At 36.6% G+C, this 72,089-nt stretch overlaps 1 long non-coding RNA gene across 1 annotated transcript; it reads right to left on the reverse strand.

Moving 5' to 3' along the window:
- Nucleotides 1–37,200: 37,200 nt before the first annotated feature.
- On the reverse strand, nt 37,201–55,735 carry LOC134415253 (uncharacterized). The gene is made up of 3 exons (XR_010026983.1): nt 55,656–55,735; nt 55,267–55,325; nt 37,201–37,299 (listed from the first exon to the last, which is right to left on the reverse strand). It is a non-coding gene; the product is annotated as an uncharacterized LOC134415253 (long non-coding RNA).
- Between the last annotated feature and the right edge of the window lie 16,354 nt (nt 55,736–72,089).

Below are 72,089 nucleotides of genomic sequence, written 5' to 3' on the forward strand. Positions count from 1 at the left end.
GACTCTGTCTGTACAACATGCACCCATAATTATGGTTTGAGGTTAAGGATTACTTTCCTTCTAACGTTCCCCTCCCAGCAAATCTGAAATGTATACAATTGCTGACATGCCCTGTAGCAAAGTAAAGCTAAAGCAGAGCAAAACATTACAATATTGTTTAGTGCATTTCAGTACGAGCTGCTTTGTTTTGTTTTTGTTTGGTTTTTTTTTTGTGACATAACATATTATAAAATAAAATAGTTGAGCACAATACTAAAGAACCACAGAGGAGAAAAAAAAGAAAACCATGAACACACTCCAAAAACAAAAATCTCCATAAGTAAGATGGCGATTCACTTCTCGCTAAGAAGAACTTGATCAAAACTATCCTTACAGCTCCTGTACCTGCCCATTCCCCATCCTGCTGGCTGATAGTGCTTCCAGCAGTTCATTAGCATAACATGGAGTTAATCAATGCTGCTTCAGAAGGAAAATGCCACCTAATGAATCCCCAGTGCCCCTTTTCAGTGCACCAGGTGCTTTTGCTGCAGGTGCACCAGCCTGGAACAGATCAAGACTACCTGTTTAATTTGTGGAGTCCGACATGCCCCAAGCTGTGCTGTGTTAGGAATGATGAATTCAGGTGCAGTAATGAACCATGTACCCTCCTTCTTTGAAGACATCCTGGTGCCAAGTTAAGCTCTAGGACTGGTGATATGTGAATGGCACTCCAAGTAGCTCTACTTTCAAATTTGTTACTACAGAAAATGAATAAACTTGAAAATCTACTTCTGGATGAGCTGAGATGATTATCCTTGTGTCTCCTTGTTTATGGTTATGGTACGGACATTCCCATTACTGGCAGATTTATTTCTGAACCAGTATTACAGCCTGACACTATGGAGCAAGGCTTACAAGTATATCTCAGTTAAACCACAGCAGATTTGCAGAAAAAATCAGTTTAAATTAAAGCAGAAAAAAAAAACAAAAAAAAACCCAGAGAAACCAAAAACCACCTTGTAAAATCCCTAAAGAGCTTCATCTATTTTTCTGTATTTTCGCTGATTTTAATGTCAAGATTTCTCTAAACTTTTCAGCCATCCTCAAATCCAGGGCTTTATCCCCTGCTGGAACAACACAAAGAGCATTTGGTTTGTTATGTGCAGTGCTGGGCACACCTGGAGGGTGGTGAAGGCTGACTGCACACCAACAAAGGCACACGCCTTGCATCCTCGGAGGACCTGACCAAATTCCTCACTGAGGCAAAGCAAATGAGCTGTAGGGAAGCCTGCAGCAAATTTATGTCGCTCATTAGGGTGTTCTTAAAAAAAATATATATATTTTAAAGTCAGAGTAGCAAGAACCTTGTTCTAGCTTGCTACTTCCAAATGATGTCTATATTTAAAAGGTTTAGTTTGTGGCTTTGAAAGCTTAAAACATAAGCTCTTAAAATAAAAGTGTTAAGGTCAGAAACAGCTGATTTTCCCAAGAGCAACACTGCTTCACTAAAACTTTGGAGGAACAGAGTGAGAAACCATATTTTAGCATTCTTTTAAACACCAATTCTTGTCTATTTTTACTGTCACTCAAACACAGCACCTCTAGTAAACTGGGAGGAAGAACAACATCTCTCTAACAGTATGGTTACAACTAATACACAACAGTATTATAGCCTTGTGTTACTGCTTATCTCAAACACTTTAAGGAACAAATCCATTATTAAACTTATTTTATTGTGATCATTGTTTCCTCAACATAAATATGCACTGCTTAAAATTCAAGGTAACATTTCAATTCCCTATTTGGGAGGCTTTAGAAATCTATTTTAAATGTCATTGAGACAGTCACACTGTTTTGTAGGTCCTCAGTATTTTGTTCCTTTTAGACTTTCTCATTTGCTATTCCTTCTGTAGAAGACTACATACTGATTTGTTTCTTTCACCTTATTGTGGAGCCTTCTCGCTTCCCTTCTGGGATCCCTCTCAATAGAGAAACCAGCACAATTTCAGAATTTCTGCTGAATTTTCTTCCACTCTCATTTTCTATTTAACATAACAAGGCATAACTTTGGAAGAAAACAAGTAACTGAGCCCCAGATGAAGAGTTAGTACTGCAATAGTTCATGAAACAATTACATCTATTGCTATAAATGCAATATATTTTCATGCTTGAGAGGGGAATTTTTCTCTAAAGTAAATGTTATTATGATTTAAATTGAATTTAAAAAAACCAATAAAACCAAATCTGTATAATAGTTAGCAAATGTATAATAAAACCTCATCACAGAGTTCTAGATAACTCACATTCTTGTGAATGACAGAATGGTTACATGAGGTTTAAAAAAAAATAAAAAATTAGATAAAAGTTTTCCACAAAGGTAGATGACATCAGTAAAAAGCTGATATTAGGTATATCCTAGAGAAATTTTACTTAAACAAGGAGAGCTGAATGATACATCCCCCAAAAAAATCCACAGTACATCATGAGAAGGAACTCGTAGAACCATTTGAAGAAAATAAAGATTTCTTCTGTCTGTCTCATATGAGCAAAAGAAAACTTGTTTACGTGACTTATTAGGGAAAAGTTAAGGTCAAAAAATTTCAAATCCCTGGATCTGAATCTCTTGGCACCCAGCCAGTGCTTCAGACAACAGAAAGGAAGCTCCTGTTCTGTTATCACTTTTGTGGTAAACAGAATATTCCAGGTAACTAGAAAACTTGGCAGCCTGACATAAACCATAGATAAATCCAACACAGGAGGAATCAAGATATAAAAAAAATTGACACACTTTTAAGGAGTGATATTATAATTAATGCCAATCAGCATGAATAAATGAAATGTAGGTCTTAGGAAAGGAACATGGGGTAGATTTTGGTGAGTTTACAAGATTTGTTGGTTGTTTTTTTTTTTTTGGTTTATGGAATACTGATGCAATGTTGTCAGATTCTGAGACATTTAACTTGTCACTTCATATTTTCAGTCACACAACAGAATATTGGAATTATATTTCACAAGTTAGGTAGATTAAAAACAGGTAAACACTGACGTTTAACACATAACTAACAGAGAATGGAAAATCCATGGATTTGCACAGCCCTTTTCTAAATATTTTTTGCAAATAACTTGGGGCTGGGGGATGTCTAAACCAAAACATTTCTCAAATGATATAAAGACTGAGAGGAATCTGCAAAGTTATATTGTAATAACTGAAAAAATTTAACATTCATACCCTGATAAATCTCCTTAAAAAAGCCCAATTGTAGTCCTCCTGCTATCTTTGTATCAGTTACAAGTAAAAAAAAAAAAAACCCATACCCAATATTACTGATTGTCCTTTCAACTCTCCAAGCTAAAGAGTTCTTGTGGATTTGATCATATCTCATGTGAGCCTTCTCTTCAACTTAAATTTTTTTTTTTATAAAGTGTTTACACAAAACCAGAAGTTAGAGATACCTGAAAAGTTTGCAACAACAATTTTCTTGAAAAAAAACAAACAAAAAAACCCAAAAAACCCAAAACAAAACAAAAAAAAAACCCAAAAAACAAAACCAAAATGGTGGTTTTAATGAAGATTTTTAAGAAGTGGAATTAAAGAGTTTTTTTCTAAATGTGTGAGTTTATTAATGTGCGAGTTTTTGGAAGATGTCAATAAGGCATGCACAGAACACCTCTGCTCTTTCTTCCATTGGTGGCCACATGAAAACCTCAAAGATTAAGTTCTTAAAAAGTGATTAAGAGGAGAAAAACCCCAAACTTATGCTGGAGGAAGTGGAAAGGGTGAAAGAAGAGGATTATTCAAGATTCAGAGCTCACATCAGCTCCTCATGCTTGTGGGCTGGTTCCTGGGGAGACTGAGCTGTGCAAGGTGGGAGCAGGAGACAAAAAGGGCAGATACTGAAACAAGAGAATTCAAACATGAGAAGATGATTTTCCTCCCAGCAGGATGGATGAGCAATGGCCCAGGCTGCCCAGAGAGGCTGTGCCATCTCAGTGCTCAGAGCTTTAAAACCCAGCCAGAAAAGGTCCTGAACGACCTTGTCTGGCTTTGTGTCTCTCCTCGCTTGGAGCAAGGATTTGCTCTCAATATCTCAAACCTCAAGATCTCTCAGGTTCAAACCTTAGTTGTTCTCTGGTGCAAGAAATACATGACAAGAAACTCAGAAACAAACAAAGCAAACAAATCTTAGATGCTCTGTTTATGTGTATTCTGTGAAAAGAGAGGGAACGATCAGAAAGAATGTGCACTTACATTTGGACAATGGTGACAATCACCAAGTTAGCAAACAGAATGTTTTGCTTGCATAACCTAGCAGCCTTAAAATTGCCATAGTTCAGTGATAATCAAGAAATTGATTTTTAGTTCTGTGGGAACAGACGCACGCTGAGAACAGTCTGTTTCAAAAGCAGAACACAGAAAGGGCCCTTCCCCCGACACTCCCTGTGAAGCGAATTTTAAGGAAGAGAGAGAATAGCAGACGATCAAAAAACGCTTTTTTTCTACATAAACTTTTCATTTTGACATACATGCATATTTAACATAATACAGAAATCTGCCTGTGATGCTTATTTTTAAAATGTCATTGAAGCTGACGCGAGGCTTATTTTGTCCTCTTTTCCGCAGAGAGACTCTCGCCAGGATGAAAAACTGGCAGTGAACAAATGTGGACCGTGCCTCAGAGAGCTGTGCAAGCCCTGCAGCAGCTGCAGCGGGAGGCAGGCACTCAAAGGTGGGCGCCCCATGCAAGCAAGTGGAGCAGAAAACAGCAAACACCCAGCCGAAACACCAGAGCTGCAACTAAAACACGCAATTCCCTTTTCCCTCAAGTTGCAGTGGAGGCAAACACGAGTGTGAATGGTGGGCAGGCAGGCTGTGTGATGCCTGGTGTCACAGCCAGCAGGGCACTGGGGACGTGTCGCTGCTCCTCACACGGGCATCTCTGAATGCAACTTGCATGTTCCGCCAGGAGGACAAAAGTGCCGTGTATTGATCTGACACAGGCTCTTCTGGAACTGAGAAGTTCAGGCACTGTTGTGTTCCCAGAATTTTTTAGTATCATTTAATTCCCCTTGTTTTCTAAGGCCCACCTGCGTTCTTCTATAAACTTTTAAATTTTATCCCTAACCCTATTTACATACAAATGAAATTTAGTGCTGATGAATTCCCAAAGTGTTCTGGTAATCCATTTATAAAAGACAATTTCTATAGAATTTTTCTCTACCTTCACCTTCTATTACCATCTTTCCTTCCCACCTTACCTACATATAGGTCAAAAACAGATTCTCCTAAGGAAAGTAAAATCAGGATAAAGACAGATCACTTGTTATCAAAGTTATGTAGAGGAAAACAAGTTATTTAGTAATTATTACCAAGAAAAAGAATGTGTTTATCACCAGCCCAAATTACCTGTATCCTGAGAATCTAACAGTAGAACAAATGGAGAAATTGCATAAGAAACACTGGAATTCCAGTGCTGGTAGATTGAAGGAATTAAAACAAAACTCAAAATAATGAATGTCTGATGTAGAGAGCAAGAAATGAGAGCAAGAGATCTGCAGAATTATGTCCCATGTGACTCCAAGACCCAAACAGAGACTCTGTTGTCAATGTCATTGTCACACAGCTCCAGTCAGGTGGCCTTTTAGTTTTTGTATTCCTAAATAATAACAAATAGAAGAAATAACTCTTTCCAAGAGTGACTAGTTTTCAGAGCAGCAGCAGACATTTCTGAATTTGTATTATTCTCTGATTCCTTGCTCTCAACCAAACTAAGTTCTCATTTAAATCAAAATAAAAGGAATATATATCACACCCCTAAAAAAAAAACCACAAACCAAAATGGTGGGGAGGCATCACACAGACATGGGAGTCTGATAAAAATTAAAGCTTCTTTAAAAGTCAGGTTTGAATTGTCCTAGATATAAATTTTGTCTTATAATCATCTAAGCCTGGAATAAAATACTTTTGAAATTCTTTTGTTAACATTTTTGACACTTGCAATAAGAAAACAGAAAGCAGATGACCCAGAAGTCAGCAGTGGTCTGCTTCCTCCTTTAAACTCGTCATTACTTTATCACTTAAGATCACATTGCTTTTAACTCCTTAATTTTTATCACTAACATTAAAAGAAGCAGAAGTTCAAACATCAACTTTGAAAGTTTCATTCTTAGTTGGAGGAAACCTTTGCTATGAAGTTTAATGCTAAAATTTCAACTGCAAGGAGATTTCAATGATAAGAATAATGTTCCATTGCTAATGGACAAAAATTCTGTAAGATGGTTGGACAGCTTCTTTGGGTTTTGGTCATTTTTTGAGGGGGAGGAGATGTTTAGGGGTTTTTTGTTTGTTTTTTCGTTGTTCTTAGGCCTAAAAGTAGAAGTTACTCATCAAGAAGCCTTATCAAGTAGAACATTTCAGCCACAAGTGAAATTAATTGTGCAATAGGGCTGGTAGGGCAAGGCTCCATTTAAAGTAATGATAACTCCAATTAGAAATCAAAGAGAATTCATGTCAGGATTTCATTTGTATTAGGTAGCTTTTGTAAAGGTCTTTAGATCCCATTTTAAGTTTTAATTTGTAGAGCAGAATTTCAGCCAATTTGTGCAATATTTATATTTAAAAACCCCTATAAACAATAAACAAAATACCTACACCTATGCAAATGAATCATGAAAGGAAACCTGTTCCTATTTTTGTTCTCAACCTTTTTGATTACTCCCCACCTCCTGCAGTACTCAGGATAAAATGCTTAGAGAGAGGACCTGTGAGACTCTTAAATCACTCCATCCTCGGGAAGATTGACCAAATCTATTTAGTCAGTCAATGTGATTATTACAATCCTCCCGTGCCCTCCTGGTGCACCTACTGCAACAAAAGGGGTTTTGCAGCCCTGCAGATACAGAAGCCTTAAATAGGATTACTTATTTCTGCCAAGCTTACCCTTCTTCCAATTAATCTTCTCCCATTTTTTTTCCCCACTCTGACATTTTTCTACCTGCAACCACCTGTTTCATCACTTTAGTAGCCAGCAGTTTTTAATATCTTGAAAATAATATTACTTTCACATACAGATCAACAGTCAAATTCAACCAGCACATTTATTTACCTTGAAGAACTGCCAGATACTGCTTAAGCTCACCTTATAACCTGAATTTTTTTGCCAGAGAGAAAGCAGGGAACACAGGTAATGGATGTGCCTTTCGTTGGTAAGATAAGTTATTTATAAAACCACACAATGTGCTTTCAAATTACCTCCTTTTGGTATCTAGGATAGAAAAGAACAGTGAGCTAAAAGATAATTCCTCTGCCATAGTGTTAATAGAGATAACTGTTAACTGATTTTTGGTTGTGTGCCTCAATTTCTTCAGTTCTGCTCAAAGGTATCAAGGGATATTTGCTGCTGCACATTGGATAAAGTTGATTACTTAGTAATGTTTTCTTAATTATGCTTTGTTCTTTCCTTATGCTATTTTTCCATAAATAAGTATTAGATATTCTGTCTCTGAAGTCCTGTTTTAATCTAGATTAGTCCTATGTCCAAAACAAAATACTTTGCAGCACTACAGCCAGAACAAGCAATTCTGGTTTCATATTGTCCATCCCCATATATCTAACAGCATGGTAATCTAAATGTAAAAGCTTACTAAGAGTGGCTACAATTTAATAAAACCTTTCCTACCCTATTTTTAGGCAGTTTTTAATTCTACCAAACAAACTATTTAATCCATATCTTTTGGTGGATGTGTTAGAATTTTCTTTACTGGAGAAGTTCAACTAATATAAGCTCCTCTATCCAAGAGTGAGTGACAATATCAAAGCAATATCTTATGTATTTTGAAGGTAAAATATGTAAGTCGATTGCCTCCTGTATCCTTCAGAATTTTTAGCTTGGTACAGTAACTGATTTCAAATAAGAATCTAATTTTTTCTAGGGTTGGAAAAGAAGTTGTCATTGTTGTTACCAAATAGATGGGCATTTACAATTCTTTTTTATTGTTCACATACCTTTTACTGAATTTTAACCTGTGATTAATTTATATTGGGTGACCTGTGTCTTTTCACAGGAATTTCACTTGAGCATCTTCAAATGAAGTAGCTCCACTGACAAGATCCAGTCCACGTAAAAGAAATCTAATAGAAAGTACAAAATTGCAAGTGGAGCTACAAGCACCACAAAGGTCTGAAAAGTGAAAGGAAAAAAGCAACTCTAATCTGCTGTAGAGATGAAGTATGTTAGAACCTCAGAATTTCAGAACATACTTCAAAGGCTACTGTCTCAGAGTAATACAGAGCTGTTTTCCTCATACTGTAAAAGTACAGAATTAATTTATTTTGAAACTTTGATGCCTTGTTTTAAGCTGAGAAACCAGACATTTCTATTATTTTTTTTAAATCTCTCATTCATACTTAAAACCGTACTCACCAATTGAGGTAATAATTCACCATTGTTTTAAATAACATGCCATCTTCCTTGTCTTTAATCTGCTGCCTGTATCCTTCACAGACTCTTCCTTCTCTAATACAATGTGTTTATGTCCTCCTCAGGAATAAATATATTGGAGTGTAGCAGCAGGCTGTGGAAACATTCAACTTCTACAACCACATAAATCTCTTTTAAAATAGAGATGCGTTTAGTTTTGTTTATTTATTTAAGAAACAGAGCTATAGACTACTTGTATTTATTGTGAGAATGATTCTTATATTGACAGAGAGAATAAAAGCTATTATGTCACACAGACAACATAACTTCAATATTGTATTCAGAGATTCTTTTCAAATTATTAAAAAAAATTGTATTACCTCTTTCCCACATATTTTCTGTATTTAGTAAGCAAACGACCAACAGAAAAATTTACTGCTCTATATGGTACAAAATAGTGATAGAATAATGCCTTAAACTTTTGGGTTTGTCTTTTTGAGTTTTTTTTTTTTTGTTTGTTTGTTTTTTTTTTTTTTTGTTTTTTTTTTTGTTTTTTTTTTTTTTTTCCCAGATTTTAAAACATAGAATTGGACAATTATCTTGCATTTCTGTAAACATGAACATGGCCCAAGGAGTGGGAAGCCAAGGAACACAGTGACAGACAAATGGACTGACCCATGCTGAGAAAGGAAATAAGTGACAATCTGCTGGGAAAACAAAAACAAAAAAACCCCACCAAAACCAAACCAGACCCACAAAAAAAAACCCAAAAACAAACAAACCCCACAAACTCCGCAAAAGCCTGTGCCATTCCAAGGTACACCAGGGTTCCAAGTGACTTTTCATTGGGAATATGTGCTCTGCTCAGCCTTAAATAACACATTTACTTTTTCTCCTCTCTTTGAACTTCATTAAGACTTCCCCTGTATTATTTCCCACTATTTTGAAGTCAGGCTTATCAATTGCCCCAGAATCCTACATATTCTGCTAGAAAGCTACAAGATCAATATAAGCCTAATTTCCTTCCACACATTTTATCCTGGCAATATTCAGACAAAAACACTTTCACTACTGATAAGGAATATCAGAAAAGAGTGTAGGTGATGTGCCATGGCTCTCATGCTTTAAACTGGTTTAATACAGATGCTCTGAAACTACGTGGCTTGGATGCTTCAACTTGTTCAGTCTGCTTTTTGAGCAGTCTAGCACCTTCTAGACATGATAAAATATATATTCTTGGTCAAACAGGTATTTAAGTGGTCTGCAAAATAAATCCCTTCTTGTCTAAAGCAGAATAGTTGGCAGTTCTGACAGAAGAAATAAACATTAAAAGAAGACAGGAGTGAATTGGGTCCTTAACTTCTCAGACAGAGTAGTTATATGTTGAATTGTTATTCATGAGCATTGCCCTTTTCTATCAGATGTGCTAGTAGTACACAAGATTTTTCTAAGGCAGGAGGGGTCAAATTAAATATCTATTTTCTTTTCTTTCCTTGCAAAAATGTTTTGGATCTGTTTGAGGAATGGCTTGATTGTTTTTGTTGTTGTTTTTTGTTGATTTGTGTCCAGGGATTTTTTTCTGTTCATCAACTCAATCAAGAAAAAAAGTTATTTTCAAAGCCCTATAAAAGTATCACAAAAAAAATTGAATAAAAAAAAAAAAACAACAAGGTTAGAAGTTTTAAATTAAAATAAGCCCTTAAATCAAGATATGTTCTTTTCTTCAGTAATGGAATAGGTGACCACACTTTGGTTCTACAACTTCTCAACTGCATCAGGTTATTCTGAAGTATTTACAAATATTGGAAAATAGGAGACTGCTCTTAAGGGTGTAAGATTTAACAAGGAAATATTTATTAAAAACTGATCTATTAGAAATTGGAAATAGGTCTGAGATACTACTGGTTATGTCACTTGACACTTTAGATAATGAAAAGTCTAGCAAGGTGGATTTGATATTTCTGGGAGAACCACATCCAGCCATTTCAGATAAGAAAATAAAAGCATGGAAAGGACACAACAATTTAATTCAGCTTGAAGTTAAATCACCCTTGCAGAGATCACCTATTTTATAGATACATAGAAAGATGCCAAAACATTGTGGAAAAGATACTATGCTTTAAATCCTGGGTTTTCTATATATAAAAATATAATCTGAGATAAATGATGTTTGCCAACAGTCACTGGGAATCAGCAAGATGCTGCTTTTACCGAGTTATTTCAGGCTTTCAAGGATGCAGCAGCAGATATGGAGAGCCAAGAAATTTTCTTGATCCAGAGGAATGGAAGTATGGAAGCGCTGATAGACAGATGTGGTTTGTTTTCCTTTTTCACCAGCAGGTTTGTGGAGTGAAGCAGCTGGTGCTTGCACTCCCAGGGAAGAGGCTTGAAGGGAGGTTTATTTCCAAGTGCCTCTTGCCAGGCGTTATTGCCAGGACACGCAGCAGCAGCTGGAGCTGCTCTCTGTGCACGCCTGGAGCTCATCAATGGGAAAGGAGCCACAGGACAGCAAGGGGGGATCTGCCTTAAAAAGCGCATTGATGACCTGTGCAAACAGGCACACGAAGGACAGAGGTGGGAAAGGTTTGGCTGAGTTAAAAAAATCAACTCCCTAGGCCTGGGAGGGCTCTGCTGAAATGAGATAGTTGCGCATCCAAGGAAAATGTAAGCAGAGATGGTTCTTCATGTCAAAGTCACTCAGGCTCCAGAATTCCTTCCTGCAGATGCCATGAGTCCTATAGGTTTATATGCATTCAAGGAGAGACTGAACATCTTAATGAGAAATCCAATGTATTTCTAAATACAGAGAAATGAAGGTCAAAAAGTACTCTGTGAACTGGAAGCTGTGACCATGTTCACAGGCATCTGAGGATGAGGGAAGAGACGAGGACCTGACTCCATGTTTCAGAAGCCTTGATTAATTATTTTATGATATATACTACATTAAAACTATACTAAAAGAATAGAAGAAAGGATTTCATCAGAAGGCTAGCTAAGAATAGAAAAAGAAGGAATGATAACAAAAGCTTCTGTCTCAGACAGAGAGTCTGAGCCAGCTGACTGTGATTGGCCATTAATTAGAAACAACCAACATGGGCCAATCCTAGATGCACCTGTTGCATTCCACAGCAGCAGATAATCACTGTTTACATTTTGTTCCTGAGGCCTCCCAGCTTCTCAGGAGGAAAAATCCTAAGGAAAGGATTTTTCATAAAAGATGTCTGTGAACTGGAAACAGCAGGGCTGGAGAGACAGATCACTCCTTGGCTAGACCTGGAAGGGCCAACTCCTTATCTCTGTTGTCATTTTCATCATAGATTCTTTCCAGTGAAAAAGGAAATATCAGGTTAAAAATATAGAAACTACAGGAAAAAAAAATCTTGCTACAACTAAACCAAAAGTCTACTATGCACCCAGAGTGAACTAATGCTTTTAGACATGAACAGGCTTAACAAGTACCTCTGAAAAAAAATGTGTGAAGACTACAACAGAAAATACCAGAAGTGGATGAGTCTGCTGCTTTTCCCAAAGCAAACAGGACACGATTTAATTTGGATGAAAAGAAGCAGATATCTATGTTTGCTTCAATAAGAACAAACACTAAGTTTAATTCATTTCTTGCTCTGGAAAAACTGTTTGACTTTCTTTTCTTTAGTGTGACTGCCCAGAAGAGCTGGGAACAGGTAACCCATCTCAATTTACTCTGGCAGCCAACAAGAAACCAGTTCAGAAATCAAGCACTTATAGCTGTGAAGGCTTACACATATTAAAGACAAGATTTTTAATAAGGCAAATTGATAGATATGAGAAAGAGAAAAGGTGAGCTTTCAAATGTGGAAGCTTTTGGGCAGGTTGAAAGAAATCCCTTTAAATGAAAAAAAAGTTCAGTGCAGAGAAATACATTGATTTGCATAAGTCAGGCATGTTAGTCCAGTAAATAGTATGGAGGTTTGGCTTTTTTTCCCCTCCCAAGATATTTATGTTCGTCTAACAGCGGCACTTAAAACAGACTCTCTTCCCCTAGAGTTTTAATTGGATGAAAGTGAGTAGCTTTAAATTAAATTTGTCAAATAGTGGATAAGAAAATCAGTTATGCTAATTATGGTTAGCTGTAGGGAGGTGGCAGTTTTATGTTAGATATGAAAGGCCGGATTGAGAATTTTGCAGATATTTAATAACTAAGCAGCACCCCCTGAGCACTACATAATAAAAATAAAATTAAAAAGGACAATGAGTTCAGACAGACTCATTGCAAACATCAGACTTCATTCTGACATACCAAATTCAGGACAGCGAGTCATTAGTGCTGCAAGTCACTGCAAGTGATTGTCAAGTTTTAAAATAGCACTAGCTGCTTAAAATTTCACTTGGCCTACAAGTTATTCTTCCATGTTGCAGTTAGCATTTTTTCTTGTTACTTTCTGGTGAAGATGCTGAGAAAAGTAATTTACAATAACTAGAAACGTAATTTTCTATGTGATAATGTTAAAAAAAAAAAAAAGTAAAACAGTTACCTAGAAGCTGCTCAAACTGATCTATAGTAGGAAAGATTTGACTTGTTTACAACAGAAATGAAAAAATAGCAAGCTTTAAGGAGGAAGGAGCAAGGTTCTGTCACAGAAGACATTGAGGAGGATGTATGGAGAATGTGACATCTAAATCCTTTCTTTACAATATAGTGTTACTCACTTTTGCTACAAGAAGCTTAAAAGAAGGGATTCATTTAAAAGAAATACACGTATGGCTAATCTTTACTTGTGTATCCATAAAAACTACACAATAAATATAATTAAACTGCTTTTCTCAAACATGATTACAGTGATAATTTCACCCATACATGAAGCTCAATCTCTGTAAACCACTTGAATTCCTTAGTAACACCTTTTCATGAGCATTCATATGTATTTCATCCAGAAGTTTGTTTAAATTCATTCATTCCATATGGACCAATATATTTCTGTCATTTTAATTATAATGCCACTTTGAAGTATTTTTTTCTAGATTTTCTCAGCATATAATTTGGAGCGCAAAATAATGGCAGAAATTGTCCTTTACCTCATATTGTTTGAGTAACTCTCCATGGGCCCTATTTTTTATTGGAAAAAATGATGTTTCCCTGAATTTTAATACACGAATATACATTCAGTTTAGTTGTTTACACAGACTCCTGACATTAATGCTCCTACAACTAACTGAAGGTGAAAAACAGCTGCATAAATGATTGCAGGTGCAAAAAGAAGTCATGTTTAAGCACAGGTGTTAAAAGGAACTGTAAAACACTGACAATAAAGAGCCAAGAGAGATTAAACATGTGTTTAGAAGCACCATCAAAATTCAAATCAATTCTTTTCTTCGAAGTCTCGATTTTACTTTAAGGTAATTGCAGTAAGGTTAAATCAGACTAATTCAAGCTTATCTTATTTTACATAGAAAAATCGATGTATTGTCTCTGTTCCTTGATAAACACTTAACAACAAACACTTATTTATTCCTTATTCATAAAGGTTAAATATACTTGTGAGTGTTCATAGAAACACAAACCATTAAAGGTGGAATTTTGAAAATATGTGGAATATATATATATATATATATAAATATATATATAAATATGTAGAAACCTGATGATTTTTTTTAAATTTATTTTTTGTTTGGAATGAATACTCCCCCAAAACTTCAAAGGTCTCAGACAAGGTCTAATCAGGCAGTAATGAACACAAGATCTTGCAACCAAAGCTAAAAATACAGAAAATTCAGCCTTTGAACTTACATTCTGAAGTACTTTTAAAAACCCTATCTTCGGTGTGTATTGAAAAATAAAATATTGAATTTTAAAATAAATTTAAATATAAAAAATAGAATTATATATAATTAGAATTATATATAATTTAAATATTAAAACTTATAATTTTACTGTTTAATTAAAAACTAAATATTTCAATTTTTTTTTTTCACATACTACTATACACAGGTCTTTGCATCACATTCCGCTTTCTGTATCTTTCTAGGTCTTGAGTGAAAAATATACCAGGATTTCTGGTCACTGTCAAAAAGCTGTCATTTAGCCTACAATGTCTTTTCAAATATTACCTACAAGCCCAGAAACCACAGGAAACAATGCTAATAACACCATGAGAGAAATGCATGCAAGACTTGAGCAGCTGTGCCTTCCACAGCACTGAGAGCCTTGCTGCGGAATTGTTTAAAATGCATCCTGACAGAGAGGAAAAAAGGCAAATAGGATTTAGTTGAGGCACATCACTGATCTGTACACGTGTTTGTAAATCTATGTAATGCCTTTTGGGAAGGGAAATATGCGACCACGTTCACAGGGGTCTCAGGCTGAGGGAAGAGATGAGGATTTGATGCTGCTTCAGAAGGTTTGATTTGTTATTTTATGATATATATTACATTAAAACTATACTAATAGAATAGAAGAAGGGATTTCATCAGAAGGCTAGCTAAGAATAGAATAGGAAGGAATGATAACAAAGGCTCTGTCTCAGACTCTGTCCAAGTCAGCTGGACTGTGATTGGCCATTAATTAGAAACAACCAACATGGGCCAATCAAAGGTCTACCTGCTGCATTTTACAGCAGCAGATAAACAATGTTTTCACTCTGGTTTTGGAGTCTCTCAGCTTCTCAAGAGGAAAAATCTTAAAGAAAAGATTTTTCATAAAAGATGTCTGCAACAGCAATAGAATCGTTCCTGCGTTTGTTAAACTCTTCCCAAGCAGCAAAATCCCGATCCAAGCAACAGCCACACCCCAAAACTCAAACCTCAACGGAAAAACAGCTGTGCCTAAACTCCTCACAAAGGAAACTGGGATGCACCCACAGCTCATGGGACAGAGGGAACTGCGGGAGGGGAGATTTAATGACTGGAGCCACGGAGAGTGAATCCAGGAACCGTGAACAGGCGCAATTATGCACCTGAGATTTCCTCCAGTTCCTCTCAGAATAAAAAGTAAAAAGGGAACCAAAGCGCTGCTCTTAGGGCAGTGAGGTGCTTATTAAGATGACCACATCCAATACAGCTGTCATTGCTGATTCCATCAGGGGAGCACAGGCCCCCGCAGCATTTCCATCTTCTGAAATCCCTGCATCCAGCTCTTCTCCCCTACCTCCGCCCCACAGGGTACCCCCATCAAATCTACATCAAAGCCTCCCGTTTCTATGGTTCTGTAGTCCAGTTCAGCATGGTGGCTCACTTCCATTTCTTTCCACAGAATTCATAGCCTCCTTCTTGCCAGCACGTTAAACTAATTCTTTCCATCCGTTACATGCTGACTGCTTGACTTCTGCTTCTATTGTTCAAATTTGGAATCTTTGGTCTTTTTATTGCCATTCATCCCATGCTTTATCACCTTATTTTACCTTCCCTACATATGGCTTTATTTCAACTGCTTCGCTCGTAACATCTCCCTCCTGCCAATAAATCTCATTTTTTCTCAATATCAGACTGACTTTTAACTATTTTTGTAAGTTCTATTTTCCCTTTTCACAGCAGACATGCAAAAATATAAAAACACAAGAATGAACAGGCCAATTTGGATGGATAAAAGCCAAACAGCATTTTAAATGGTTTCCCATTTTCTTCAATAAGCCCAAACAAAATTCTTGTTAAGACTTTTTTTTTTAACTTCATCTTCCCCTTCAAATATGGGTTGACCCAAAACCCCTGGCAAATGTATGAGTTTTCTTTTTTATTTTAGCTGAAGGCACAGATTTAGGTGACAAAGAGCATGTACCATACCACTATAAATCACATATTGTTAAATAGCATTTGATCCAGGTAAGTGCGTGGATCTGTGCATAATCCCACATGCATATTTTCTGAGTCTGAGTAAAAATATTCCCACATTCAGTTTATCCTGAATATTAAAATTATTTTATAATATTTCCAGGCCCATCAAAACCCCAGTACCATCATTGAAATCTAGTTAGAGACTATGATTTTGCTCTCATCGTTCTTCACAAATTTGTCAAATAATGAAAGCCACTGTGGTTATTTAACAGATAGTTCAGAAAACCAATTATGTAATTCAGTAATATAACTTCATTAATTCAAAACTATTTCTTTAATTTTAATAACTGCATCATAAAACAAAAATAGAAATGCTAATTTTGAATGCTTTAGAGTTTGATTAATTATTATACTGTTTTAAATGAAAGCATTAGACAAAAATACAGGGGAAAAGTTATTTGTGTTAACAGCTCCCCATAAATTACTTACAGCGTAATTCAACTGCCTTGCCACAGAGAAAGTTAGAATATAGATTTATAATTATTTTATTTCCCTAGCCATTTCATGAAGGATCACACAAAAAGAGATGAAAATAAATATCAAATTAATGCACAGAACAGTGAATGAGACGTCTGTCATTAGCTAGTTATAGTCATCTTTCAGAATCCTTACACAGTTCTCATTCCCAAATTCATTTGGAAGAACACACGAGAAAAGGTTTGTAGTGTGAATTAAAGTAACTCTTGTAAGTTCTTCAGTTGGCTTAGTCTACTTTCTTTAGCCACCCTGCTTTCAACAACCCTCTAAGTGGGGAGAGATGATTTTGGGGGGGATGAAGGGTTTTTTTATTTGTGGGGTTTTGAAGAAAAAGGGTGTGTATTGAAGGTGAAGGACAAGAGGAAGAATATGGGATGCTTGCTAGGGCATACCTCAGAGCAGAGCTTGGCCCACTATATTTGACAGCTCAGGAGATTTCAATGGAAAGCTATTTGCACAGCGTGGTGCATCAAACATTTGATCTGAGAAAAACTGCAAGCTCAACATGATTTTGACTACTGAGATTGTTGATTATGATGTGTAAGCAATGAGCAAAATCATCATAAAAAAAAAAAAAATCCACGAATCCTTGCAGTCCAGTTTGCAAAGAGGTTGTTTGCAGCCTTCTGCATTTATTTGTTTAAAGATGGAGAAATATTCCAGATCCAAAAACTACACAGAAAAGAAAGTGCTCAAGATCACTTTTTCCTTTCAGATCTTCAGCTGCATTTTGTTGTAACTAGTTAAATACGTAAGTGAAATAATTGCTAATCTTCAGGTCTGTGCTTTGAAAGAAATGCTACCACAGAGCTTGTTCTGTGAATCTATTCAGCAGCCATTTATTAAGCAAAGTAACTGCAGTCTTTCCAGCTCATTTACCTTCCTATGACACACTTGCAACATAGAAAACACACAGGAAAACAATACAGGAAAATAAGTTACTCTCAGCAGTCTGTCAACGTAATTCACCTGCTGGAGGAAGGACCAGGCAGTGCCATGCAACTCAGTGGAACACACCAATAGTTTCCAGAGGAGGAGAATCACCCACACAAGTCAATTCTTCAGAAATATTATATCAGATTTGGAGCATTGATGCAAATGATATTATGGGTCAGATTATACGTATTGTCTACCAAAATTGCTAGGGTCCTGAAATAGCTCTAAATCACTGCAAAAGAATAAACCAGAACAAGGAAGAGTTGCCTGTTTTTTCTTATGATGTTTGTTTATCACAATGTCCTTATCTAGACAATTGTTTCAAACAAAAAAGAAAAAAAATGGACAACAGGAAAAATAATTAGTAGCATTAATGGTGATACTCTAAAAATAATTTTATAAAATTCCCTCATAAACGTACTCAATATTATGAGAACAAACTTTTAATTGGTAAAGGCTATTCTGAATGGAGAAAAAATAAAACCCAAATTTTTTACTTAGAGAAGGAAAATACAAGTATATCACTCAGCTTTATCAATATTTTCATTCACTCTATTTCAAAAGTGAGTGGAGTTTTATGAGAATTTACTCTGCAGCTGTTAAAAAAAGAGCTGGCTAATTTTTTTTTTCAGGTTTCAGCCCTGGTGGTGAAACTATGCTTTGTCTGAACTAATCAAGTCATCCTTACTTTGCACTATCTGTGTTTTACATCTTCAGTATAATTATAGAACTTGCAAGTGCCTTAAAATATGCTAGTCACAAACCATCCCTTAACTTACAGTTGTTATTGAGATGGTATTGTAATGTTTGCACTTTCAGAATTCAAGTATGATAATTAATATTTTCATTTACATAAAAGCAGAGCAAAGCTTTTAATAGCATCTTAAGTGTGACTTGAATGGCTCACTGAAGGTAAAATGTAAAGCAGAGCTTTATTTTCATTCCTCTCTTACTAAGGCAACCTGTTAAAACACAATAGTTTAAAAAAAAATTACAGAAATAAAAAAGTCTGAATTAATTCTCTCTCCCTCTCTCCTTCATATTTTGCATTTCATGCACTTCCACTTTTCTTTAAAGTATTAAAATCTTGCAGGAGACATGCCTCCCCCTTCCCATTCACCAGGAATGCTGACACAGGAGCACGACCAGATGCGTTAGTGAGGCTGCTCCTGCTCCAGCGTGCACAAACAATTTGTTCTAAATCAGCTTTGCAGATACCACCCATCAAAACTCCTCTCCCCGAGAAAACCTTTCAGCTTGAAGCATATCCAAACAGTTGTAATATGATTATTCCACCCTGTGTTTATCTCTGGGTCTCCAGCTGGAGGACCAGGCTCACAGTGGTCACAGCCAGCATTAGCTGATCCAGCATCCTCTGTGCCTGCTGCCTTTCCCCCCTCTTTTCAAGGAAAAGCAAAGTCTGCTAAAAATGTTGGGGTGCTTTAGACAATACTTTGGGTGATATCAATATTCACAGACCAGAATTGCCTAGACATTATATTTAAAGGTAAAATAACTTTAATTTAAAATTAAACCTTCATTTTATCTATTTCAAGAGGGATAAACAGTTCATTATATTTACTAACCTGTACAACTGCACAAAACTTCTCTATGAGTTCCTTAGGGAACAGGTTGTCCTTATGCAAGAGATCATCTTTGTGACAGCTTAGCAGAGACAGGATTAATAGATTAAATAAGCATCTTCGAGTTTTATGAAAGCTGTCAATAACTTGTCTTCCAACCACTATTTAATAAAGCTAAATAAAAAATATAGTGGTTATTATTGGAAATGAGTTAATTCTAAGGCGTTTTCATTTCTTGTTAAAGCCCAGAAGCTTCTTTGTTTTGAATGCTATAAAGAGAAATTTGAAAAGCAGGAGAGGGGAAGGCTCAGCCTCCACAAGGCAGTGTGTTAGACAAATACAGTGGTTTGGTATTAAACCATCTCCAGAAAAAAATTTCCTGTGCACTTCCTCAGAGCTAAAGCTTAACTGGCAAGCAAATCAAGAGAACTCATCTCTTGTAGGCTACTTGAGCTGAAACACCATTATTCCATTCATAATTAATATCTCCATTCAGACAACATGATGAAGACCAAAATAAATGGCTGCAAATTTATGTTATCTCACCTTTTATATGCTGATATAATCAATTGTTCTAAAACTGTTTGTTGGTCTTCACAATTTGCACTCATCAAGAAGTTTTATGAGCCACACAAATAATTAAAAGTACAGAGCATACCTATTTTTAATCTTAACTGGACTCAGAAAAGTGTTACACCCCTGAGTTCCACAGCAGTTCTCAACCATATTGCTTGTGTACTAACAGAGACCTCAAATCTTCCAGGTTAGTTCTGGGTTTTTTTCTTGTTTGTTTAGGGTTCAGTTTTTTTGGTCCATGTAGACCACTGACAGTAAATCATCTTATTTTATTACACAAGTCTACACAAGTTTAGTCTGTGGCAAAACTCCACAAAAACAAAACTTTTCTGATTGTGATCATCAGAAATAAAGAGATGCACACAGTAATCTATATTAGAGGCCAAAAAAAGAGGAATCTGTTGGATCAAATTCTAGCATTGTCTTTTTTACTGTGTAGCTCATTTTCCTTTAATTTGCTGATTTGATTAAAATAGCTAGGCAATATATTTTATTGCAGAACATTCCCTCATGCAGACAGCCTGAAAGCAATGTGGTGCCAGATACATGCATTGACCTACTTCCCACAAACTTCTCCCCCAGAAAATTCAGCTCTTTGCAAAAGCCAATGCAATCAAAAATTGACATCTGTGCTTCTCACCCCTAGTCCTAGCACAATTAGAAATGCAATTAATTGAAAACTGTTTCCTATAGATGAGCCATGAATAGCAAAAGCTCTTCTCCATCTAGCTCATTTCATATTGAAGATGGACACAGCAGAAATGAGACAAATCATGCAACTTGTCAAGTGAACATTACAAAAACATTCAGTGGAACTATTTTCCTCTACCTATGATTGGAAGGAATGATGAAAGATGAGAGAAATAGCCTGTAAAACTTCTGAACAATCAATTTAAACTCCTTGCAGGATAAGTACCAGTGTTCTTGAAGTTCTACGCTCTAGAAGTATGATGGAAAGTATTACAAGCCATCTATACTCTTGTTTTTATTTGTTTCCAACTTCAGAGCTTTATTTGTGCTTCGCTTCTGCAATTTAACCTCAGAGCTCCTTAGAAGAAAGAATTTGCATTTCCCTTTTAGGTCTCATGTTTTTGTCCCAACTGGGAGACCCAACAGATGCAGAATTTTTCTTTTTAATGCATTCTCTAATGACTCATTTTTAAAGTGACTGAAACACTATCTCTAATTATAGCCGCAATATGTTCCTCAGCGAATTTCACATCCTGTCTAAGCATCGCATTATGTTCTTCCAATAATTATAGCCTTTCTTCCATCCTTTTTTTTGCTTTTATTTCAAGCCAGTCAAAACTTAAATTCAGTCTTTATCTTCATTACCTAGAGCTTCTCCCCCATACTAGATGCTCAGGACTACTTGCTGTTTAAGACCACCTTACAAAAATTTCCACATGTTGATTCCTTCCCTGGTGGGTGCATGTTGTACTTCAGTCTGAACTTTAAAGTTTAAACTTGATTCTGAAGGCTGTCCTTGCCAGTAAATCAAATCTAATTTACGTACATCTCCATGAAAGGATGTATTTTAAACATAAATTAGTATTAACAAATTCATTTTATTTCTTTGTCTTAAAAATCCCTTTCTCTCATCAAGAGAAAAGAAAGATGTCTGAGTCATATCATTGTCAATAATTTAATTTGTCAATAATTTGAGTTGTTATAACAAATAAGTTGGTTTTAACAGCAGACAGCTTCACAGAGTACATTCCTTTTCTCGGTCCCTTACACATGAGTACACAAACCCTTTTCAGTGTTGGAGAGACAGCTGGGAGGCCAACCCCAGCTATTTATTCAGAAATGGAACCAGTCAGGGATGCACCACTGACTTTTAAGACAGAAAGTCCTTCAAGAAATATACTTTTTTTTTTTTTCTTTTACTTCAAGGCCTCTGTAACAAATCCTGTTGACTTTGTCTGCACACAGCAGGCACTGAGGTCTGAATTACACGCCTGCCTTTGACACCAGTAAGTGCCAACGGTCTCGCACATTTTCAGCTAATTTTTGTCTCAAGTTTAACAATTCTTGTGGATCCAATAAGGTCACTATTCTCTAGAGCTGGTGGATTTTCCTGGGAGTCTCTCACATGTCTTCTCTCAGCACATAACTCACTTCTCTTGGCTTCTTTTTTCAGATATGTAGGTATCAATAAAAGATATTGACATGAACAGGTACAGAGAACACTTTCACATTTTCTTCTTATGAGAATCTCAAAACTCCGAGCCTACTACGTCTTGTTTTGATATATTTCTTCACTGTGATGCCAGTGCATCTAAAGACTAATTTAAAGTGAAAAGGCACTGAAATACTGCAAATACTGAAGTGGGCATATTTACTTTGCAGACAATGTATTGATTCTCTCTGAAGCATTATGTTCTTTCCAATACACTTCAAAGAACAAAAACTTTAATTTTTCTCCAATTTCTCATTTCCTAATATTTTCCCTTTAAGTAAGGGACTCAAATAGATGCAGAAAGCCCCAATTATTGTATTATTGGAATATCTCTCACTTCCTAACTGTTGTCATACATTGCAAAGGTTTCATACCTCTTTCATGTTTCTCATAGGCATCTCCTCCAGGCACTGACTCTTCCTTGTCCTCACAGCAGCCAACTGACTCCAGTTCCCACCAATCCACTCTTTTATAACACTCTTCTTATTGCCTACACCTGTGGCCTGTTAAAATCACACCTGCTCCCAATCTTTAATAATTAACCCAGCTGCAACTCTTCAGGGAGTATGATTACTTTCTATACTACCTTCACTTAGTTATGTTCTATCCCCCTACAGCTAGCTGCAAAGAAAATAGTCAAGAGAAGCATCCTCTCCTGAGAGAAGCATCTTGGGCATTGGACAAGGTAATATGTAAAGATCTCTTTCCAACCAAACACAGATCTAGGATTCTATGACCCTCATTGACTGCACACTCAAGTGTCCATACTGTACATAAGATTACTAATTACTGTTGCAATTCAGCACTCTGCACCTCAAAACACCAGTATCAATCTCAGATAGCCTAAGATTCCTAAAGTAATACTTTTTTTTTTTTTTTTTTTAGTTCAGATACTTCAGGGAATACAAACATATTCCCTCACTTTTGAAGTCAGTTAAACACATTTTAATGCTACTTCTCCAGGGCAAGAACAATAGAGTTGTGACTAGATTTCAAACTGGATTCAACTAATACAGACAGAGAAGAAACACTTTTTTCTTGTAAGTATTAAAAAAACTCCAGCTAGTCTCAGACATACGAACCTGCTCCTGCAATAGGTGGTTGAGCTGCTCATCTTTACGTTCCTTGTTATCTATTTATCCAGGATGTTATGTCTGTTTTTGCTTGCCCTTATGATAACATGTCAGATGCAAGGTTTTTGAAGGATGTCATGCTGATTTAGTGCAACCATAATGCATCCTCTTGCTGGACATCCTCTAACGAGAGTTAATTATAAGCTGTCCGATAAATGCGAAAATTTATTCTGGATCTGTAAAGTCACAAATTAAAAATAAGAGTGGAATCAGTTGAGAGAGATGCAGTCATCCAGTCCATCAGAGCAAACTTCATAAGGATGGCATGAAAATATTTCTGTCTGTCAATGCCAACAGGAAAACACTTTCATTGACAAGAGAAGCATGCAGCGCCGAGGTCTCGAGACAGCTGCCATCCACCATTAGCAGCAGAAAGGGGAGTAAAAGGGAAAAGGTTTTTGAAAAGACAAGTTGGAATTGAAAAATAAAACTTCAGTTGCAGAAATTATGGCATGTTGAATGTACATCACAGGTCTTCTGATTTCAGTCACCAAACAGGCCCCATGAAGAATCTGTCTGGGCACATCCATGCTTATTAAAAGTTGCCATCCCAAAGCTGTGACATCCTGATGTACTTAGAATTAGCCCAGGAGTCTCTACGCACAAATCTGAATTATTTATTTGATTCAAATTCAGGATAAAGTCTGTATTTCTGAATAACAGGGATCCAGGACTCAGATCTCACTCCTACACCAACAGTGCATTCCACCCCACAGTTTGTATCAGGAGAACACTAATGAAGAAAACACCAATTTTCAGTATTAATTTCCAAAGACAAATTTCAGAAAAGGCCAGAATCATTCTGTGGGTTTTATTACATGCAGAATTTAAAGATAATTGTTGCCACTTACAGATGGGATTTAAATGTTAACAGCTGTGCATAGCCAGTTCAGATTGTGTGCATTTTCTCTAAGAACCTATATAATTGTTCACACTTTTTGTTTAGTGTTATTAAAGAAGACTGGATGGCTTGGGTAATGACAATAAACACAAACTGCAGGTCACAAAATCAGATGGTAGTAAAAATTATACATAAATGGGAATTGAGACACATGAGCATCTGTGAGAAATTATTCTGACTTAAATATGCACAATAAAACTGTGTCTGGTTAAGTTCCAGGCTGGCAGGATGAAAAATATATTAACAGCCAGGAGACTTGCCACACTTTCAAACCTTTGCAGTCCCTATTGCTGGAAGGGCAAATGGAAACTTTGCAGCAGATACAGGACTAGAACTTTTCAGTGGGTCTTCTCACTCTCCAGAGTAGCTGAACATGTCTTTACTGCAGAGACTGTAACTAGCACAATGTGCAGGGTTAAAGCATCTGTGCATGCATATACACACACACAGAGAATATATTTAAAATAAAATCTACAGTTCTTTATAGTCATCCTTAGCACGTGCATAATGAGAGATGCAGTGCTGACAACTTAAAAAGTGCTTTTAAAATCCTTTTTGCCATTCATGCAAATAATTAGTTTTTCTCTTTGATCTATTTCTGAGGCTTTCCACTTTTCTTTACAGAATGGACAATTCAGATTCAAAATGGGGCACAAAAATTATGTGTTTTTCACTAAAATAGAGATTTACACTACATGCATACCTTGAGTAAGCTCGAAAACAGAGATATTGTAACTAAATAGAAATGATCTTTGACTGGCTCTAAGTTGTTATGTATCTCCATGAGAGAACTGTGACTCAGAGGAAACAAATTCTCACATAAGCAAACCAGGAGGGGAAAAAGTGGCATCATAGAAATGAAGAGATGTGACTGTAATTTCTTACAGCTGCTATGAAAGAGCAATGGACATGAGTTTTAAATCAAATAAAAATATATTTTTACTACAGTAATAAAAACATTGGAATTAAAGTAATAATCCTGTTTAATTAACTACATTTGGATCAAACATTCTTAAATTAGCCATTCAATGCTTTCATTCCAACTCACCATTTCTGGAAGAACTTGAGGTTGGAGAAGCAAAGCAGCTAGGCAGAATCACCTGGAGAAGGAAACTTTAGAGCAAGCTATACTACATGAAAAGAAATATTTCTCTCTAGTCATATGTATAATTCTTTACCATTTTGGATCATTGAATAATGGCCTGTTGAGAGAAGGATTCTCTTTTATATTTCATTTTGTTTTTTTAAAACTCATGATCCCCAAATTCTTACCAGGTCCATTTAGCAGTCTGGTGCCTTCTCTCTTGAGTTTCCATCCTGTTGTGGGTTGATCCTGTCTGGAGGCCAGGGGTCTCCCAAAGCCACTCTGCCACTCCCCTCAGCTGGGAGTTTGTTCTCCCTCTTCTGAGGGGAGAGATAACGCGGTAAAAGATTCATGGGTCGAGCAAGGCAGGGAGAGATCCTTCACCAGTTCCTGTCATGGGCAAAGAAGATTTGAATTGTGGAAATTAGTTGAATTTACACACCAAAATCAGAGCAGGGTAATGAGAAAGAACATGAAATCTTAAAACACCTTCCCGCCCACCTCTCCCTTGTTTCCAGGTTCAACTTCACTCCTGAATTTTGTACCCCCACAGTGGTGCAGGGGGATGAGGAGTGAGAACCAAAGTCTGTTCATCACACCTTGTCTGTGCTGCTCCTTTCTCGTCAGGGGCAGGACTCCTCACACCATCCCCTGCTCCAGTCTGAAACTGAATTGTCTCCATCTCATGGGAGACAATTCTCCATTAACTTCTCCTACAGCTCCCCAGTCCCCATGTAGTCACGATTCCTGCCAGAAACCTGATCCAGCACGGGCTTCTCTCTCCACAAATCTGCAGGACCCCTGCCAGGAGTCAAGACAAGTCATGCAAAGCATTTTTATTGTACACAGATCTTCAGCAGAGCTAAAGTATCCATTAAATGCCCAGCAACCTTTAACAAATCACAGCCATTAAAATATCCATCAGGAAAGAAAAAGGCCTTGGATGTTACTTGGCACTTCAGAAATATAAGTAATTAAAGCTATGAAATAAATAGAGCCAGAGGTCAGCAACACTAATATGAAATACTGGGAAGGAGAATAAGTAAGAAGCTTTAAATAAGGCAAATAAGTTTTTATTACTATTCATCTTTAGCATTCTCTCCATTGTGTATCACCTCTCATCTTCCTTGCAGGGATCTTGTTGTCATTATGATTGGGGTTTTTTTGCACCTATGTGCACAAACCAGAGGATGCATAAAAGGGCACAAAAGACACTGTAGTGATAAAAATAGTGTATCTTTTTAAATAAAAATCAAATTATTTTGGAGGTCCTAAGTTATATTCATTTTCTTTCATAAATGTCTATTAAAAACCAATATGTGATATTCATTCACAGGGCAGAAGAACTTTCAAGTTGATTATGATAGAAAAAATAACCAGTCCAAAAGAATAACTTTGCCTGCTAACTACTACTATGGACCATGACTGCAAGTTAGAAAATTCCTTATTTCATGTACACACCTTAGAAGACTTTGGAGGTACTCTGTGCATTTTTCAAAGACTTTTTTCAGAAATCTAACTTTTTCAATGGGTAATTGATTTAAACATAAAAAAAAAAATATTTTATAGGAACAACCTGAAAAGAAAGGGTAGAAGACAGAAAAATCCCATGTGTCAAAATGGTGCAATAGCAGCAGCTCAGAAGGAAAATTGCAGTACTCAAGCCTCTTCGTACCAGCCAATGGGACAGAATTGCAGGAGACATAGAGATGATATCAAGCACTGATTGTGCCATTAAAAAAAGGCTGGGAAATATTGAGAATTAGTCAGAAGGAGCTCAGATTGAGACGGCAATGTTGAAAGAGGAAAGCAAGACACTTAAGAACAGAAGATAAAAAGGGCAGAAAATGGAATAACCTATCAAAATGATTACTCAATAATGGCAATTAAACTTTCAATGAGATGAGACTGTGCCACTAAATTAGGAGCAGAGCAGCAGCTAATAAATTCTAAGCTATGTGCTGTCCAAGTAGCTGAGCTATTTGATACATTTCTCCACAATGACAATTAGAGTTATTGTAGCTTGCTTTAGCATAATAGAAAAAAAGTCCAAGATCCCAAACTTAAGCATGATCAAGTCACAAACCTTAAATTTCAATACAAAGAACTTGCATATCCTGGATGCCCTAAGGGCAGAACTTTTATCCCTGGTCTGAGGGACACAATTCAGGTTACAGCAAGAGAAGATGTTGATTATTGGAGAGAGGTGATCCAGAACGGATCTATTGCTCCAGAGGGGGATTTTCACACAGTGTTTAACAGAAGCAAACAGTGTAATTGCTTTCATAACTGCTTTCATAACTATGAATGCCACCCACTAGAAATCACACTCCACAAGCTTTCCAAGAACCCAGAGAAAATTCTCAGAATACTTTTCAGTAGTTCTCTCACTGTTGTGAAGCAGATTTAGACAACCATAGTCTTGTTCCCTGTTTCTGTCCCACCACACTTCTTAAAATCAAAAATCTCTGCATTACAATCCGTGATAATTAGGAATTAGAAAAATCATATCTCCTTTAATTTCCTGACTCATTTGAAGATATTTATAATCTTCTGAAAGGTTTTTTGGTAAGAAATAAATCAGAGAACTTAAAAGCAAGACTACACATAGTTGCATCTGAATTACAAAGATTATCTACATATTTGTTTTTGATTGCAAGTACAATTGCAGTTCAGTTTCTCCTCTGCTCAATGACCAAGTTACATGAATGGACCATGACTATTTTTAGGTATTAATATTGTAAGATGACTCATGGAAAGAGGACAGTTGATTATGTTGCAGCTAATGATTGAAAATAACAAAAAATGTTATTCTAATTAATATTAATGTTACTTTGAATGTATTGTCTTTATATCTGCATATAAAACAGATTTTCTGCAAGTTAAGTCAAACCCACTTGCTTTAATGTGTTTTTTTAGAAATATCATGCAGCACTATCCAGCAATAATTAGAATTTGCCATTGAAAAGCTCTTGGTAAAAGTGTATGACTACCAATTCAGTAAAGACCACGCTGATGTCCTATTTATACTTGGTTCCCCTGTGTCTTTAATTTTGGAAATGAAACATCAAAAATCTGTCCACCTAATGTGATGTTTAAGAATACTCACTTTTATGAGATCAACTTGCTTTTCTTTTTCTTCTTAAGTCACATAGTATGGAAAACAAAGAAAGAAATCCTTTAGTTAACACCAGGCTGTGAAAAGTGAAAGAGCAATGCCTTAATACTGTGAAGAAACTAGTTTGAATCTTTAATGCAATTTGAAGTCTTCTAACTTGGCTTTATAAACCCAAGACTAACAATGTGCTGCAATGCACATAAACTGTGATCCCAGGATATATCCTTTATTTTTCCCCTAAGTTTGTCTAAACACTGTCTAAAAGTGTTTAGACAAAGTCTTATAATCCTTTGTAAAAGGGACTATCTTATACTAGTCACTTTAAACCACAATAAGAAATTGGGTCTTTATTCTACTCTCAGATTTCTTCTGTAATTATTTGTACCAAAAGCAAGAAATAACACTTGCAATCACTGGCAATTTCCTTTCTTTCAGAGAAAACAACAATAAAAGGAACCCTTCAAAATCAACCAACCAACCAAATATGAATCCTCATACCATTATATAGTCACATTTCCTATCTAGACACATATATATTAGAATTCAGGAGGCCTTAGACTGTTGATTCATGACAAATCACACCGAACTAACTAAATATTTATTATGAGTCTATGCAGTTTATGTCATGGGGTCAGATCACTTGAGCTTATTATACCACTGTTTAGCCCAGAAACAAGAGGATAATTTAACCTCCAATTCTTATTGTGTAAAGTATTTTTCTGAATGTGTTTGCTATTTATTAAGCTCCACAATGAACCCTGACAAATATTAGTAATTTACTCATTTTAAAAATGAAGGATGTAGAGTGCAATCTTTTTTCCCTTTATTGATCACACAACATTGCACTGGTCTGATGGAAATCAGAAACTGTTTTTCATGAGTGGGAGTTAACCCAGCTGACAAAGGTTCAGCTGCATTTTGATATTTTGATATATGGGAACAGTAGCCATGCTGGTGAAAATCTCAGTTTTTTGGTTTTTTAAGCAGTCCATTTACACCATTCCATTTAAAACAGTTTTTCCTCTTATTGAGCTAAACAGGAATGGTCAGTGAAACTCATCTCCCCTACAGATGTCCGACTTTCATCCTAGCAGAACTTTTTTTTCTCTGACTGCACTTGAATGGACCAAAGTAGGGCAGATTCAATACTCTGCCTCATCAAACTCAAAAACCACCCCAAAAACCCAGAACAAGATGCCCAGACATCCACCCACAGCAACTACATTACCAAATGGCTTTATATTTCTTCTGTGGAATGTGTATTGCAAGATGGAATTTCACTAAAGACCTGTAGTTTCTCTGTAGCCCTATCGCATTTGTGATCTGCAACTGCAAGGAATAATCACCCTGCATTTCTATTTTTAGTGGAAATACCTACAGTGCTTTGCAGTTTTCAGTATAGAGTAGCAGCCATGATCTTCCTCCTTGTCCCACGATATTTGCTGTGCTTGCTGTGATAACCCTGCTAGACAATTTGTTATTTTTCTCTCAGGAAATCCCCAGGGCAATGCCAGATTGCAGTGCCATTACCCCGACACCAGATTATCAGCTTCCAACCACTTTCCGATTCCTGGGCCTTAACAGACCATTTCTTTCCTGTTCCTATCATGTGGCACAAGTAACTTCTGCTTTTCTTTAGGAAAGGTGAGACTGATGAAGCTGGCAGACTGACAAAAGAAAAAAAATAAAAGAAGCTGAGGTAGACTCCAGATACTGCTGACCCCTTGGTCTCTCTCTGAAAAGTGAAAAAAGTATGAGTATTACAGTAAGTACACAATTCTATCTTGGAACAGAGATATTAAAGTACTCATTTTATAGTTCTAATCTCATTTCATTTTAATTTGAATCTAGAAATCACACATCCATTTGACCAAAACTTGAACAAGATAAAAACACTACAGCTATGTTAGTAACCATGTCCTGCATTGGAAAAAATCCTTTAGCTACCATGTTGTTTAAATGGATGAAAGAGTGAGCACAATGATATTTCCTCTAGTTCCACTGCTTGACCTGCTTTAATAGATGCTGTTTTAATAGGAAACTCTGTATATGATAGACATCTTTAACAGAAACTTATAAATAAACAGAATTAATTTTTGATAATAACAGAAAATATTAAAGCTGTAGTTTAACATAAACCTGAAGTCATGAGGTTACAAACTTTTGCACCTTAAAACTCCTTTAAATATGTAGAGAGGCTTTCAGAATTAGAGAGCTAAAAGATGAGTAAAGAATATGGACTTAATCAGACTAAGGTCACTGTAGTGCTGCATAGCTCATCCACTAAAATAAGGAACTTTCTATCAGCAAATACTTCTGATTTTGCAGGTCAAGCGCTCCCCACACACTGAGACCAAGGTCCAAAGCTGCAAAACCAACATACTGAAACAATGGAACATATTCCAGGCTCACCCCATGGGAAGGTACATGCATAGATCTCCATCCACCTCAGTGCTTGCTAAATGGGAAAGAACCAAAATCAATAGCAAGAGAAATTGCGTTTTCAGCTTTCAAAGTGCTGCAAGTAATGCAGAAGAGAAAACTGTTGAAAGTAAAGCAACCAGCAGTGTCCTTCCCACAGAGAAGTTACTTTTGTTTAGCATTTGCATTGGTGATTTATGTTGATGTGGCTATGGCTCAGACTAGTGGACTAATCTGGAATACTGATGAAAACTACCCACTAATAACAAGAGCTAGATGTATTATCATAATCTCCCTGTCTGCAAGAGACCTAATAGATAATTATGAATATTTGAGTGGGATAAGGATTTTAACAAGTAGTAATGACCTCATGATTCAGTGCTGGAGAAAAGCCATCGATTCCTTTAATTAGTGTTTTTCTCACAACCTGCCTATTAAATTCAGGGAACAATGGGGAAACTCTTATGAAGCTTCTAAGTTCTAGAATTTTCAACCATGACTTTATCACTTTTGATGAATGGAAACATTATTGACAGCTTATATTTCAGGTTTCTGTTTTTCTCTTACAGCTTGCTCAGTACTTTTACTTTCAGTATCACTTGAGCAGTTACAGTTTGATGAAAGACTGTTTAAAAAGTATTTAATAGAAGTATTTAAATGCAATACACAAATTTCACGAAGAAATGAAGCAATTCATCACTCTAAGACAGATGTACCCTTCATTTTATGTGGACCTAGAAGATGTGCTTTGTTTTTACTACAGGTTATTTGATTTTCTATTAGCTTTATATGCTGCAACATGTAACTCTCTGAAAGAAAAAAACAAAAAAGCCCACAAAAACAACAGCAAAAAAACAACCCTAAAACCTCACAAAAAACTCAGAAACTAAATTTCTTTTTTTGTTCTTTTTTTTTTCCTATTATGATGGTTTAAACACCAGTGAATGCTGTTGAAAGGTGCTGGGGAAAAAAATCCATCAAATTAACGAAACACATTCCGAGCCAAATTCAATGCCAAGTCATTGAAGAACTTTGTACAGAGTGAAATTATTTTAAACAGTGCAAATAATTTTTGGATTATCTCTCACAATGTTTGCCTTCAACATGTTTCCTTTTTTTTTTTTTTTTCGTTTGCCACTTAAGTGTGATATTTCTGAGGAAAAGAGTGGTTATTTTCTTTGTCTCTGGCCAGAGACATTAATGGCATTAATGCTTGGGTTCTAAGCCCAAAATGAGCAGTGCTAGGGGTTAAGCTACAGATGAACTTCAGGCAATAATTCTCCATCCCTGTTCAAACTGATATAGAAAAAGAAAACTCGAGTTTTAGGGATCAATTCCTTTTTCTTATAATGTGCATTTATAACCTAATGCTATCTTCATGCTGTTCCAGTATTTCTTACATGGGTTCAAACTCCCAGCTCCAAACACGCTTTCATGTATTTCATCTTTCTCATAATTTATTGTTCTTCTGATTCTCTAAATATCAAGAAAAAAAATATTCTTGAAACGATGAGCAATATATTGCCATGCCATAATTTCAAAATTATTCCTTTACTAGAGATGCCATGCTCAGATTTTCAAGTGCAACCCTTGCTCAGACGCGCCTCCTTTTGAATAAGTGAACCATTATGGGCCTCAGCTCTGGCTCCCCTATTGCTGCAGCAATCGAGGCTCAGCTCTCTTCTTATTTTCCCCTTACCTGTGACTTCCAAAAGCTGTGAGGCCCAGGCTGCAAGGAGTGTGGAATGCCAAGAGCAGATAAGTGCTCCTACACAGCGTGTGTTCACAGAAACCTACCCTGTCTCACAAACACTCTATTTTTAGGCGAGCTGGTTCCCTCAGTGTGGTGTAAGTAAATTGGGAATACATTTAAAGTTAGCAAAATAAGACTCTCTCTACTTGTACTGATGTACATTCTGAAAAAGAGTAATTGTATTTAACACCATTAATAATAGTATTTAAAATCGTAAACGTCAAGAGTAACAAAATCCCTGTGTGGAAATTCTATTTTATTCCATTCTATTTCCACATACACTGTTGCATTGGAATGGGAAAAACGTTATATCATCCTTAAGTGGCATTTTAACACAATCCAGGGAGAAAAAAAAGATTAAAGGGGAGTATATCAGTTTGATTGTGCTAGTAGAATTACTGTGAATGTAGTTCAGGATCAAATTAATTAAGATTCTACAAGCAAATAAAACAAGCCCTCCGCTAAATATGAGATTTGAAGATGTATTATTAGCCAAGATAAAAGTTCCTGTCTGCAGAAATGTAGTTTTGTTTTCTTTCTAATTTTAGCCCAGGCAAGGAGATCATGCCTTCTAACAATCATGGAAAAAAAAACAGAAAAAATTTAAAGGAAAGACTGAGTTTTGAAAAGAGTCAAACAGCACTTCAGTAAAAAGCTGGTTCTTTGACCTAACTAAGAATTTGCCTAAATGCTTACATGTGCAACAATAAATATGCTTTAGATAGCAGGATACATTACTGGTAAAATGATGGTCTTGTAACAACACCAATTAACTGATATTATCATCTTAAAGCTGATAATATATTTCATTAAGAGATCATCCCTGTTATTTGAGCTGAAGAACTTGAACTTCAGAATGATATTCATCAGGAGAGAAATATTTATCAAGCTTGCAGGAAAGCTGCTTAAGTATTCTTTCCTCCTTTTCCCCATGGTAATATTAATACCGTGCAACAATTGCAAGCTGAATTTTTGCATCTATACCAATATATATATATTTATATCCAGGCTATAATTTATGGGTGGAAGGTGTTTAAGGCCAGTAAGACAAATTATAATTAAAACAATATGGCAGACAATGTCTAAGCATAAATGTGCAAGCAACTCTATCAGGACAAGAGCATTGGTACTTAATGTAGTGGGAGTGGCATAATATCACTAAACTCTGCAAGAGTGTCATGTATTCAAAATGTGTTAAACAGAAGGTCCAAAAGTATAGCAACTCTTACGATTCATTTCAGGTCTGTTTTTATATATAGAAATCTTTCAAACATATATATAAAAAATGCATCACATGAACAGAATGCATTCAAAGCTAAACTCAGCGTCATGGTACTAAAGGGCTTTGTGTAGAGGGTGAGATGATTAAAAAAAAAAAAAAAAAAATCACCAATGTCTTGGATTTGTGGCAGTGCCTCAAACTTTACAAAACAGCCAAATCAGTTGTGTGATATAACCAAAGCAGTCCTCACTGCTTTAAGGCTAATGCTGGCCCTATCAAAAGCTTTCCATTTTTCAAGTATTTATATACTATGGACACTACAACATTACTTCCCAGGGTCAGATTTCTCATGTCAATGAGTAACAGGCGCAACCTTCTGTGAATTTCATGCCAATAGCTACCAAACAAAGCTTTTTCTCTTTTTTTGGTGTCTTAATTCAGAGTGAGAAACCTCAAGGCTACATTTTCCTCAAAAAAGTTTATGAGCATAATTCAGAAACTCTGAGGAAAAAAAAGTCACAAACCTTTTTTCTTTGCAATTATTCTTACATATTATACAGAATTAGCATACTACAGTACACAAATAAAATGTGCAGCAAGTCCCTCCATCACTCTTTGTGGGGGATTTCAAATATGCCTTATTGCATTTGTGATTTACAAATGAAATCCTGCCAAGAAGTCCCTCGTGGTGCACACTATTTGTCACTCACAGTGACAAATAGGTTTGGTCTGTCATCACCCAGTGTAGTGACAAATGGGTTCCTGAAAATCTTTGAGACAACTGAAGTGCCAGGGAGGGAGCAGTGCTGAAATTTTTGTAGTCAAGAGAAATCCATATGCTTGCCCCTGCTGAAGGTAGCTCAAATTTGCAATTAAGAAAATAAAATTAAAAAAAATTACCTATTGATAAATCATTCCATTGGAATTCCATTTTGACTCTCCAAATTTTGCCTCCATTTCTTCTTATCCCAGAATATGTTTCTGACATCTTGTCTTGTTGTAGGCATATATCAAATACACTCATCTTCAAAAAACATTTTTAGGGAAGTTCCATCCCTGTGGGAGAGCTACAGAGTGAAAGCTTACAGAATAAAAGCAAAAGTAAACTTAAATTTCTGTTAAAACAATGAAATGTCTAAAGAGCCTCATGAAGATATTCATAAGGAAAATATTTTTTTAAAAAATGGAGATATGGATTTTCTTGTAAAACAAAAGACAGGTTAATTTGTACAACCTGGTTGGGAAAATATTTCTGTAATATTATCCACTAGAAGCAGATTTCCAGCAAAGTTCCTAAACCATCACTACTTCAGAAAAATATTTCAGAGACAAGATTTAATTATTTCTACTGCAAAGACAAACTGAGCTTCTTGTGATTCCTGAATAAAACACCATTTCAAGAAAAACTATTGGGTTCTAATTGCTTCACATCGAACTACAATGCTGCGTTGAATATTCCGTAAATATTTTCATTCTGTCAATAAACAGTTAAAAGAGACACTCACTTATCTGATCCCTTTCCAGTGTGATTTTCTGGTAGATGAAAAACACTCAGTTATTAAAAAATGCAAGACTGATTATTTATTCATAAAATGATTGAACTAATGAATAATTGTTTTCTTTAAAGAGCAATTTTAGAATTATATGGTTTGCTTTGAAGAATCTCCTCATCCTCAAAAAGCACAGAAACAGCTAAAAACACATGAAATTTTGCCTGCACTTAGAAGCTTCACCAGCTAATCTACCTTTATTTGTAGTAATTGATTTTTTTAAAATTAGTTTTATTCCAAACTGCAACAAAATACCAGTACTTTGGTTTTAGCCAGGTTTCTGGACCTTTTCAAAAATCCTATTTTATTCCGCATTAAAATTGCAGGGTCCTACTTCACAGGAAAATAGATGGATTCAACAAGAAGGGAATTACCTATAAAAGACTATCCTGGAAATAATAGCATGAAAGTGTGATGGTATTATGATTTTATTTTTTTCAAAGAGGCTTTTTCTCAGTGAGGTTTTTGTTTAACTGTAATTTTCATTAAACTTCCTGGTTTTTTTATCCCAATTTAGAAATTTTTTATGTCTAGGACATTCTTTTGCCTTTGCCTGGAGAACTGAAGCGCACTCATACCAGCCAGGACATGGAACTGGGAATAAACTGTGCCACAGAGACATCTTGAAACAATCAGAGAAAACTCCTCCATCACCTCCCCAACACCAAGGGCAGTCTCTCAATTCCCAGCTTTACAGCCACAGCAGACTCCATAAAAAACAAACATCTCACAGTGTCCCAGGCAGGTAACACTGAAACAAGAGAAGCTGGTTTTCTTCCCAGCATCCCCAAATGAAATTCTCATGACTTTCACTCATTTTTTGTTAATCTATTCATCAACACTCATCAAGAATTTGTGTTTTCTGCCAACATAATGGGTTCCTCCCCTAGTGTTTTTTCCTTCTAATGTTCAACAGTAGCACTGGGAAACACAACTACTCACTTTTAACCTCCTGTTTGAGGCTTGGAACACACATATTTAAGTGTGTACTTCTGTGCATTTTTAATGCCTTTTACAGTTTGTTTAGTTCAAACACTTGGACTTTAAAATATTCATTATCCATATTATATATAGATTGCTTCAAGAGTTATGTGGTCTGCTTAGTTTTATTTAAATTTTTAGATTGCACTAGAGAGATGTTTCTATTTTGTTTTGTCCGCTTTCCCTGATTAGTCCCTCAGCAAAGTATTACCACATTGTATTCATTAAAAGTTTACTGAAACACAGAACCTTGACTCATTTTTAAATTAGCTTAGAGAAAACATAGCAGAAGAGTGATTACCAAAATGCAAATCAAGTTCCATCCAAAAAATGTAGGGTTTTGGTCACAATACATCATCTAAACTAAACACTTATTCAGAGAAAGGCTGATACTTCTACCTGCATAGGTTTGGGCAAACTGTTTATGCAACAAAATTCACCTGATAAGAACAAAACTCTTGCTATGATCACAGAGACAGAAGTAGTGAATATATTTGAAAGATTACTTTAAAGCCAAGGACATAACATTTATCAGATTTACCAAGTTTTGACTTCTTCCCAGCTTTGATTTTGTTGCCTGATTTGTTTATTTCTGACCTGATTAGGATGGTTCCATCCTCCTCACAGACACCTTTCTTCCTGCATTGCTGATGACTATGACAAGTAATCCCTTCTGTATTATTTTTATTCCTGGTTTTTAAGAAAGCAAATATAAATAAGCTCAATGATCCATTTAAATTTCTGACATAATCCCAGATATGCTTCTACTGGAATCGTAGTTAACTTTATCCTTTAAAACCTACATGGGACAATAACATCAGGATATTTTTTTCCAAAAATACTGTAAAACAGAGCATCACCAAACAAACTCTAACAGTTCCTCCTGGCATGGTGTTTAGTGGGATTTCTTTTTCTAAGGCAGTTAAAGGGCCTTGAGGAACCCTTGCAAAGCTCTTTTCACCTGATTCACCCTTTAACCTCTGTCCTGTATGCTCATAGCAATCCAAAATAATTCAGAATCCCTCAAACACTACACAGAGCATGAAGAAGTACAGCAATTTTGGTCATGATCACAAGCTTACCAGCCTGTCCCCTTCTTCCCTCTGTCAGCAGGGGCCCAGAGCAGTGTCCATTCCTCTCTGAGCACCCAGAATATCCACTGGAAAAGGCAAGTCAGGGACTGCAAATGAAGGGACACATGGCAGAGAGGGTTAGGCACAGGAAAGATACCAATGCTGGATGTGGGACACAAAGAGCCCATATCTCAACACATTCCTACATCTGGCAGGCAATTTCAAGCCACAGTTTTGACCCAAAAGACCCCCTACAAAAACACAACCCCTTCTTTTGAAACCAAGCGATACATCTCTGATTTTTACCTCATAGCAGATTCAGAGGTAAAACTCTGGACTAATGTCCCCTACCCCTTCCTTGAAAAATAGACTCTATTTTTACCAGAAGAAAAAAAAAACTCTCTAATATAGAATAATGATGCATAAAGTAAGAAAGAGTATTTTTTCTTAGTGTGTGATACACTAATATTCTTTTAAGATATGTTACAGGAAAAAAAAAATTAAGCAGTTATGTAATATTTTTACTTTTCTTAACACAAACAGACACAGGAGTCCAGACAATGAATTGCCATTTAAAATTTATAAGTAAATGACTGGTTTAGATGCTTTTAAAATACTTTTTTTAAAAATTAATACTAGAAGCAGAAATCCCTTAAGACATCGTGATTATGTAAAAGTTAAATAACTATTTTTAAAAAAAAATATGACTTGCAACTTCCTTTTTTTTTGTTGCTGTTGTTGCTGTCTGTTTGCTTGTGGTTTTGTCTTGTTTTGTTTCTGTGGTTTTTGTTTTTCATTTTTTGGTTGGTTTTGTTTTTTTTTTTTTGAAGTTCCATAAAGTTTCTTTCTGTTGTTGTCTATTTGCCTGTGGGTTGTTTTATTTTTTTAATCAAACGTACAGTTTGATAACATACATTCAGTAAGATAACCATTTGATAAAGCAGTGTGATTTCTTTTTGAGCACCTTATACCAGTATAAATTTTTTGAAATATCAGTACAATTTTTTAATAACTCTCATTCCCAGACTGACTGCTCAGCCCCACAAATTCATTCTCTTTCTATGCACCTTTTTATGTAGTTCAGCTGAATTAGAATCATAGAGAAAATAAAGTTTAGGCTCATTCAGACCTTTTCCTCTCATGGAAAAGGGAACTCAAGATAGAGTCATACTCCAATGTCACAGAATTTTTGATATATAAATCTTTGTGATATTTGTATCACTGTAGCCATGCTGTTTTCATTGAGGGAGGATAGATAGATAGATAGATAGATAGATAGATGATAGATAGATAGATAGATAGATAGATAGATAGATAGATAGATAGATAGATAGATAGATCTCCACCATAGATAACCAGATTCTAGGTAAATTGTTGAGAATTTGGTACTTTTGAATACTTGGAAATTACATTCTTGATGGCACATAGATGTGATGCCACAAATTATTTACGTGCATACAATTAAAATCATGCCTTACAACACTTAAACTCTCTACCTAATCCCCATTAAACTTTTTAAAAATTTTCCCAAGCAGATAAAAGTAAATGATGGATTTGCTGTCCAATAATGGACACTTTCTTTTGATATGAAAAAAGGATAAGTATTAAATCTCATGCAGCCTGAGTGAAATTCACTCCTTTTCTGCAGCATGAGAACACACCATCCCTACAAGACCAGTCTTTCACTCCCCTGTGATTTTTCATTCAACTAAAAGAAATAAATGAAGATCAAAAAAAGGCCAATGTTTTCATAGTTCTGTTCCATTTTACTCCTCTCAGGACCAGACTCAGGGCTCCCTGATACAGTTCTGATTAAATAAGATTGTTTAACTTAACTTTGCTTTAATTTGCCCTCATTTGTAAAACTCCTAGAGGTTTTACATAAATACCACTGAGGAGATGCCACAGTCATGAGCAGAGCCTGCAGATGCACATGTGCAGTTTTAGTTTTACACACAGTGCAGGTCCATATCTAACAGAAAAAATCATGGTTCTACTATTTCAGAGGGAGTCCTGAAAGCTGCCAGCAGTTATAGATCCATTCCAAACCACTAAAAAGGCTTGAAAGGAATCAGGCAACAGGGACTTAAAAATCTCTTATGGCAGTAATAAGTGTAGATTAGCTACTTGCCTTATTTATTGGAAAAGCAGGCAACTTTGTATGCCAGCAGACATAAATTTGACTCAGCCAACTTTCCTCCATCCCTCAAAGAATATTCATTCAGCCAAAGGGACACCATCACTTAAACCTGAATTTTGCCTCTTCTGAAAATACAGATTTTATTTGTTAAAAAAAATCCAAAATAATAGAAATGTTGGAGTGCCTAGGAACTTAAATCACAAAGCTTATGCACAAACTATACACAAATCTCTTAAAATCAGATTCCTGATATAATATTTTATGTATTACAGAAGAGACATTCTGGGTAAAAGTACTGCAGGCCTACAAAGATCAAGGTGGCTCTTAAACTTCATAGAACAGAAACTGCAGGAATATTGCTTCCCTAAAGAAAAGTCAGAGAAACTAAGCTGAGATACCCACAATAAGAGTTGGGGTTATTATGATCCTTCAGTAACATTTAAAAAAAATTAACAATAACAAAACCCCTAAAATTTCTAATAGGACAAGGCTGAGTTACTGGTAAGTGAGCTACATTTCTGTTATCTGAGTTGTCTCTAAGATGAATAACCTTCTGAGATGCAAGACATGGAACTCATGTTTATTTTTCTGTGACTTGAGCACACCGAAATTAGGAATTTTATAAAAAAATCTGATGGGGATGGGAAAGCCAAAGACTGCATACTAGGGTTTGTTAATACATCATCTAATACCCTTTTTTCTGTGATTTTTTGTATCAGAATTCCTAGCTGAATTCAGGCACAGCACCCTTTAGCCCTCACCATACAAGGATATAATTTTTAAGCAAATGATAAATGTTTATAGACTGAAAATGCCTACAACAGACAGGAAAACTGGAAAGCTGAAATTCCTTAGTAGCTTGTGGATGACTACAGTTAAGCATGGCCTTTTCTTAACTACATTTTTTACCATTATCAACACTGTGTTACATCTAATCCATGGGGAATTTACATGGCTGAAATAACATGGATTCAAACCTCCAATATGTGGTATTGAACACTGTACTAGAGGCTATCCCATATTTCTTTTGCTACAACAGCAAAATGCATGCAGTTTGGACATGCTCCTTTGGGAGAGGAAAGGGAAGCCCAAACCAAAATAAGGAGGCATATTCCCTGTTTTATTAGTCAGTGTTCCATATGGCCACATATACTATAAGGTTTCCCTGCTCAGGAATGACACAATCCCTTTCGTTCTAGTTTTATTCAATTTTGACCTCCATTTTAAAATGAAGTAAAGGGAAAATAAAAAACCAAACAAAAAAATGGCAATTAACCAACCAAAAACAAATGAAAAAAAAAAAAACCAAAATATTTTTAAGTAACAGTCCTGTCTTGGTAAAGAAAAATTCATTGTTTTCTGTGATTCACAGAACACTGTGTTATGACCAATATAATTGCCTTGCACTCCAGTTAATGAAGTAGTTAGGCCTTTAGTTGTTTTTACACATGAGCCCTTTTAATAATTTTATTTTACATACTTCATGGGAAAAAGTCATATCACAGACTTAAACACTGCAATTTTTGTGGAGTAGTTTTGCATAGTAATAGAAATCTTTGAAAAAATAGTCATGACTCAAGTAGCTCTTTCTTATAATTTATGTAGGTTTTCGCTAATTGACGGAATGAGGAATTGGTAATTAATTTTTTAAAGATTGAACAGAGACTGAAGAAAACTTAATGAAATAATTTAGGACTCATCATGGTAATGCTGTACCTCTCAACTAGGAAGCAGAAATAATGAACGTGATTCCAGGCAGCTGCCTGAGGGAATGAGCTTTATTAGCCATTGTTTGCTTCACTAGCAGGTGGCCACATCCCTGGTTTTGTTTAGAGCTCTCAGAGTTCCTGCTGATTTAAAAGGCAGGGAATGAAATATAGGCTAGGTCAAGAGGCATGGAGGAGTGGAGAATGGTGCATCAGTGACACGCAGGGCAAGTTCGGTGGAGTCCAAGGATGTCAGGAGTGGCCATGTGTAACACAAATGGTCCCACCATAGGAGCATGAAGACAGCAGCTGTCTGCTGTAGAGACAAATTATTTTCATTGAATAGATTTGGCTGGGTTGCAGCTACTCAGTTACTCTGAGTGGAGTAGAAAAAAATAATAACTCCAACTCACATTTCATCTTCGCCGCTCTCTTTTCATCTCTCGAGCTTCACAACTTTTAAGTTTTGTGCTCGCTTCCAAGCTGTCAGTGATATATTATAAAGTGAATAGCTTGAAGTGTTTGGCTACCTGGGGCCATAAACCCAGCAGGTCATCAGCACAAACTGTTGGGGGACTTTCTGTGGCTTTTGCTGGAATTAAAACAAAACAATCAGGAGAAAAGCGTTATGGGTACAGCAATAACTTATTAGTTCTAACACACATATCCCTGCAGATCACAGCGACCTCAATCTGCTTAAAAAATGGCTTCCTTGGGCTAGCCAATCTTTCTATTAAATAGCTTGGTCTTCCCTGGAGCCAAGATCTGCCTCCTTCTGCATGGCTTATTATAACAGCACAGGCAATATTTTTTTGCTCTGACAATTTTCAAATAAAAATCAGTCCTATAAAGGCTGTGATTGTTTATTTTTCCTTAGGGCATTCAGTTGTTCTGATTAGGGACAGAGCAGAAGAAAAGTTGGATATTAAAACAGCAAAGATGCTGTGAACCTGAGGTGTTAGTTTTAGTTTAATTAACGATAGAGGAAGGTACATAAAAGAAATTAAATCATGCAGCGCGTAAGAAATGCAGACAAGGATACACTATGTGACCTGCCAGTAAAGATCACTGTGATAAACACAAAGGTAGTAGGAAAAACATCCCACGCAATTCCAGAGCAGCAAAATGGGGGGGAAAATGTAGCCCATTTAATTTTCGGCAGTGATATCCAACATGCTCTCTGTGTGGCTTCATTCAAAAGACACATTTTTAGGATATGTGAAGTATCTGTTACTAGCAAAACCAAAAGTACTCTGTAAACATCCCATAAAAATCATCTTCCATAATCACAGAAACATCAAAATGAGTGAATTCATCAAACAAAATACACAATTTTTAGGTACCTTTTTTTGGAGCTTCTGGACTGTAGAGGAAAGGAAGATCTCATATTACTCACATATTGCAAATTGTGGGGACACTTCTCGCCAGACCATCATGGGTACAAGCTCTCACATCTATATGACATCACCTGAACGTCATGGTTAGAATTTTAAGCAGCCTTTGAGGCTGTTAAATAGAAACTCCAAGCTTCTTTCCCAGACTTGGATCACCTCATAGCTGTGCTTACACAACCTTGACTTCAAAAACCTTCCTTCAGTCACAGGAGTTTCCAGTTCCTTTGTATAACTCAATGGGTGAACACCAGCACCGTGCTCTATGCCCCAGTGATAATTACCTCTCATCTGCATGCAGAGTTCAAGCACCTGAGAGCAGAATGTCTGCAGAGGAGCCCTCTGTCCCTGGGAAGGGTCTGCAAGCCTGTCCTGTTACTAACACATTATGTTATGCATATTATCAGGCTTCCTCTTGGATCCCAATATTTTAGGCTAGATTACATAAATGTCAGAATGTCATCCTCCTGCTCATGAATTATTCAGGATAATTTACAGCAAAGCTATTATTAGCACCACTGTGACCTGAAAGTATTTCAGTTTTTGAAAGACCCTAAGTGAATTTACCTATCTTTGGATTAATGTTTCTGTGATTTTCATAAACATCATCATTCACATTTCATGAAAATTTTAAATACCACAGACAGAAAACAAGCCTGTTTTGTACTGGTAGTGTACATAAAACTGTACACAAATTACTAAACTCTCTGGTTTTTAGAACTGTATAACCAGAAGCTTGTTTTGATTTTGCATTGGTCCATGATCTTTTTGTTGCTTTCTGGGAAAAAATATATGTTTGTCTTTAAGAATAATGTTATGCAAGGCATCAATATATGTCCAGGAGCTAATTGAATGCTTTAAAATGCTTCACCTTTGCTAATCCCCAGCACTGTTTGTAATTGCCGTGACTAATCCCAGCCTGTCACTTGGGATTATTTCTGCTTCCTAACAGAGTGAATCCTGAGCATTCAAAGAATATTCTCAACTCATTGGATATTTATATTAACAAAATTATTTAGCTCCATAATTGACCCAAGCTCACAAACCCAGAAAAGCTTTTTTGACTTCAGGGACCAAGCTTTGGATCATTTTCACAGCTGGGTTTAAAAGCATTATTGGGGTGGGGGGAGGAAAGGGACAGAGGGGAAAGCAGCACAGAAAGAGCAGTGGATGCATCTTTTATCAACCTGCTCCACAGGAGCCCAAGACAATCCAAAGCAGCAGAATCTAAATGCTTCTTCCATACTATTACTGAAAAAGGTACAGGAGGAGGAGGGGTGGAGAAGGTTTGGAAGTGTGCAAAAAGATACCCTTAGTACATGCTTAAAGATTCTTCTCCTAGCAGAAAACTCCACAAGCATTTGAGGCCAACTTCAAATTATATGTGAGCAAAGGAAAAGCATCTAGAACATTCCCAGACAAGTGTATGAAATGGCAAAGCAAAGACCTATAAATGAGCTGGTAGCTGTCAACTTAGCTGTTTCAAGTACAAGTCAATAGCCCACCACAAAGCAAAGCACTGTAGATTTTTTTTCCTTTTTAATAGACTTTCTTTCCCATGATTAGTTGCAATTAACAGACTGAAACACAGAAACAATTCATCAGGCTAAGCAACAAAATAAAGATTAATAGACCACCTTTTCCCTCCTCTTTTTTTGCCTTAACCTTTTCTCTGAACATTTTAAAAATATGTGTTTCTGGAATATTAAATCAATTCTATTTATTCATAGAAATAAAGACATTCTCATTCATTTTATAGAACTTCTCATATTGCTTTTACATTCCTTAAGAAAAAAAAATCAACAAAACAAACTAGCACATGAACCACAACCAACTAGCACTGGAAACCACAACCAACTCTACAAAAATAGCTTGAAGCTTTAGCTCTAACAGCAAAAAACACCACAGATGCTGCATATTCATATTCAGTTTACATTTTCAATTATAGGCACACAACTACTGCTGCTGGAACTCATTCTGGATCAAGAAAACAGTTTTTTGTCAAACCCTGCTATTTCAAGCACAGGTATGATTAAGAATCTCTATATTTTTAATTAAGGACTGTTCTGAAAAGCTGGTTCCAGTAATAAGTCTTTTTATGCATGTATATGAATTTCTGAATATTCAATGAAATTGAGAAAAATAATTTTACACTTTAAATAAGCCCCAAACCATAAATGAAGGAGCTTGACTAATAATAAATAAAGAACACTGCCTTGAAAAAATTGAAGAGAAAACCTGAGAAATTCAATTTGATCCAAAGGGCTTCCTGTCATTTGGGCAGGAAAAAGGAGGAGAGAGAAATGCAGAGTGACTGCTATGAGTCATCTTTGCTGTGGTTTAGAGACTGAGCCCTGCATCTGGCTTGCAAGGAAGAAAGGAATTTTGTCAGGGTGGCAGAAAAAACACAGGGCAATATGAAAACAATAGACAGACATAATTTAATAAACTCATATTATTAAATAATTGAAACCCACTCTGTACCTCAGTGTCTCCTTCACTTTACTGCAAATATGCCACAGTTTCAGGTCAGAAGAGGATCTGAGGGACAGCTGCAAATACTACTGGTTATGATGTCTGTAATTTTTCCAGTGTACAGTCATGAATCTGAAAGAGAATAGACTGACCTACCAGACCTTTTTTTTGTATGAGAAATGAAACAGGAAGATTTTGCTACATTTCTGTGAGGAGTCTGATTGGGCTTACACCTGTTACATCCGAAATTTAACATTGGCAGGCTTAGTTATTGCAGTGACAATGAATAGGACTTGCTCAGAGCACTCTTAATACGTGGCAAGAAATGTGTACAGTAAATCAAGCACTCCAGCTTGACAAAAGAACAGTCGGGAACCTACAGTCCTCATACAAATGAACAAGAAAAATAAATTTATGAACAGGAGAGAAATATTCATCTTTGGAGGAGGGCAAATAAACTAGCCCACACAGTATGAACTCGATGAAAATTCTTTATTTAGGGTCAGCCTAAACACAGAATAATTTGGATGTGTTTTGGTAAGTGAAGATTATGCTCCTGATGCAGTCGTAGGTGTCTGCCTGAGTCATGCTAAACCCTCTCTCTCCTAGGACACATCATATGGTAAAATCTATTTCACTAAAAGGAAAAACAATCTCTGTCTCTCTCACTCTGGGGTTCTTGTAAATGTTACAAGCTTTAGAAGGCACCTACATTTGCCTCAGGGTTTCACAGGATTCAGTTTTGCCTGGGCCTGGAAAAATACTCCAGTGAACTGTTCGACCAAAATATTTCAGCTTTGAGTGCTGAAAATTAATCACCTGGCTAAGTACTCGACTAGGTTCAAGTTTTGTGTTTACTGTAAGTATTTGAAGTCATTAAAAACACAGCATGAATGAAAAACAAATATATATGATGTTCAGTAGAGACTTCAGTTCCATGAAAATGTAAAAGCTCAGTGCATAGATAAGATGATTAAAAATGGAAAAGACAGCTTGAGCCTAAATACATATGGTAACTACACAGCAGTCACTGACAATGCTGCATCTATTTTACAGAACATTTAAATCAGCAAAAAGACAAGATACATTATTTAAATTAGTCTCTATCAAAAAACGTATCTTGAAATTTCTATGGAAAAATAATATCAGCTGGGGTATACTTTAAAGATTGTAATTGGACTTTATCCAGAAAAGGGTAAATAAATTGAAATATGTTTTATATCATTATGCGTATTCTTTTGTGATAAAAATAGTTTTATATTTTTTAGCAGTTCAAAAAACTGTGCAACAAGGGAATAATAATAAAGGAAAAGAAGCAATCAAAATGAGAAAGGGGGAGATTTCTTGTATCCCTCTGCAAAAGAAGTAACAAATTACTTCTGTGAATAATTTCAAAGACTTTAATAAGCTGCATGCATCTCCCAGATGGCTCTCAGAAAGAAATATTAAAGAATTGTCTGAAACACTTGCAGAAAACATAGAAGACTTCACTTTTTTTTAATCTCAAACATAAAAATGTGTGAACTACAATATTTACTGACACAGTTTTATCAGATAACCCTGTTAGAGAATCCTACAATAGCATATCAAGAGTCTATAGTCCATGAAATTTCCTCAGTAAACTGAAGATCCTTTCCAACATGTATATTCCTTCATACACTGTTCAACAAGAACAGTTTCTTAACAAGTTTTTAAGGATTTTGAGCAGGGCAGGATTTAATAGCTGTAAACCAGATGCAATCTACCTTCACCCATTTCAAAATCACTTACAAAAAGGGCCAATTTCACTGCTGTATGACAGTAGTACTCTGTCTTGCAAGAGAGCAAAAACCTCTCTTTCATATATTGAACATACACAAGCGAATGAAGAACTGAATCTCAGACGTGTTTAAAATCACGTTGGCCATGAGTTTTTTAACTTCAGCATTTATAACTCAAAAGAGAGATAAATGTATATGATAATTTACAGACATGTATTTAAATTATTTATAAACATTTATAAATGTTTCATAAAGCACGTGGAAGTACGTTTTATACGCAGACACAAACACCTTGCATCTCTAGATATTCTTTGTCTTTGATTGAGAGAGGCAAAAGATTTTTAATTTTGCTATTTTCTTTTGCATTAAAAAGTTATTTCAGTGCAGAAAATAGTCTTCCCAAAGGCCACTAGATCAGGACTTGTGTCTTCAATCTGGACTGAAAGTCATTTCTAAAATTGTTTCAGAGCAGATGATCAGTTCAAGCAGAAGGCAGGCTGCTATAGATTGCACTAGGATGAGACCAAAGATGACATTTAATGACTTGAAACATTTATTAGGAATGGAAGTGGATTTGATTTTTTCTTTTAAAGTGATTTCTTTTTAAAGTGTCTGGGTCACCAGGAGGCAGGAGAGGGCAGGAAGGCACCTGTGTCTGAGCACCATTCATGGGGAAAGACACAGACAGAGGTACCAAGGAGGGTGACAGAAAAAACAGTTGTTCAGTTGGGGTAGATTCTGGTCCTATCATTTTTTGTCTTCTGATTCTGCCAGTAGTCAACAAAAGAGGCTTATTTTCTTCGCTCATATATGGTCTTAAGAATGTAAAATCAGTTATCTGCATCAAAAACATTTCTAAAACTACAGCTATACCAGCATAACTTTACATTTCCTTGTGTTTTTTCCTTCTTTTCTCTCCTTTCTTTCTTTCCATCTAAACATAAACACAAAACTCCCAAAGCATCCATATAAATAGCACACACAAATGCACTTGGGTGCTCATTCATTACTCACCCTGTGTCTCATTTTCTCACCTCAATAGGAGATATGATAGTCTCTGAGATAGCAGCCTGTGCTCTCTTCTCTTTTTGGATGCCTCTGATGTGTGTGCACCCATACACAAAGGAATGGCAGAGCTGCTAAAGATTTGTTTTCAACTATTATAAAATCTGAATTAAAAGCTGTGCTAAATGAATTGCTGAGTGCTATCCACATGAGGATGCATTTTTTACAATTACCCTGCTCTTGAACTTTTTCATGCCAGCATGGTAGTGAAGCATTGCTTCTTGTGGGGAAACCAATACTTTTTCGAAATGTCCATTTTTACAGGACATGGAATATGCTATTAGGTTACTCGAGGGATTAATAAACTTCAGAATTACTTGCTTTGTCTACAGTGAAGTGGCATAATGACTTCACTGCTCCATTTTTTTCTTCCTGTAAGGAGGGACATTAGAAAACACACTGGAGAGAAATGAATACATGCCCTAAGCCCCTAACCAGCACTTACAATGTACCTGAGAGCATATTAGGAAAATAAAAAGAATCTTCAATTTACTGACTGAAAACGATTTTTTCCCCCTTGTCTCTGTGGACTTCAAAACTGAGTCTTGAGGAGCTTAAATTACATTTTACATGCAAAGCTTAAAACCTAATTTACCATATTCCTCTCAGCCAGCAGATAAAGTCTATAGCACAGTGGTAGATAGCAGTTTCCAAGGGCAATACCTATGCCCAAAGCTTTCAAAAGCTATAACATGGAGGATACAATAGAGAAGGTGATACACATCAGACTACTTGTCCCTGGACCCTTTCCTTTCAGCTTCAGGCTAGCTATGTATCTGACTAATCTGAAATCCTCTCATCCCCTCGAGAGTGTCACAGGCACTAACATATGTGGATTGCTGCAACCTCCTTTCTCTGCCAGTGCCACAGTTATCTCAGTTCAGGGACTCTGAAAGAATCACAGAGGGGACAGATAACTATATTTAAGCCTTAAGAATTGCCATCTTTGTGAGGGCTAGCCTCACTTTCCCATCACAGATAAAAGGTGCGTGGCAGCTTCTTCTGAGACAAACAAAATTGCAAGGACCATTTTCTGCTATTCCAAAAAGCTGGAATAGCAGGAAAAAAAATGCACAGAGATGTCTTATAAAAGCACAAAAGTATTGAAAGCATAGATAACTTCCTGAAGCTGGCAGCTGTAGTTCAGTGGAGACGTGCCAGCCTACTCCAGCTGAGCATCAGGCCTGCGCTCTTCACAAACAGAAATAAACATTTTATTAAATCAAACCTCCTCCTTGCTGTGCTTTTACATCTAAGAACTTTTCCCAGCAGGCAACACCCTGCTAATGCTGCATAAAGCATTTTAGAGACACATTTCCTGGGAAGTTGTTGCCTGAGAGGGGAATCTTCTCTCCCTGGTCTCTCATCACTCTAAGCACCTGGTGCCACTGCACCAAGCACCTTGTGCTTTATATTTCTCTGCTTCCTGGTGTATTATTTGTGTCACCTCCATCACTGGTGTAGGCCTTAACTATCTTTCTAACAGTAAACAATCAAAGGGCATGGACCTTTTAAACAGCATTAAAATTAATGCTGTGAAAATTAAATTCATTCCTATTTCCACCTTTTGAGTAGCAGCCTGCCAAGAAATCACCATGCTGACACGTTTCAGCTTTCCTGAGGGTGGCCAACCTCCTTCTGAAGTTTAGTTTCCAGCCCATATACAATCTGTCCAATACTTTGATCCATCACAAAAAGCATGACAGCACAACAAGGTGTCCCTCTCAGCTGTAATTCCAGAGTATTTTGCTTAATCAGGAGATCCTCAGTACCTGTCAGGCCAAAGTCAGGGCAGGATGCTCTGACAAAGGTCATCTTTTTCTCTCTTCCTGCTTGATTTTAGCACAGGAGACAGTCTCACGTTACTAGAAGTGCTGCATGGGCAGAGAGATAATAAAGCTTGCTATGGATTCTGGAATTCCATTCGGGTTTCAAGTAACAGGCTTGCCAAAAGTGGTTCACCTTATTTTTTAAATATTTTATGGCTGCATAAAAAGTGCCAGATGCTGCTGCTCAGGAACTGGACTTACAGCTAGCCACTCAATCAGCAGAAAAAGGAAATTGAAACAACTTTTATTTAGCAGCTGCCAATATAAAGGGAGAAGTCTAAACAGAACAGCTATGCTCATGATACAGTTTGGGTTTAAAGCCACAGCTAAAGTGACACAGAATATTTTCCATTCAATTTGAGGTGGCAGGTACTGTATTTTACATACCACAGACTTATTTTCTAGTCAAGACAACTTTTTCCTAGTTTCAGTGGAAGAGATGCTTGACCACGTGTTCTCAAAATTGATGTGTCCCACTAAAGAAACAGGCTCATTATCTATCATGCAGAAGATATGCCATATTAGAAGTAAACTTGGAAGAGAAAGATAATGTGAAGAGAGACAAAATAATGAGTGGCAAAGAGAAGACAGTAAATTTAATTTTTCTGGATTTTGCTAAACACTTGATATGGTGCCCCACAAAAATTTATTTGCAAGAAATTAATTCAATATTCACTCAGAAAAAAAGTATTGTCACATTAATGAAAATCTGTCTAAATTTTTCTAAGATGTGCAATGATAAATGAGAACCTCTTGAAGATTGAGGGGGAGGACAGAATTATTTGGGGGTACTACAGGTTTTGGTGTTTGCTTTCACACATTGACAAATAAAAGAAAAAAAAAAAAATTTGGTCTTCAGTTCTGAAAGGTATTGCATTGCAACAACATTATTGTTGGGAAGCGTGACAAGAGGGTTACTCTAAACATATGGTTGAAAGAAAGCTAAAATTTATTTTCAAAAACATGCATGAGATGGTTATGTGAACGATAACATTAAATGCAGTTTTTAGGTGATAGCTTGGATAGAACAATTTCACCTGAACTAGATCTGGGAGAGTAGGTATGGTATAGAATTGGAATACTGGCAGCTAGATATGGGGAAGAAAAAATTCTTTAATTTCTGAAGAAAGTTTAGGTTACCAAAGCCCAACAGGGAGAGAGGAGGGGGAGGATGAGGACTGAGTACCCATTTGAGAGACCTCAGACATTATAAAGCTTATTGAAAAGAATTACTGGGACTAGATAAAACTATTAAAAAAAATTTTGTCAGAAAGATATATAATGAAAAGCAGAAATTACATCATTTGCAATGAGACATAGTCCCTTTAAAAAAAAAAAAAACAAAAAAGGCATTAAAAGCTTTTCTCTACGAAATTCCTCCTCTGAACAGATTTGTACAGTGAAAGCACAAAAGCCAGTGGAGTTATTGTAGTTATGCTGGGACTCAATCCAGCAGGTAAGGAATATTGCAATATTGGTAGCTACAGCTCAACTAGGGAGAAGCAGGAAGAAACTCAGAGCATTTAAGAATCCACAGGAAATATCACAGAATCACAGAATTTTCAAGACTGGAAGAGACCTATAAGATCATCTAGTCCAGCCGATGTTCTAACTGTTCAGCTAGATCATGGCAGCAAGTGCCACATCCAGTCTTTTTTTGAATTCTTCAAGGGATGATGCCTCCACCACCTCACTGGGTAAATGATTCCAGTTTCTGACCACTCTTTCTGTGAAGTATTTCCTTCTTACTTCTAACTTACATCTAGCTTGACGCAACTTGAGACTGTGTCCTCTTGTTCTATCCGTTGTCGCCCGGAGAAAGAGGCCGACCCCCAGCTCACCACAGCCACCCTTCAGGAAGTTGTAGAGAGTGATGAGGTCACCCCTTAGTCTCCTTTTCTCCAGGCTGAACAACCCCAGCTCCCTCAGTCGCTCTTCATATGGCTTGTGTTCCAAGCCCTTTATTAATTTCGTTGCTCTCCTCTGGACACGCTCAAGTAATTCAACGTCCCTCCTGAAGTGAGGGGCCCAGAACTGGATGCAATACTCCAAGTGAGGCCTCACCAGTGCCGAGTACAGGGGAAGAATGACCTCTCTGCTCCTGCTGGCCACTCCATTTCTGATACTGGCCAGGATGGCATTGGCCCTCTTGGCCACCTGGGCACACTGCTGGCTCATATTCAATCGACTGTCAACCAGCACCCCCAGGTCCCTTTCCACCTGGGCACTATCCAGCCACTCCATCCCCAGCTTGTATCGGTGCAGGGGGTTATTGTGGCCGAAGTGCAATACTCGGCACTTGGACTTATTGAAGCTCATCCCGTTTGATTCTGTCCATATGTCCAGCCTTTCCAAGTCTCTCTGAAGAACCCTACACCCCTCTAATTGATCTACACTCATTCCCAATTTGGTATCGTCAGCGAAACTACTAATAAAAGACTCTAAGCCCTCATCCATATTGTCAATAAAAATATTGAACAAAGCTGGTCCCAACACAGACCCCTGAGGGACACCATATAGACAAATATAGAGAACAAACTGCAATAACTTCTGTAGTTTATTTCAAACTCCCAAAGAGCACGTAACGCCGAATAACAACCTAAAGTACCTTTACAATACCAGCTAACTGAAATGAAGAAGTCTCATCCAAAATATCAGACTTTCTTAGATGAAAATGAAATTTGTTTTGACTGAGTAATAAAGTCTGAACCAAACAGTGATCTATTTCCAAATATTTTGAAGACATTTTTGGATATAGTGTCAATTTCAGTGACTGTCTTTCAAACCTGAAATACACGTAAAAAAATATACTCGTGACCTTAACTATACTTAAAGATCTAGCAATCACCAACTCCAGTGTTGTCAGAACTGATAAAATACCTGCCTCTATATGTCACTTACACTGTAATATATTCTATTGCAAGGCTAAGATAGAAATAATGAACCTGTTTTCATTAAATTCAAAAGGACGTGCGGCTTCTTTTACCTGGGAGGTTTATTAGTCTAAAATTCAATGCAACTAAAAGATATACATATTCCTTAATTATCCAGCCATACAGCTGTTTGCCAATTCATTACTATTGAAAACAAAATGGCTGGAAATCTATCTGCAGTTATATATATTATAAGGAATATTATATGCAGCTACAGTTTAGACCTCATTCCCTAGGCATAGTATCCCTAAGGTATCACCTGGTGAAATGGATGGATAACATCCTACGAAGTTCATAGATCCTACAAGCTCAAAAAGATAACTGAAGACTCTGTGGTAGCCCCCAGAAACTCAACATTCAGAGTAAGCACAAATGGGACGTAAATACACCAAGAAAATGTTGCATTTAAAAAAAAAACATAATAAAATCCCCATCTTTTATCATTGTTTCGGTGACTGCCTGGAGACATCAGGGGCCTAAACCTGAGGTAAACCACTCCATTGTTTTTGAACATCTCATTATGGCACTGTTAGAAATGCCACTGCGAACACAAGTGCAAAGATAAAAGGCAAGTCTCAAAAGAATTTTAAAAATTACTGATAAAGACAATTATGTTTGCTTTTTTTGGGTTTTCTGTTTGCTTTTTTGAGTTTTTTTTTTTTTTTCTTAATATTCCTTCCTTTCCTGTTCACTCCTACTTGGCAGCTGTACCCATTTGTTCCTTCACATGTACACCCCCAACCCCAGTACCTGCAGTGGGATGTTCATGTGAATATCTGAAGCCTTAGTTTTGAAGACTTTTTATTTTGGTAAGTGAAAAAAGGAGCTTTCTGTAGCTTTTCCTCTCAGGAAGAAACCCCAGTAGAGATCTAATGCCAATACACTTGGGCAACTTTACAGTGATATTATTTAAGAAGAGAGATCAAAAGCTAATAACCTCTCTAGCTTGGCAAGAGCTTCCAAATTATTGCCTTCTAGACAATTTATCCAGAGAACTGCTGCTACATTGTCCTGGTGGAGAAGAAACCAGCAGTTGGTCTTTGCAGCAAAGAAAGCCTTTTAAGCTCCTACTAGCAATTTTGTACAGAAGAAATGATTAAGGAAAAGTCACCTCCAGGCACAAAAAAAAAAAATCCTCACAGTAAACCAGATGGGATAAAATTAGAATCTGTTATCAAGTCTGAAAAGCTCAATGTTAATGCTGTAATTGCAGAGCTGAGAACTGCTGTGGAAGGAATTAATACAGCTGCTTTGAATTAAAAATGGTCAAGGACTACACCATGTGGAAATGCAAAGGCTTAAAAAAATTAGCCCCTCCATAAGAGGAAACAAACTGCAGCATTTCACCTGATGTAATCAGTAACTCATTTGATATACAGCAATATTAAACTAGTAAAATGGAATGAGTCCAGAGAAGATCGAAGCAGTGGCTTCCATCACTTCTTCACCCTCTACCTTGCAGCAGTTCCAGGACTAGATCCTGCATTTCAAGCTACACCTCTCAAAAGCAAATCCAATATAATGGGCACAGCCACTGCCAGGGTTTAGAGTGTTAAATGATGGATTACACACACATTACACACACAGAGTGGGATGCAGCAGTCGGATTTGCATGGACATTTGCAAGGAGCATTGTGGATGTGACTGATGGTGCCTCCTGCCTGTGCCTGGGCAGGTGCTGCCCTTCAGACTCTCCTGACACAGTGCTGACTCTGGATTTTGCAAAGCCCAGTGCTTTTGCCCTCCAGGGCTAAGTGCAACCATTCCCAGGACCCAGAATTTCAGTCTGCACCAAGTGAAAGTGCTCTGCTTACAAAGCAACTCGGCTGAAAAGAGAGATCTCTGGATTTATCAATAAAGACAGACAGTTAGAAGCATTGTATATTAGAATTATTTAATGAAAAAAATATCTTAAAATAGCCTAAAATTGTTCTAAGGTCTCCTGAGTTAGGTACCTTTCTAAGAATCTGTATCCACATGCAAATCACAATGCAATCTGTAACAACAATTTCTAGATAACCATACTGCTTCTAAGATTTTCTATAAGATTTTCTATAAGATTTTCTATTCTTTTTTTTTTTTTTTGTTAGTTGTTTTTTTGTTGTTGTTGTTTATTTGGGGTTTTTATTTGTTTTGTTTTTTTTGTTTTGTTTTTCTGGGGGGAGGGCCCTTTTTTGGTTTTATTTGGGATGTTTTTGTTGCTGCTATTGATTTTTACTTTTTTGTTCCCCAGGATGCCTTGTAGGATTTGGTGGGGTTTTTTACTGCAGAGTTTATTCATACTTGGAAATGGTAATTTGACAGCAAAATATTTTGGCTGACATTATTTCAAGTTCTACTCTGCTGCCATTGAAGGCATTTAACAGAGCATTACCTGGCCCTATGGTTCTAGTCCATCAAAACACAAACTATATATGTTATTTGAAACAAAAAGGTCGGTTGTTTGGCAGTAGGTTTTGAAGCAGAAAAAAAAAAAAATCTTACAAAGATCAATAAACTATGAAACATCTCTATAGAGAAAGGTATTTTTCTCTTCCACTTGATGCAAGTGTAGTCATTATCCATCTGAGACTATTCCACTGAGTCATATTCTACTGAGACTATTTATTTTTTCAAGTATCTAGCTACTTGATGAGCTGCATTTTTGTTTTAAAACCTCTCTGGGTAGAAGAGGTAAAATCCTGTCATCTCAGAGACACTGCTTTTGGCTGAAGTTGCAGACCAAAAAAAAATAAAAAAATAATACCAACCCAAAAATAAAACCATGCTACTTACAGGATGGAGGTGACCCGGGTCTCATGCCTAAAGATGCCTGCTTAATCTTTTGGAACATCCTGTGGAAAAGATCAATTTTCAATTGACAGGAACATTCAGTGTTGCAAACCTCCCTGCTGGCATACAAAACTGAGGTCATTTATTAAAAGCCATATAATAAATGGCAGGGAAGATCCTTGCAGTTTCATGGATACATACCAAAAAAATCTAGCTAATCAAAGGCTGCAAATTAACAGCATGTTAAAGCAGGCTGGTTTAGTGTCTGTGGTTACTGATGAGTCACCAGATGCTCAAGATCAATAGATGTTTTACATATTTAAATTATTCTTCTGGGTTTATAACTTAATTACTCTTGTGAACTTCAGGTAGCTTTGGCAGACATAGTTTACCTTGAGTTTTACTGTTGCTTCATTAGCTAAACAAGGTGCCAGCATGCTGATGTAGAGCCATGCTTTTATTTCCAGCTGCTCATCTGAGGGCTGGAAAATCATACACAGAGATTCCAGTGTGTCTCCCACAACACAAAGTTAGGCTTGATCTTCTGGTAAATACAGGAAATCTGTTAAACAAAGAAAATTATTTTAAAATTTTACATTAATTTTCAGGAATAATATTTTTAGTTTTGTGGACACTGGCAGAACCTATAAAGAAAAGTTGGAGAAAATATTAAGTGTCTGATTCAACAAGAGGGGGGGACAAAGAACTAATTGTGACAACGGTACTTGCATTTAGGGAGTGATTAAATTGCATGGATGGCAATAGAAAGAGAAGATTCTGCTTTCCTTTTAAAGAAAGTCTAATTAATGGGTGTCCAATCAATCTGTCAAATTACAGGCCTCTCCTTGCAACCCACTCTCTGGAAGTGAATAATTCCTTAGGCTGCTGTTGGAGATGTTCTTGGTCAAGTTTAAGAAACCCTGGTTCTGCCACCTTCTGCTCTTGCTCTGCTATCACAACCTTTACTTTCACCCTATTCCAGTTCTGCCTCCTCCAAACATTTTGTTGCCAAAGGAGTGGAACATGATTTATCTCAGTAATGAGGTAACAAAAAACTTGCTTTGTACTTTTTAAAGTCTGGAGTAAGTCACATGGGAACATCGATGAAATACAGGTTACAAGCAGCTAACGCGATGGAGAGAATTTACTCCTCACAAAACTGTGTACACAACAATAAATCCAGATAGAACAGGCTGATTTGTTAAACAGCCACAACCAATAATACATAACATCAATCTTAAAAATTCTTTTCATAATTATATTGCACTATAAATTACTGGAAATAAGGATTTAGAATTGGGAGAAAAGATGCTCAAGGAAATAAATCAGATCAAGGATGGTAAGAAAGAAAAGCCTTAAAAAAAGACTTAGCTACTCTGGGTTAAAATACATTTCTCTGTATCTGTGCACTTTGCAATAAACACTTTAAAATGATTGATGGGGAGGGATGTTCTATCAACACCTAAAATACTTAAAATTCATAATAATTCAGTCAATCCAGAATGTGAGAAGGACTCATGTGACATCAGCACTGCTGGTAGTTTTCCCCCATTCTCATCCACTTTTTTATAAATATAGTCTCATTCATTTTTTTATAAATATAGTCTATTTATGTATTTTCGCATACTACGAATATTCATTTTTCATTCCATATTATTAGTTGTGCCTAATTCCTGCTGCAGTCAGCATTCTCCTTCAGCTGAAACATGACATGAGATTCTATATACGTGGATTTCAGAGTTCTTTTTGTGAGGAGGTTTTTCTGTTAATAAATGACACCGATTTTTGCATGTCCTATTTCTTCTAGGTAATTTTTTTAAGCATTCTCTTTACTCTGGATTTGCTGTCATCACAGTGTGGATAACGGACTGAAAATCAGTAACACTTTATCTTTTTTGGAGCTTTTTTAGTTCAATCTTTTTTTTTATTCTGGTCCCAGGTTATTACGTTACCCAAGAGTTTTGATATATATCACAAAGTAATTTATTTTAAGTGCATAGAGATTCACAAACCAGGGCCTTTTCTGATTTAGTGGTTTCAGTGGTGATTGCTAACTAATAGCTTTAACATTCCTTTAGTTGTGCCATCTGATGACTACAAAAAAATCCTTCAAAATATTCATTAAGCAAGCCACACAATACACCTGTGAAGTAGATTTTTATCACTCATTGGCAGATGGGGAAACAAAGACACAGAAAGGTTCAATGCCTTATCAAAGAGCCCAGAGGGGGCCTGTTGCAGAGCTGCTAAACAAAAAATTGGAACCCAGATACACCAACATTTGGTGCTTCACATTATTGTTATTATTTTGCTTTACATTTCAGGTCTTCCAAGTCTCAGACCACAATCCCACAGTAACTCAAAACACTTCTACCAGCCTTTCCACTGTCTTCTTTCTGTAGACAACACCCTGTTTGTCATCCAGCCGTGTGTGACTCCTGACTGCCCAAGATTCTCACGTCCTGTTGGGACACTTTAGAATCCTCTTTCCTATCTTGCCTTCACAGGTAGAGTTCTTGTCTGAAGTTTCACCAAGTATCAATATCTGCAATCCTTTGCCTTTGGTCTTGACAAAGGCAATCTCACATAATCAATATTTCTCCAGAAAACATTGGTCAAGAGATCGTTTCTGTAAACCCTCTGCTTTGTCTTTGTCACCTACTCAATGGTTTCCATTTGTTTTATGTTACAAACATAAGCCCTTGTCTTCATTTTTGAAGTCCCTTATAGCTTATTCCTGCATTATCTCTATCAGTCATTGGATAAAAAAAGATCAAATCCCACCTCTGATGAGCCCCTGAAAAGGTTGCAGGATGGAAAAAATAGTGTCTAAACCATTAACTTGCTAATACAGCTGGCATTCACAAGAAAGAAAGGAAAATATTAGAGTGATGATGATTACTGACTAAAATCCTCATCATCAAATCAACGTTACTAAAATCAACATTACTAACAGCTTTTAGCTAGTAATGTTATCCTCCAAATATAAATGATAATTGATTTTAACACTCCTATAATCACAAGTTTCTCCTATAATCACAGTTTTGAAGCAGATTTCAAGGCCATAAACCCCTCTTACTTGTATGCTTGCAATCTGTCTATAAAGGTAACTTATCTACTCTGGAGCAAAAGTAATAACACAATTGAGGACAGAGAGAATAGGAAGAAAGAACTTCTCTGCAAAGGAAACAAGCTATCAGTACTGGAGAATGGGCGGCAGCAGCATCCATAATAACTTAAAAAATGAGGGAGAAATCAGCAACAAGCAGGAGCAAGGGCCCAGGAATTACACAGAGCAAGAAGCTTTGGTTTGGAGAGCAGGACCCAAGGTGTGTGAGGGGATCAGACTGGAAGAAGGATGGCACATGGAAGGAGATGGGGGCTGTAGAGGAAGGGTGTTTGAATTGGTGGGATGACATGAACAGGGGAGTGGATGGAGGGATCAGAACAGACTGGAAAGAGGCAGAAAAGGAGGGCATGGTCACTTCTGGGGAGAAGGAGAAGACAACCTAAAAGGTGAGAGAGCAGAGACTGTGGAAGAGATTCAAAGGAGCAGAAGAGCCTTGGGTGTTATGAAGAAGATGTAAAGTGATTCAAAGCTGGTCACCTTAAAATTATGTGATTAAAGGAACAAAGAAACAAAAACAAAATTATTCCAGAAACAGAGGTAAGTAGTCAGTCTTGATATAAAAGGGTACATACAAATGTCTATAAACACTTGATAATAGTACAATGATTAATTGAATGGAATGAAATACAAGGGAAGAGTGATGGACAAAGATAATCCAAGGAGTGATATCTTAATACCAGCATTTTGCCATCTCCTGAGACAGCAGAATCTAACTGAAGAAGTTAAATAAGTATGAGTTGCAATAACTAAAGTCCTAAAAGCGTGTGACATCAGTGTTAAAAAATTTTAACATCCTAGCAGTATTTCTTATTTGGGAATTTAAAGGGTGAACATTATTAACTGGGGCTTTTTATCTTCAAATTAAGTCTGTTAAAATCCTGAGTGTTCTTGGTCATATTGGATCAGATTGCTGCATAAAAGGAGTTTTAAAGTTGGGGCAGATTTTAATAAATTCAAGCCAATTTCGAACATTTTTGTATTAAAAGACATTAATTATTAACAACTTCTGTGACATCCATATTTGCACTTTTGCTGAACCACCAAGCTAAATGTTAGGAACATTTAACAGTGATAATTGAGGGTTTCAAAGCCTTAGTATTTGATGCCAAAAACCCATGAATCTGCAAGAGATGACAATTCTTGAACCGAGTACTTCATGCAGCCTAATATTTCTTTTGAGCAGGAAAAAGTGGCTTTGTTTTTAAAGACACTGCTATTACTAGAGCAAACAAGATCCAAAACAAAAAGGAATTGAGTGCCAGTTACCCGAGATGTGTCAAAAAGAACTTGTGATCTCAAGTTTCACAAGTTAATGACAGGAGCAACAGAAAATAACACTAAGAGGAATCTATGACAGACCCTTTGGCAAACCTCCCTCGTGTGGGAGGTTACTAATGGGATTGAAGTCAAGGAGACATTTCCCACCCAACTGTGCTCGTTGTAGGACGACTGCCACAGCCTTACCACTGGAGCTGTTCCAGCTTGACCCCCATGTAAAAATAGAGTATTTTAATAATGTCACAGCGAGCTTCCCAGATCCTTTTAAGAACAGTATCTCTCTTTTCATGAGGCATCTCTTTCTGAAGAGCATCATCAAGCAGGCTCAGAAGTGAGACATTGCGTTCATTAGTAGGTTCCACCTTGGCTCCTGTGGAAAATGAATCACTGACCTATTCACAGGCCTTTAAGTCAGATGGACAATTATTTTGCTTCATCAAATGAAAAGGTTCTACTTCACAAAGAAGAAGTTAGAATAATGAAACAACCCTTCCCAGTAGCTTCTAAGGAAATCTTGTATTATTGAAATTAAGTACATGGAGAAAGAGCTATAAAATTTGTGGGCAGAAGAGGAAGAAAGCTAAATTACCATTTATGCTGCTTCAGGATTGGAATTAGAAATAGATTTTAAGTAAAATAGACTGACTCAAAGTTCCTCTCTACAAAATCTGGAGAAAAGTTCTTTCTTTGGGAATAACAAAACAATAAATAATGTGTTAAAGGCTTGGAAAATATCTATAAAAAGATCTTCATGAAAGAAAAGCAGGAAAATCTTTTTGATTATAATACCACTTAAGATGCCTTAAAAATCTGGATAATTCCAGAGTTCCCTAGCAGCTCCTGCATTATTTCCCGAGAAAAACATGGGTAAAGATGTGAAGGGAGAGGCTGACAACTGCAACACCAAGAAAATTCTTGTTACTTATTCTGACTGTTTTGATTACAGTTGATCAAAACACAAAAGTCTTTCAAGATTCTAATTCTGATTTCATAATAAAGAAAAGGTGTATTGAAACAGAATTGGGACAAATTTCTATTTTTAAACGCAGAGTATAGAAAGATGTTTTTCTCTTTTTTGGTGGCCAGGTGATAACTGAGAATGTGAGAAATCTCAATCAATCAGCCACCAGACCCTTAATACAATCTCATCTGTTTCTTGGAACAGCAATTACAAACCAGACCGCTGCTGGTTGCTGCAAACATTCTCTGCTTTGGGGATACATATTAATTACATATTATGATACATGTTAATTTATGCAGTTAACAGCCACAATTTAATCTTGCATTTCATAGCTCTTCCTCTGCCTTTTCTTTATCCTGAAATGTAGTACATGTCATGAAATCAGTTTGTGCTTCAGGAGCAAAGGGAACTTGTTACAGGAAGTTAATTGAAAATAGAGAGTTCCAAAGGAATGAGATGAAGTATGATGTTTTCTTTTTTAATTTCTTTTTTTCACTACACCCTCTACTAGTCAGCCTTTACTTGTGTTGATGCTAGTTTTCCTACCCATTGTTTCCTTTTTCAATTTCTGTTTGTATACAGTGCAGTGGGAACATCATTTTCTTTTTCACTTTTTTTCCCTGTACAAACAGCAGTAATTCAGTGGAACCCAGAGATTAGCATGAGGAGCAGAAAATGATCAGTGAAGTACTTTAAAACTCTTTGTAGGAAGAGGAGTATTCTAGTTACAGTCTCTTAGACAACAAATTGCTAAATTATGCTAAGACTGAATGAAGTTTGAGATCAGAGAGAGTCTGCATTAGCTGATTCTGCAGCCAGAACAGAAGAAAACAATGACCTACATGAAACATACACAAAACATTTTGGTTCCTTTACAGAGAACATGAATTGGCCAATTTAAGCAGAGTTAATTGAGAGTTGAGGTCTAATTCATTTCAAGTGGTACTATACAGGATGCAGTAATCTCCTGGCTGCTGCCTGCACATCAAGATTTGTTGTAATTAAAGATATAGAACAAAGAAAACTAAAACCAAACAAACAAACAAAAAAAAAAACAAAAAAAAAAACCCAAAAAAAAAAAAAAACCAAAAAAACAAAAAACCAAAAAAACACACACACAAAAAACCCACACTCAGCAACAACAAACAATTTTAAAATATTTTTTTAAAAGGGAAAAAAAAACCCTGAAAATAACAGGTTAAAGCGTGTAAAAAGTAGGTAAAGGACGCATCTATTTCCCATTCAGCACAGTACCATGCATATGTGCAAAACAAAATGATCCTTTTAAAGCAAGGATTTCATTTTCAAGTTGCTTCAGCACACTGAGTTGGTTTAACTTCTACAAGGGTATCTCCTCCCAGTAAAATCATTGTCAAGTTTGTTGCCTCTTTTCACACTCTAGCCTCCTTGGCTTTGCAGTACTGAAGCATTATGAGATGCTCAGGAAATGCCTAATTAAAGCACACCAAATCCATGGAGATCTACGCTTTGGCTTCATTATGTAGAGAGTCCCACTGAATATGCAAACACTATTAAAATTGGGACTTTTGTTCCTGTTTATTTGAAATAACATTTAATATGCAGTAAAACATCTCAGAGCTCTATATTCCTGATGTAGGGGATGAGGATCTTAAGCATCTTTTTTTTGCTGCCCATGTAGCCACATTTGCAGGAATATAACACTCTTATGGCACAACAGAGAGATGGAAGATCATATAGGGAATCAGTCTGAACCTAGCTCTTAGATATTAAACAAAAAAGTTTAATTGTAATACTAAGTCCTCCTTTTGGGATATCTGGACTCCCATATTTTGGTGTTCCTATCATAAAAACAGAAACAGTGCACGTTGCAAATTAATTTTGCTCAAGTTTGATAATGGGCAGAGTTGGGTGAAAGGGATTATCTTTCTTTAAAAACACTTCTCAATTCATGGGAAATAAATAGCAGTGTTTTGGTGAGCCCTCATTAACCTGAAGTTTACATCATTTTCATTCTTACTGCCAGGAGACCTCAAGACGTATACTAATTAAAACTGAATTACATATTCCGAACAGATATCTGAATGTCTATTATAATATTACTATTTTCCTTCCAGATGTATTTTATTTAAATGGAATAAATTAAAGAATACAGCTTACCTATACTGTTGAATCTTCATGAATGGAAAGGGGCCTTTGTTCTGATCACATAAGCAGCCCCTCAGTACTATATAGCAACTGTATTATATGGAAATTATAGAAATATTTTTATTTTCATTGATACACTGTGAGGATTTCCCTTGCTCTGTCTTCTTGGCATTTCTCCAGATTTTTCTGTTGCCCTTTTGAACCTCCAGGCCTGGAGAACAGACTGCCACGAATCCATGTGAAAATGGAACAGCATGAACTATTTCAGCAACTTCCTCCTTCTTCTCCCACCCCCACAAGGATTTGAGTTAAAATAAAGCAACTCGACAGGATTTCTCTCCAGCAGAGTTTAGGCTCTGTTTCTTCCTAGTTTCATATCAAATTTACAGGTCCTGCAGGGAAGAAGGTAAACAGAGAGGTAAAACAAGCAGAGGCAGTGGCTGTGGCAGTCTGACAGTGCAAATACACGAGCCAGGCCTGTGAAGCAGCAAAGGCAGCATTTTCCAACTTGTTACCCCAGCCACCACGCAATAACACACTGCAGCTCAGCCTGCGACTGACAGCTGAGGAAACAAACTCCCAGCTGCAGGAGACACTGCTAAGGAGCTCTGCCACAACACCACGCTGGGGACTTCAGCCCTCTGCCCCTGAGTGAGCGCCGTTTCACATGAAGAAGGGATTTTGCTTTTAAAAGATTCTGTCATTATCGTCATTATTATTAATAATAATTTTTATTATTAATATATTTGATTTTTATTATTATTTTATGAAGGAACAGGCTTATCAAGAAAATTTTGACACGCCTTGAAATGGAAGGCATTAGCTAGACAGCTCCTGTAAAAGGAAACACTATTTTCACATAGAAGCAGCAGGTATTTCTAATAATCTATTTATTTCCTATATATATGTTTTATAACATGACCCTGAGATGAGCTGGAGCATGGTACTAATAACGCCAGGGTGGTGGGTTTGATCCTTGTACGGACCATTCATTTAAGAGTTGGACTTGATGATCCTTCTGGGTCCCTTCCAGCTCAGACAGTTCTGTGATTCTCTTTACATCAGTGCAAGGGAAGCAGAGCACATTATAATTACAGTTGAATTGCACCATGTGTGTCTAAAATAATTATAAAAGCATTGAAACAACAGCAAGGAGAACTTCAGTTTCAGAGATGAAACCACACAAAATTTTTTTGCAGGTTAAAAGGTGGGATAACGCTTGAGAACAGTTCTGCTACCTCATCCTCACCTGAATTCTGCTTCTATTTACCCTGTAACCAGTCCTGCAGAATTTCACAGACTTCTGAGTCTTTGAGTTTGCCTGGTTAGCTACATGTTTTCTCTTCCCTACTAGTGTGAGCTTCACCTGATACTGGAACCCACTGGGCACCTCAGTTCTTACCAACAGGACTCAACAGAGAGGTTAAAAAGAGTTAAGAATTTCTTTGGTTTCCCCACTGAACAGAGATATTTACAGAGAAGAAACATACAGAATGTGCAGACATGATGCCAGTAGGAGCTGGGGTGGGGGCACTTAGGACTTTGTAGAACAGCTCTGCTATCTTTGGATTAAATCTATTAATTTTCAGAAAAGTGTTTAGTTTTGGTTTTTGTCTTTTTTCTTTTTTTTTTTTTTTTTTTTCTGAATTAGGCTTATGAGGGGAAGAAAAGTTATGGGGGAAGAACAGGAAAGGAAACCAAACTTCCAGTCAGCTAGAGTAAATGAAAGTTTTTTCTTTGGCTACTCGTAGTTATATTTCAATGCAAGAGAAGGAATGGATTCTTGAAAGAATAAATATTTGCTTCTCCAGTAAGTCCCAATGTCAACAACAAAACTGAGAGGCATGTCTTGGCACTGAACCAATCATCTGAAATCTCTATAACTTCCTATAATGCTGAGAAAACAGATTTCACTGCTAATGACCTTTCAGTATCCTCATCATTGGTCCTGTAGCAAGACAATAAAATAATCCATGTAGTCACTTCAGAGAAAGCTGGACTGCTTCCTGTGAAATAAAAGTACTGAGCCAGTACACTCACATGCCTTTCTGATACTCAGGTAACACATTTCCTAGGCAATGAACTCACCAAACTCTAATCTCTGCTATCATCTCAGCACGTTGATCATGAACAATTGCTGATCTGAGCACAGCTTTTGCACTGATATGAGCCAATCTGCTGAACCAGATTTTACAAAATGTATTGCACCCCCTCTTCCAGGAAATTGGAGGAATTAACTGGGTATGCCTCATGAAACCTTTTTATTTAATATCAATCAGTAACATTAAAATAAATTTCACATATTTTGGAACCTAGACAGTCATCATTTTCTGAAGAGCACAACAAGTTTCTCACCTTTTGTTTTTCTTGACTTATTGTTAGGCCCTTCTCTCTTTCCTGCTCTTCTCATCCTTCAGGTATGAAGGATATGAAGGTATCAGAGAATTAAGAGCAAGAACTTAGCTGACAGTGGCAACAGCCTGTAAGCAGTTAAAGGAGAAACACTCATACCTGATGATGAAGAGCTGCTAAAATTATCATCTTGGCCTGATTTGTCTGTTTCTGCTGTCTGCTGGAAAACACAATGGCTCTGTCTGCCCTCCTTTCTTGCCCCTCTCCAGAGAAGAATAAGCTCTGGCATTTATGTAAGAGGCCCCTGGGCAAAATGAAGATACATGGAATATTGAAGGTAACTGGAATATTTGTCTACCAACACCCAGCAGCTTTTACTGGGATGATTTGCAGACTGCAAAGTTGGAATGAGAGGCCAGAATTCCAACTCCAATAATGTTTACCTTTAAATGCTACAGACTTTTCAGTGCTCATACAAAAAGAGCACAGAAATTGATCTCAGTTTGACAATGATAGATATGGATAAATACTTCAAATAATTATTTATAAATATGAAAAATAACATGGTCAACATTTTCAACTAGTGGAAGTTACAATTGGGCAACTACCGGTAACTGATTCTTTACTCATTTGAGGCTCAGGAGAGGATTTTTTTTTTTTTTTTTTTCATAAAACAAGGTATTGATTACTTTAGAGTGGTTCAAGAGAAAAAGTAAAGAAAGGTTCTTCAACTACCTTCAAGAAAGGAATGATGTTATCATCCAGAAAGGATATGAACACTCTCACTGTCTAAGATTTAGTAATTAAATCAAAATTCTAAGAAACTGAGGGAAATCGCATGACTAAGGTGATTTGCAGAGGAGAGTATATTAATATACATGGACTGGTGCAGACAGTTGTGCATTTATTTTGCTACAGTCCAAACAAGCTGGATATGAGCTACCTGCTGTAGATTTATACTGCAAAGCTCAGCCTCTTCTCCAGTGACTCCCAGTGTACCACACGAGGTATTGCTCACCTTGACATATGGAAAAATATGCATTTATGTGTATGAAGCAAATTTGTAGGTGTTATCTCCATACCACAATTTTATTAATATGGTGGGAGAAGAGAGGTGCAATATTTTAGGTCCCCAGTTGAATCTCACACTGATCCTCACAGAAACACAAACACTCCACCTGAGTCCATTATCTGGCGGGCATGACACCAGTGAAAAACCTTGTGAGGTGAGGGACTGGACAAAGAGAGGTAATTCACAGACACCGTGGGCAGAGCAGGGTGACCTGACAGTGAGGGGAAAGCATTTTTTACACAGCTTTTAACTAGGTGTCTAATGTGATCCGAGTTTAGATTCACTGCTTTCTGTTGTTCTCAAAAACCTGTTAGCCAAAATGCACGCTCAAGAGTCGAGCTGTTTGCTACCCTGGCATTGTTCACTCTGCTCCTGCTACAGAAAATGGAAGACACCAGAGAGGGTCAGATCCAGCCCATAACTTACACTGGTAACAACCATCCCTTTGGCAGGAAAAAAAGGATCAGAAAGAACAAATAGAAAAGCCTCACTTGAGAACACGCTTTGTTTCTTGAGGAGCTCACTGTCTTTCCATCAAAGAAGCGTCAGCAATGCAGTCTGCTGTTAACACACACAAAAAAAAATAGCAAATGAAAGGTGTGTACCCTTTATATATATATATATGGAAAAATTCATGCTAAGAAGCCACTTGAAAAATATCTGTGCAATAATAGAAAGAAACCAGCTTGTTTAGCCTAGCAGATTCATAGAAATGGGAAAGGAGGCAATCCTATTAAACAGACGTAAAACTGTAATATTTTCCTAAGGTGTGTTTCCTTATTTGTTTAGAGATCTACTAACCTTTCTCAAAAAAAAAAAAGTAATTTACATATAAATATTTTGAGAGAACCTGAAAGCAGTGATTAATTTATCCTGTGCTAACACAGTTGTAGACATAGGAAGAATGACACATTGTGACAATATTAAGTAAAAAATGACATATTTTACTAGAGGCATTTTAAACATTTAGGTTTGTAAATATTTTATTAAACAATAGCTGTTCACTAGTTATTAAATAATAAAAAATAATTGTGTTTTCTTCCTTGCAATAGTCAAAATTATTTAATCAGTAGCAAATGTTCGGTACATTATGATAACTATTTTGAAATTACATTCACTTCCCAGAGTACTTTTTAAATCACAAGCTATTGAAAACAAAAATAACAATTAATATGCAAATAAATAATAAAGGTACAGTAAAACTCTATTATTTTATTGTTATTCACATTTAAATAATGCATTGCTAACAGATTGTTATCTTCAGAAAAGAGCATCATGGCTGGTTAATGAAAAAACAGCATTAATTATAATAAATTTGGAGCAGTAATAGATTAAAACTGAATATTAAAATAGAGTAAAAAAATACTTCAGACCAACAAGATTTAACCTGCACTTTGATGCAAGAATCTGGAGTTTTAGAGCTCACAGATGAATATATTCACTTAACTAATAATACAATTCCTGCCCTGGAAACAGAGCACCTCTACATGCTAAGTATCATTAGGACACACTCTCTACACTCTATTAAAAAAAAAAATTAAAATTGCTGTCACTGACCGAATTTGGAGAAGATAAGAAGATATTCTAAAGGCAGCACATCTAATGGAAAGCTACATCCTATACTTGGGAAATTCTAGACCAGTCTCACCTGGTTTTCAAGCTGGGAGTGCTGAAAACAAAGCTTGGGACAGTTTGGTTCCCCCACCACCAATGGGCAGAGAGGGAGAATCACTTTCACCTTTGTCTGCAGCTCCCAGCCTGATTTCAGCACATAGAAACACTGAGACAAAGGTTTTCATGCCCCTTATGGTTACCCACAGCAATTCATTTTGGGAAATATAAAACTCACTCCATCCCCATCATGGGAAAAAACGCAGGTCCTTAGTCTTTGCTGACACAAAGAGAACGCAAGGCTGAAACAAGGAACAGTTGTGGACAGCGAGCCCCACTCAAAAAACCCCTATCAAGAGAGAAATATGAACCACACTTAGAGGGATCAATCACCTCTTTGCTGGAAGGGGTTGGACATCATTCCTCCCTTGGCTGGCAGCACTTGTGACCAGCAGGACTCCATCAGTCTCCTCGGTACAGATTGGGCAGCCACATAAACACAGAAAATGAGGAACAGCAGCAGGCCCAGAGGGGTGATATCACTCCTATTGAAACTGCCCCAATTCTGTGGAAGGAGGAAAAGCTCTGGAAGTTCATAGGAGAAATAACAGAAATAAATTAAAACTGGTTTCACAAATGTTTAAAGGGAGCAGTAAAGGAAACCATCTCTGAGTTACAACCTCAAGTTTTGCGCTTTCGATCATTTTTTTCAGAACATTCATTATTTAATTACACTTAGTTGCATTCAGCCGTGGAGAGGATATCTATTATTTCTTAGTATATTATGATGTGAGTTTTTTTCTGAACAATGCACAAATAAAGATACTCTTCCAAAATCCCTCTGGAAATTTAACTGATAATCTGCTTAAACTCCCTTCACCCAAATCAAATGATCATTGTTCTTGACTCTTCTCAAATTCACTCATAGGATAATTATTGATTCAATATTCAAAATTATATTAAACCCCTACCTATGTTATACATGTGCTTTTAAATATTGCATTGGCACCATCTTCTTGTCCATGTACTTGCATAGTTTTTGAGATCAGTCACATAAAAAGTGACCATAGGCCAGCCAAAGACACATTTTTCAGCCTGCAAACGCACAGGAACAGGGCTTGCATGTACATAAGTGAAAAATGTTCACTTCTTTGCACAAGTGATCTCAAAAGGTTAAGGGGAGAAACTCAAGTGGACATCAAAGGCCCATCTTGAATCTTTAAAGCCATATTAGTTTACCACTAAAAATCTTTTGGGACTGTCAAAATGATACTGAGATCTTGTTTTGTGCATGAGCAATATCTTTTGCTAATAAAAATATTAAAAATTTCTGTTTTCTTCCACTCTCCCACAGGAATACTAAGTTCTTCAATACTCTGGATTGCGTGTAGTAGCTCAATGCAAGGCCACTTGAGTCTAATCAACCCTAACCAAGAATGAAGATTTGTTCTTTCTTTGGGTTTGATAGACCAGAGGTAATTAATCACTGCAACTCAAGCACATGACTATTTTATAGATACATTAAGGGTAAAGCAAAAGAATGAAATAGACATTATTTTTGGGGTCTTTGTGGCTTCTCTTTTTCCTTGCCAAAAATTAATCTAGCAGCTCAATCTGCTTTTTAAGTCTGTCAATATTACAATAATCCTAATGCAATAAACCTCTCTTGTTTGTTTGTTTTCCAGGAAAATGCATAAATGCATTTATCCTGGCTTTCCATCAGTATCACAGAGGAGGATACCTGCCCACAGAGGAAGTTCCCACACTCAATAAACTTTGTTTACATCATTTTGAACTGCCTCAACCCTCAACAGCCTCAACCCTTCACAGCCCTGTAGGTTATTTTGGGTCACCTCTTTTGACAGCTTTGGTCAACAGAGCTGTAGCCTGAGAGTGGTTTAAAAGAGATGTGTGTGTGCCTGACTCCAGCCTGGCTGACTGGAACTGGCAAGGGAATAAAAACACAGCATTGGAAGGCAGAGCAGAATCACAGATAATTTCCTAGACACAAGAAAAACCTGAGAAAATTATTAGGATGGCACACTTGGGAAGGGTGGTAAAGAAAACAAACACAAACCACAAACCTGAATTCATATAAACAAAAGGATTAAGGCTTGCCACAAAAAAAGCTTCATACTAAATGAAATAAGAGTTTTTAATTAAGAACTCTTTCTGCTAGTCATCACAGCAAAGTGGGAAGAGAAGGAAAAAGGTGTTCTTTGAGACAGGAGTAATTCCCTTCAGATGGCCAGAGCCCACAGCCTCAAACAGCTGTGGCAAGAAGGGCACCACTGCTGACACCCCTGCGGGGTGACACCTTCACCCTTCCCCTGTCAAACCTTGGATGGACTCCTCTAAACAAAACAAATCACTGCAGAAAGCAGCCCCACTGACTGCTGCACCATCATTGGAACACCTCAAGAAATTGTCCTCTGACTACTCCAGGGTACCAACTCTTTGGCTGAAATTAAATAATTGAATGAAGGAACAAATGACAAAGTGAATATATGAACATTCATCATTTGGGGTGTGGTGATACAGTAAAATAGCTTCAAAGGCTTTCCAGAGAAGCTTAAAACCACCAATTCTTTCATGGAGTGAAGTGGAATAAGTTGAAGCAACCAAGTCCAAAGGTGGCAACAAAATCCAAGCGTTGAAGTCTTAAACCTCTTAAAAAAAGCCACAAGAGATTTTTGTGATTACATCTGCAATGCCACATAGTAGTTTTCAAAACTTTGTTTTCTTTAGGATCCTGTACTCAAACTGGAGTTTAATGCATTAATAGCAATGTTTCACTTTTGCTTGAATTTTCATGATTTTAACAAATTAATGCTCTTAATATCCCTGTTGGGTAGACGGGCAAAAACCTTTCTTGTCTGTAAAACTGAGATAAGTGCCTTGCTTAAGGACATACAGTTAGGATTGAGCAAAGTAGGGTTAAAATTTAGTAAAGAGTATCTCTCATTTGTACTCCAACAACTAGATTACACCACAAAGATTGTGCTATTAACATGAAATATAAACACAAAACAAAAAAAGACAGATAACCAGTTCCTCATGAATATTCTCACTAATACTAGAGATAAAACACCTCAAAAAGTATGTATTCCTTGCAATTTGGGGAAAATTATTTTGAGGCAAAACTCCAAGATTTTTAATAAAATCAGACCTATTTTCAAATTATTCAAAAGCGCACAGTAGAAATGTCCAAAAAATGTATCCAGCTAATGAAAGTAATTATGAATGGTTTTGTTCATTATATGTTTTCTGTGATTCTTAATGAGAACATTCAATATCCTTTGCTCTTATAAATCACCATAATGTGACACATAATAATTTCCAAATATGTTCATTTTAACCATATTTAAAATTCATTTTCTAAATAATCTATTTTAGCAAGTAAATATTGCTTACTCTAATGCATGTACAATCCTTCCCTAGTTATTATGACTTGAGACAGGGAGCCGTTATCTTGTACCATTTGATACATCTTATGGATTTTTTTTTAAACTATTTGATTTCTGATAATTCCTAAACATTTAAATCTTGTTCCAGTCAAACATCATTTTCTTGAAAATTGTAATAAAATTACCTATCTGAGTTGCGTTTGCAAGATGGTCTTTAAGCCTTGAAATAGTGATGACAGGATGGAATTTATCATTCATATCTCAGCCTGTCAAATCCTGATGAAAGATTCAGAGAAGTCATACTCAAGCTTTTGTGAATAAAAAACTGTTAACACTCATCTATACAATTTCCATTATCATATAATCCCTAAAGACATTTTAAAAAAATTCAAAAAACTAATGTACTTTTTTCATATTGTACTACAAGATTTCATACTGGCAGAAGATGTGACACTATATCAGTGGTCTTTCAATGTAAAAAATACCTGTACTAGCAAAGAAATTGCAGCTTTTACAGATACAATTTCAGGACAAGACCCCATTTTTGGATAGAGATCACAGAGTTAACCAGATTTTAACCCGCCTTTAATGAGACTATTTAAATAAAATAAGAAATCTCATTTAATTAAAGATATACAAGCTGAGATTTGGCCTACCACAGAACTTTTCTAAGTTATAACTTGATAGGTAGAGTGGACATTAAGACCCAATAAGACACTATAATTTCTACCAAGTGTTTTCTGCAGAGAAATGACAATATTATCTTCTATGGCTATTCATGAGCAAACTCCCCTGGACATGCACAGTAAGCAAAATGCTTCTAAGGACATGCAAGAGGTACCTCAAACATGCTGTGCAGGCCCTTTGTGGATGTGGACACACAGGAAT

The sequence above is a fragment of the Melospiza melodia genome, chromosome 2, assembly GCF_035770615.1.
Source record: "Melospiza melodia melodia isolate bMelMel2 chromosome 2, bMelMel2.pri, whole genome shotgun sequence".
Lineage (NCBI taxonomy): Eukaryota > Metazoa > Chordata > Aves > Passeriformes > Passerellidae > Melospiza > Melospiza melodia.